At 56.4% G+C, this 55,433-nt stretch overlaps 3 protein-coding genes across 3 annotated transcripts; all 3 read left to right on the plus strand.

The window, feature by feature from the left end:
* The first annotated feature begins 6,567 nt into the window (after positions 1 to 6,567).
* On the plus strand, positions 6,568 to 14,064 carry ECHS1 (enoyl-CoA hydratase, short chain 1). Its single transcript, XM_065894120.1, has 8 exons — positions 6,568 to 6,674; positions 8,090 to 8,287; positions 8,762 to 8,889; positions 9,720 to 9,819; positions 11,045 to 11,149; positions 11,619 to 11,738; positions 12,870 to 12,937; positions 13,908 to 14,064. Exons 1-8 carry the CDS (start codon positions 6,578 to 6,580, stop codon positions 13,971 to 13,973), a joined length of 882 nt encoding a protein of 293 aa, XP_065750192.1. The 5' UTR covers positions 6,568 to 6,577; the 3' UTR covers positions 13,974 to 14,064.
* A 1,403-nt stretch (positions 14,065 to 15,467) lies between these two features.
* On the plus strand, positions 15,468 to 24,108 carry FUOM (fucose mutarotase). The gene is made up of 8 exons (XM_065894735.1): positions 15,468 to 15,576; positions 20,255 to 20,408; positions 20,590 to 20,750; positions 21,275 to 21,343; positions 22,736 to 22,806; positions 23,005 to 23,103; positions 23,685 to 23,758; positions 24,033 to 24,108. Exons 1-8 carry the CDS (start codon positions 15,468 to 15,470, stop codon positions 24,106 to 24,108), a joined length of 813 nt encoding a protein of 270 aa, XP_065750807.1.
* A 19,051-nt stretch (positions 24,109 to 43,159) lies between these two features.
* CALY (calcyon neuron specific vesicular protein) lies at positions 43,160 to 54,808 on the plus strand. Its single transcript, XM_065894396.1, has 5 exons — positions 43,160 to 43,203; positions 51,526 to 51,668; positions 52,579 to 52,695; positions 53,331 to 53,444; positions 54,443 to 54,808. Exons 2-5 carry the CDS (start codon positions 51,546 to 51,548, stop codon positions 54,773 to 54,775), a joined length of 687 nt encoding a protein of 228 aa, XP_065750468.1. The 5' UTR covers positions 43,160 to 43,203; positions 51,526 to 51,545; the 3' UTR covers positions 54,776 to 54,808.
* Positions 54,809 to 55,433: the final 625 nt, after the last annotated feature.

Here is a 55,433-nt window from a genome sequence, read left to right on the forward strand (position 1 = left end):
TGGACCCGAACCAGTCCCTGAAAACTCTCCCATTTTGTGCCCAGACTGCAGGCTGACCGGCTACTGATCCTGAGCAGTTTCGGTGGCTGGTCTTACAGGCCGCCAAGCAGGTCAAGGTGCCCGCGGCATGACTGCTAGCAATGGCCCGCTACCCGGGGGCCGGCAGCAGCGGAGGGTGGCTTGCGTGCTGCTTGCTGCATGTTTGCTGCATGTTTGCTGCTTGCTGGGCCCGTGGCCCTGGGCTCTTCACTCTCCACTCCCCACCCCTGCACCCCCCAACCCGCGGAGCACCCCCTGCCCTTCCCCCGTCTCTGAGTCCTGCCTCCCCAAGCTCCTACCCCACCGCGGCCCGCGAGAGATGGCTGGTGACCCCCCCCACACCCGGCCCCGCGCGCTTCACGCTGGTCGCGGTCCCTGCCCCCCCGCAGGGAAAGAGCCACGATGAAGCGCCCCGCTCGCAGCGGAAGAGGACGCCATGCGTGCCAGTCCCGGGTGGGGGCTCACCTCGTCCGGTCCCCGCAGGGCAGGAGAGGCACGAAGCCCGGCAGGGAGCCCGAGTCGCGCCTTCGGCAATGGCAGTGACCACTGGACCCAGAGGCGGCGCGGGGTCAGCAGCGCCAACTCCTAGCTAAAGCGCTAGGCCTGGGACCAGCCATAACGCTGAGCCAGACACTGGCCTTGTCACTCAGCCTGACATCCCGCGACTAATGAGGAAACGCCAGGCGACCTGGCAACTCTAATGAAACAGCCCATCTGCGTGCAGCCACCCTGACCCTGGTGTCCCTGTTTGCTGGGGGAAATTTTACCCCCCATTCTGCCACCTGAAGCAAAGTCCCCAGCTCAGTGTAGCTCCCTCCTGTGAGGTTCCCCCAAGGGTCAGCTAAGCTGAAACCCAGCGGGGTCACTGGGCTGCTGCCAACGTCCCAGTGGTCTGGTCTACCCTGGGGACGCTTCAGCCTGCAGACCTTGGGTCCCAGCTCCACAGACAAATACACCACTGGTCTCTGGGTCCCTCACAGGTATGCCCACAGTGAGGTCCCTGGTGTAACCCCTGAAATCAAGCTACTGGTGCAGGCTTGTGGGGCTGTGAGAAGCACATCTGTGTGCTCATCCTGCAGTGCAGGAGGCCTCCTTGCTGGGCCTGGGCCACTCCGGGCACACCGGGGCCTCTCTCTGGGCTGCCAGCGGGGCCCAATGGCTGCCGCCACATTCTCAGGTTGCAGCCCCGCTGTCCTCGTCCCATCAGCTGACTCTGTCACCTTTGAAACTACCCTGTGTCCTGTGTTTGGCTTTCCCATCCCTTCACAGTTGCCACTGGCCATGCAGCAAGGGCCCTAGTCAAGGGCAAGCAGGGGCTACTCTTCGTTGGGGTGGGCAGGTTTCTTATTGCGGTGGCTTATCTCGTTGAGGATCACCGGCCCTAGGCGCGTGGGCTTCAGCAGTTGTGGCACATGGGCTCAGTAGTTGTGGTGCACGGGCTTAGTTGCTCCACGGCATGTGGGATCTTCCCGGACCAGAGCTCGAATCGATGTCCCCTGCATTGGCAGGCGGATTCTTACCCACTGCACCACAGTATTGCCAGGAGGTGGGACGGCCTCAAAGATTTCCACTCCGCCCTCTCACCTCCTCCTTCCTCTCTGCCAGCCAACCTTTCCCTAGGAAAGGTCAGGATGATAAGGGATTACGTAGGCCTATTTAGAAAGTTCGAGATTCTGCTCTGACCATCCCTGAGTGGGAATGGCCAAAACGGGGTCTGGGGGCTTAAACTTAATTCTGGCTCAGCCCCCTGGAGCCTCTTGTTGATTGGCAGGACTCTACACCACGAAGGCAGGGACCACGTGGCTGAGTGCCCTCATGGTGGCCCTCGCAGGCCAAGGTGTACAAGTGCCCCAATCCCACTCACACCTGACCTCACCTGGATGGAAGGCCTGGGTGATCGGAGGAAAGGCCAAGTCACAGAAATGTGATGCACTGACTTTATGGCCAGGGATAGAGGGCAGTGCTCTGACCCCGGGGGAGGGAGCACCTTAGACCCCAGGAGTTGTGGGGGGCAGGGGGTCCAGTCATTCTACTTTTTGTCCCCTCAGTGTAGCACTACCACTTGAATCCAACAGCGGGGGCAGCCGGTGCTCTGACCTGCAGCTGGTCCGTCATCACCATCCCACATGCTCATGCGGCTGTGGGCAGGTGCTAGACTCTCCTGCTGGGTCTCAAGCCACCAGCAGCAGCTCCAACACATACACACCTCATTCCAATCAGACTGCTACAAAGTCTTGGGCTTCTCCTGATGCCCAAGGGCCACCTATGGCAATAGAAGCTGCAACTGCCTAGTGACATCACCTGTGGTACCCAGTGACATCACCTGTGGTTTAACCAAATCAGGCAGTTCATTTCTATAAACAGCTTTATTGATTAGAATTCACATGCCATACACTTCACCCATTTAAAGTGTACAATTCATTGATTTACAATATATTTTCAGAGTTGTGCAACCAACACATCAAGTTTAGAACATTTTCACCACCCCATAAAGAAACCCCCTACCCTTTGGCAGTACCCGCTACCCCCTTCTGCAGGCCCTGGCAACCACGAAGCTACTTTCTGCCTCTGTGGATTTGCCTATTCTGGACATTTCATATAAACAGAATCAAGCACTGTGTGATCTTTTGGGTCTGGCTTCTTCCAGCATCACGTTTTCAAGGTTCATACGTATTGTAGCACATATCAGTACACTTCACTGCTTTTTATTGCCAAATAATATTCCGTTGTATATTCTCATAAATTCTAATGTATCCACTGTATTGAGATATCACATTTTGTTTATCCATTCATGAGTTGGTGGGCATTTGGGTGTTTTCTCACTTCTTGGCTATTAAGAATAATGCTGCTATAAACAATCACGTACGAGTTCTTGTGTAGACACGTTTTCACTTCTCTTGGGCATATACCTAGGGGTGGAATTGCTGGGTCATATGGTTACTCTATGTTTAACTTTTTGAAGAACTGCCAGACTTTCCAAAGTGCATCATTTTACATTCCCACCAGCACTGTATGAGGGTTCCAATTTCTCCACGTCCTCTTTTTTGACTATAGCCATCCTAGTAGGTGTGAAGTGGTATCTCATGATACCACTGATTTGCATTTCCCTAGTGACTAACAATGTTGAGCATCTTTCTGTGTGCTTATCAGCCATTTGTACATCTTTATTGTAGAAATGTCTGTTCATCCTCTGCTCATTTTCTAATTTTTTTTTTTTTTTTTTTTTTTGCGGTACGGGGGCCTCTCACTGTTGTGGCCTCTCCCGTTGCGGAGCACAGACTCCAGACGCGCAGGCTCAGCAGCCATGGCTCATGGGCCCAGCCGCTCCGCGGCATGTGGGATCTTCCCGGACCGGGGCACGAACCCATGTCCGCTGCATCAGCAGGCGGACTCTGAACCACTGCGCCACCAGGGAAGCCCTAATTGTCTTTTTATTACTGAGTTTGTGAAAATTAATAAAAGGAAACCTCACTTAAAATGGAGTTGGGAGGCCAGCAGAGGGAGCTCCCAGGCAGGTACCCTTTTTTATTTTTATTTTTATTTTACTTTTGGCTGTGTTGGGTCTTCGCTGCTGTGTGTGGGTTTTCTCTAGTTGCGGCGAGCGGGGGCTACTCTTCGTTGCGGTGCACGGGCTTCTCATTGCAGTGGCTTCTCTTGTTGCGGAGCACAGGCTTCAGTAGTTATGGCTAATGGGCATAGTTGCTCCGCAGCATGTGGGATCTTCCCGGACCAGGGCTCGAATCCGTGTCCCCTGCATCGGCAGGCGGATTCTTAACCACCACGCCACCAGGGAAGCCCAGGCAGGTACCTCCTGACTGTCAGTTACAGACCTAAGGAGAAGGATCACCAACAGGAGATTCACTGCATCTCACAGGAAAGTGATGGCGCAGCTGCCAGACCAACAAGAAGCTGTCAGCACCCTGAGCTCTCCTTTTCCTCCAACTGACTTTTCTTCAAAACAACCCCTCCCAACTTCCTCCTTTTTCTCTATAAAATAGAGAAAACTGGTAAAATAACTGGCTGTTTTATTTTTTAGGTTAGCAAGTTGAAAGTATTCTTCATATATTCGAGACACAAGACCCTTATCAGATCTATGACTTACAAGATTTTTTCTCTCATTCTGTGGGGTGGCTTTTCACTTTCTTCATTGTATCCTCTGAAACACAAAAGTTTTTAATTTGAGTGAAGTCCAATTTATATATTTTTTTCTTTTGTCACTTGTGCTTTTGTCCCTAAATTACTTCATGAAGGATAGCAGCCACCTGACCTCAACACCAGCCCTGGGAGGTTAGGAAAAAACTTCCTTCACGTTCGAGCCATTTCCCTTTGGGTACCTGTCACAGTACTGCAGCCCAGACTAAGACAGAGGCTCCTTTGGTAAAGAGTTTTGGTAATGTTTCTCTTTGCATGAAAATGTGTTTACTCAGCCCTGAAATAAAGTTTTGCTGAGTATTCAATTCTGATTTGGATTTTATTATTTACCTGAAAATAGCCGTTTTGCTCTTCATTTGTAGATGACCTTTTTCTTTCTTTCTTTCTTTCTTTTTTGGCCTCCCCACGCAGCTTGTGGGATCTTAGTTCCCTGATCAAGGATGGAACCCGGACCCCAGAGTGAAAGCATCCTAACCACTGGACCGCCAGGGGATTCCCACGTACTTGATCTTTTTATCTCCACCCTTGAATTTGCAGAACTTGGGCACGAATACAAACAGAGGCCAATAATATGTGTCTAAACATTTGAAATTTATAAATCAAAGTAATTTAATGATTTCATTGTTAAAGTTTAATTACATCTTATTTTATACAAATAAAACTCTTCACAATCTAGTGTTCAATAGATACCAAGTTACCAATGTAAAGAGTGTTGTGCTGCACTCCTGTTATATCTAGACCTATAAATACATACATTTCAGAGTGATATGAATTGTTTAATGTTGCAAAATGTTCCTCAGCCACCTCGTGCAGCTGCTTTGAATAATACTGCACACACTTCATGAGCACCTGGACCTCGAAATGGGACAGGAAGAGAAATAAGAAGGTGGATGTTTGCCACAGTGCTTGGCAATGAAAAAATCAGTTACATGATGCCTCTAAAAGGAAGCATTTTGTTAATAATTTATCTTTTCCTTGTCTAAGCACTTACTTCTGCCTCTCAACTCCTTCCCACTCTGCTTAGCAGTATTATCTCTGATTTCTCCGTGCTATTGAAACCAAGTCCCCCCAAAACCGAGTTCCCTTACTGAGTTCAGGATTCGTCTCTCCACCCAAAACTTTATTCCCTTTCTTATTCCCTCTGACCTCAATCCTGTGCTAACTGAGCACGAATCAACCAGAGTCAGGTGACTAAGATGGCTGCTGTTGATAACATCCCTAATGTACTGAAATTGCCATTGTAGACATCATCGTTAATACACAGGTTGTTTCTCCGGGGCAAGATGAGCTCACAGACCCCCCAGCCATGGACCGCCTGGCCTGAGAATGTAAACCAGAGACAGCCTGACTCCTGAAACTAGATTCAGAAATGTCACAGAAATGTCATAAAACGATGATGAATCCCAGCCTCTTTCTTTGTTCCCCTTTTAAAAAAATCCCCTCAAAGATCAAGTTGGTCGGAGGCTTATCTGAGCTGGTCTGAGTGGATCTGAGGCTTGTCTCCCACTCCTTTGCTTGGTGTCCTATAAACACCCGCTGTCAGAGTCAGGCTTTCTGCGCTGGTTACAACTGCACGTTGCCCTGAGGGCTGACTTCAGGTCACAAGTGTATCCGCCCAGCTCTAGCGAGCTCCAGTCTACCCGTCCTCAGCACGTTTGGCTTAACATACCCCACAGCCACTGCCTCCAGCTGCGAATCCGGGACCCAGCTGTGGCTCGAGGCGCAGTCACCCGGGTGTGGGGACGACACGCTTGCCCCGCACCCAGACACACGCCGTTTCCCGGAAACGGCGGGAAGGGCCAAAGGCTAAGGGCACTGCCGGGGCCTGAAGAACAGAGGCGGCGCAGGCCGGCGGGCAGTTCCGCCAGGAGCCCGGCGGGTCAGCACTGCGGGCCTGCTCACTCGAGAGGCCTCCCGGCGGTCCCTCTCGACCACGAGGGCGTCCCGGCCGGCCCCGAGCGGTCACACCCCGAGCTCGGGCTGCGGCGCGCGGTCCACGCGTCTTTCCACCCCCACGACTCGGCCAGCCCGGAGGGTTTGCTCTCAAGTCTTCAGGGCTACTTCCTACGGCTTGGGATCCGCCAAAGGTGGCGCGGACCAGGGTACCCACCTGAACCTGAACCTCTAGCCCTCGTCCCCGCCCCGGCCCCTCCTCCTGGACACCGGTGCCCCTCCCCCCGCCCCCTGACCCCTGTCCCCGAACACTGACCTTCACTCCTAAACCTCAGGCCCGTCGTCCCGGCCACTTCCGCCGCCCGGCTTATCTCGCGAGACCTGCGGAGATCTCGCGATGCTGGCCCGTGGGCGGGGCGGGCCCTGACTGGCGCGGCCGGGGGGCGGCTTCGCGGGGCGGGCGGCCGGAGCGAGCTGTCGTCACGCAAGAGCCATGGCCGCCCTGCGCGCTCTGCGCGCCCTGCAGCCTAGCGTCCGCGCCCTGCTGTGCACTTGGCCCGGCTGCCCCGCGCCGCGCTCCTTCGTCTCGAGTGAGTGCTGGGCCGAGGGGGGCGGGCCCGCGGTGGGGATCCTCCGAGCCCTCATCCCAGGGCCGGACCCCTCCCAGCACCTGCTGCCTGAGCTCGCGGAGCCCTGGGGTCACTAGCGTCTCAACTCTGAGGACTCGGGACGGAGTGCCAAGACCTCTGGCCATTTCAGCGTTCGGTGTGAAAGTCCTCAGACTTTAAGAGAACGTGCGGTTAGCGCCTCTGCAATTGGAAAGGGTCGCACGTGCTGTCCTGCAGTGCCTCCTGCCCAGGCCTCCCCATGTCCACGGCTTCTCCCCGGGTGTGTCTTTCAGGTTCTGCCCCACCCCAGCCAGCCGGGCGCCCGTCCTCCTCTCTCCTGAGCGCACTCGCCACCCCCCCCCCCACCCCGCATTTAGCGGGAACTCTTGGCCATGTCGATGTCTCTGGGAAAGAATCTCTGCGGCCTCTGCCTTCACCTGTGTGTCCACTTGACCTAGCTACCAGGTCGTGTGGGTTTTACCTGAGTTCTCTTTTACCACCCGCTTCTACATCCTGGCCTGTACCCAGCCATCATTCCTGGTCTTGTATGTGACAGGCATGCTGCCTTTACACGTGTGATTTCAGTCACATCCCCACAAGCGCATGGGATAGGTACTGCGATCCCTGATTCCCCATTCAAGGAAGCCACCACCTTGGCTAACCTTCTTCTCCAGGTCATTGCTGGCCCCAGCTCTGAGCGGGCCGCCCCCGCCCAGGCCCTGACAGTTGTCCTTTGCCTGTGTGCCTCCCACCAGGCTGTCCACCCAGCAGGGCTGGAACTCTGTTCTGTTTGCAGCTTAACTGCCCTCACCTAGTTGGCATTTGTTTAAAGAAGGCGTTTCCTCATTCCTTGTTTCTACAGGATCCCAGGCTATCTCTAGTACGCATCCTGGGAAGCGCTGACCAAGGCATTCAGGAGAAGGAAGGCTGCTTTTCATTGCTGGGTTTTTTCGTTGTTTTTTTTTTTTTTTTTTTCAGTACGCGGGCCTCTCACTGTTGTGGCCTCTCCCGTTGCGGAGCAACAGGCTCCAGGCTCCAGACGCGCAGGCTCAAGCGGCCATGGCTCACGGGCCCAGCCGCTCCGTGGCATGTGGGATCCTCCCGGACCGGGGCACGAACCCGTGTCCCCTGCATCAGCAGGCGGACTCTCAACCACTGCACCACCAGGGAAGCCCATTGCTGGGTTTTTTTTTTAACTTAAGGAAGTGTTCCAATATCCGTGAAAGCAGAGAGCACTGTAAAAGCCACCCATGCAGCTACAAGCTGCATGATGCAGCCACCAGGGACTGAGCAGGCCCCTCAGGGGTCCTGTCAGGGTCACTCTGTCCACTGACGGGTGCATCCCCCCAGTTTGGTGCCTCCGTGAGTGGACAGCCCCTTTTCCCCTCTCGCCCCAGGCGCAGCCTCTGAATACATCATCACAGCCAAGAAGGGGAAGAACAGCAACGTGGGGTTGGTCCAGCTGAACCGCCCCAAGGCACTCAATGCGCTCTGCGATGGCCTGATCATGGAGCTCAACCAGGCGCTGCAGGCCTTCGAGGAGGACCCGGATGTGGGGGCCATCGTCCTCACAGGCGGGGAGAAGGCATTTGCAGGTGAGGCGGGCAGTGTGGTGGCAGGCTGCCCAGGTGTGCGGTCGCACCCATGGCATGAGGCAGGCAGCCTTACACCTCCGTGAATGCATCAGGAAGGTTCTGTGACTCGGGGGTTTACTTACGTAAAGTGGACCAAACCCCAGGCTGCTTGGAGGGGCCCGTCTGACATTTAACATTGAGTGTGCCCCGCCAGCAAAACCAGTCTGTTCAGGGGCAGTCACGTCTCGGGTGCGAGTGAATAGTGAGTGAGCCCTGCCTCTTCTGAGTCCCCCTCCACTCTGTTTCCTGTCCACATCCGTCTGCATCACCTCCATCAGCTTGTATCACAGCGTATTGCACTGTACCCCCCGCCCAGCTGTGTGTCCACGTGGCCATCCCCTGCAACCCTTGGTGCCTGCTGGCAGGGCACACTCAGTAGCTACCTGCTGGTGTGGGGTCTCTGCTCTGGTAACTGGGACCTCTTTTCCACCACAGCTGGAGCCGACATCAAGGAAATGCAGAATCTAACGTTCCAGGACTGCTACTCGAGCAAGTTCTTGAGCCACTGGGACCGACTCTCTCGGGTCAAGAAGCCGGTCATAGCTGCTGTCAATGGCTACGCCGTGAGTGCCCGCCCATGCCACCTCCTTGCACTCAGAACACCTGAAGGAATTGTACTTGTGTGTGTGCAGTAGAACTGATTTTTATTTGGGGGAGACCTGAGTCTCGTTCGTAGGCTCGCAGGCCTTTTCTGACTAGTGATGCTGAAGAGCCAAGAGCTGTAAAGGGAGGAGGTGTTTCAGCATCTGCTGTGTTAGTGGGGATTCAGCTGTTGGGCTTCAGATTCCTTTGTTAGTAAAGTCCCCCCAGTCCTGAGGCTCCCCGGGAGTGCTTTTCCCCCACGGCAAGGTTAAGGGCACACGTGTTGGCTCTCTGTGCAGTTTTGATGGCTTTCCAACCTGCACTGCCCTGTAAACTAACCTCTTTCACCACTGTTGAAAGCTTTGCCTCCCCTGTTTGGTCCATCGGGGTCTCCTATAGGCGCCTGGACAGCTCAGAGGCTCTGGGACTGGTTGTGGCCTGTAGAGAAGCCAGGAGGGCATTTGAACTCACGATTCCTTAGTAAAGCTCCCCTGGGGTCAGCGGGTCAGAGGGCAGAGGTTATAGCCATCGGTTCTCCCCTCCTGGCTGCCTTCGAGCCCCCCCGGCAGAGAGTGGAGTGGCCATGAGAGACACTGTAGGACCTGCAAAGCCGCAAGCATTTGCTGTCTGGCCCTTTACAGAATGTTTGCTGGCATCTACTGTATAGGTAATTTGTGGGAACAGTTAACTAACTTTGCATCTCTGTGTTAATCTTTGCTGTACCCTAGACTGTGTTTCACTTTAATAGAAAATTCAAATAAGCAGTGATTTTTGACCGGGTTCCTCCGTGGAACCTCGTGCTGTTTTGCAGCTTGGTGGTGGCTGTGAACTTGCTATGATGTGTGACATCATTTATGCTGGAGAGAAAGCTCAGTTTGGGCAGCCAGAGATCCTAATAGGAACCATCCCAGGTAAAGACTGATGGTAGCTTTGGTATCGGTTCTTCAAGTCATCGTCCACAGTCTGCCCGCGTCTTGGGGGCATTTGGGCTGTTCCAGTGTCCGACAAAAGCACGTGGGGCTGTCGTGTGAGCCTGGACGGTGGCTGCCTGTCTGCACACTAAGGTCACGTGGGCACAGCAGCGCTGAGAGTGGCTTGGGGGCCTCGGAGCTGTGCCGGCTCCGCTGGAGTTGCTGGGTCCCTTGTCCGACACGAATAGGAAGGGCTGGCCACATGGTGGATTCTAACCACGGAGAGTCTTGCTTATGAGCCACATCTGCGCTGGATCTTTATTGGTCAGCAGCTCAGAGAAGAGAACACGCTGACCACGGGCCAACACTGAGAGCTCACGTTTCAGTGGCCAGAGCGAGTCCCATAGCCTCACCCAGGTTCAGAGCAGGGAATCATATCCCCCGTGGGCAGGGCGACAGGAACAGTGGGCCAACAGTGACACCTCTGCCCCTCGGTCCACCTGACGAGGACTTTGGGCTGTGTCCCCACGGGGTCTCTGCCTTGGGTGTAGAGCCTGGAGCCCAGAGCCTTTCCCGAGCCAGCTGGGCTGGGCAGGGAGCAGCCGTGGGGTCAGGAGAGCGTGTCTGAGGTCAGCTGAGGGTGACCACCAGGGTCTTCCCATCCCATGCCTGAGGTCTCCACTGCATTGAGGCAGTGTCCGAGTCTGCTGGACTGTGGGTGCCCCCCTCAGGTGGCTCCTTGGCTCGGTCTGGCAGCCCTGGGGTTCACCACGGGCGGATGACCAGGCAGACCACTCTCTTTCCAGCTAGAGGCCGTGGAGTGAGCAGGAGGGGGTGGGGAGCGGGGCCGGGAAGGCGGGAACCCGGAAGAGAGGAGCGTCGTCCCACACCTGGAGCAGAGCAAGCCGTGCTCGAAGGCTGCCCCCCAGCTGCCCTCTGGGTTGGGTTGAGTCAGGGTCTGGGGCCCTGGGCCGCGAGCTCCTTGTGTCTGTCCGTAGTCTGACTTCTGCATGAGAGGTACTGGTGCAAGGGACCCAGGGTACCAGGCAGGGGGTCCCGAGTGTGGAAAGGAGCCTACCCCGGCTTCCCCACCTGCTGGACGCCTGGGTTCTGCCCACCCACCCCACCCAAGGGGCCCATCTTCAGCCCTGGGGCACTTGGGGACAGCACATCTGTGCATCCTGGCTGCAGAGCCATCGGTGCCCAGCAGCCCTCTGCCCTGCAGGTGCAGGGGGCACCCAGAGACTGACCCGTGCCGTCGGAAAGTCACTGGCCATGGAGATGGTCCTCACTGGTGACCGGATCTCGGCCCAGGATGCCAAGCAAGCAGGTACGGGCCACAGCCTCCCGTGGAGCTGCCCCCTCAGGAAGCTGAGTGGAGCGGGGAGGGCTGCATCCAGGGCCTCCCACCAGTGATCAGCACAGAGCTTTCCCGTGTCCTGGGAGCCCAGGAGACTCACTGCCTTTGTTTTTTCATTTGAAATACCACATGCTTAAAGGAGTGACTGAGGCATGCATGCAGGTTAAAGAGCAATAGTGAAACCGCCCCGCTTCCCAGAGCCAAGGTCAGCAACAGGGTCTCCGAGACCCTCCGCAGGCATGCCCTCTCCTGGACCCTCAGTGACCTGTGACTGTAAGAGCCCAGTGACCGCAGCAGCCAAGGGTGGCGGCCCTACCAGGGGACACCGTGGACCCTTTCCTGTGTCCCCGCTGCCTTGTCGGCACCCAGAGGCCTGTGCTGTGGCTTAGAGAACGAGAACCAGCTGCTGCCACGTGTTGTTTACCTTTATGTGTTTTAGGTCTTGTAAGCAAAATTTTTCCTGTTGAGACACTGGTGGAAGAAGCCATAAAGTGTGCAGAGAAAATTGCCAGCAACTCTAAGATTGTAACAGCGATGGCCAAAGAATCAGTGAACGCAGGTAGGGAGGAGAGCGGAGAAGGCCACACAGCAGCTGCGAGGCTTGACAATTTGGGGTCAGAATTATGCATCTTAACCGGTCCCGACAAAAATTGTTAGGATTCTTGGTATTTCGATTTTGGCTCTTCGTAGAGTTCTGGTTTCTAGTTGCTCGCTCACAAATTCTGTTGAAATGGCCTGAGCTCCCCTTGGAAGCAGGACCCAAGAACAGGGCCAGCCTGGGGGACAGGCGCCAGGGGGCTGGCGCTGGTGTGCAGGGGAAGCCCAGGAAGGGTCACCTGGGGAACCTGGGAGGAAGAGGCTCCTCTCGGCCAGCAGCTCCGCCCATCTGTCGGGGATGAGCTGGGGGCAGACAGCATGCTCCCGGCTGTCGCTGTGGACTGGGCGTCCTCTCTCTGCCGGCGGGACAGCTCTGACCGCCCCTCCTCAGAATCGCTAGAGTGTTAACATGACGGTTTGTTCTCAGCGTTGGAGTGAGGCTGTCCCTTTGCTCCGTGTCGCCTTTCAAGAGGACGGTGAGCTGGGACAGCCGTGTGTGCCCGCGGCGAGCCGCTCTGCCCCCCGTCTCTGCTCACCGGCCTCCCGGGCCCCCGGCCTCGGCCAAAGCGTTCACACAGGCACTAGCGTGTGGAGCGTGCAGCAGGGGAGGGGACGTGCCGCAAGGCCCAAGGCACCTGTCACCTTGGCTGGGCGCTGGCCGCAGGGACCCAGCTACAGGTGCCGCCAAGGAAACGCTTCCGTGAGCCTTGCACCTGCATCACCTCCACTGCAAAGATGGCCCGGGACTCACTCTGTTCTGCACAGAGTTCTGTTTTCTGGGTGTTGTCCTTAATTATTTGTCGTGGTTTTTGAGTTCAGTGTCATGGGCTTCCTCAGCCCTCTCGTGACTGGACAGAGTTTGCCGTCCCACCTTCCATCTAGGTCCCCATGCAGGACACTGGGAGGCCGGGAGCAGTATTCACTGGGCATCTCGGCTGGGGTGGTGCATTTGAGCAGCAAGGCTGTACTTTAAACGTCATCTGTGAAGTCAAAGTCCACATCAGTCCCCGAGGGTGTGTCCTGCCTCCACAAAAAAGTTCTGTGTTCCCACACCTGGCACCTCAGCTCCTAACTTCAGGGTTTTCTTTTTCAGCTTTTGAAATGACATTAACAGAGGGCATTAAGTTGGAGAAGAAACTCTTCTATTCAACTTTTGCTACCGTAAGTAAGCCTCATTCACGTGGAGAATCACACACGGTCCAGCCATAGAGGTTCCTGGCATTTCCTTATAGGTTTTATCACTAAATACCATTTCTCTTTGGTCAGAACCCTTAGCTTCCCCTGTAACCGGATCGCGTGTGCTCTGTCACTGAGCACTGATTTTTTTTCAAATAAGTACAGTGTGTGGAAGTTCAAAAGTACAGAAACTTACACACAGTTATTTCCTATTACAAAAGATTTTACAAATTGCACCCTTAAACAGCAACTCCTGTATTTAAAATGCAATCCATTTACTCATAATTTTCCTAGATTGTTCCAGTTACCTGGAATGGGGCTCGAGTGTATTACGCTATCATAATCTGAAGCCTTGGAGCATTATTTTCTAGGATATCTGCCAGTAACTCAAAGGAAATCATTCTCTTAATAGTCATTAAAACTGATCTTTTATTATCAGAAAGTCATATCTAGGTGTTTTATAAAAGATTAAAAATGGCTTTAGCTCTTGAGGAAGTGCAGGTGCGTGTGTGCACATGTGTGTGATTGCATGCGTGTGTGCATATGTGCACACAGAGGAAGGTATGCAGAGGTAGAGCTTGGATTCTCGTGTCCTGCTTCCTGACCCTCAGGACACCACCTGACCTAGAGCATGGCTAAATCCAGGTCATGATTTGGTGAATGACCCTAGTACATGCATCTGAGGTTCTCTGTAGATGGGAGTTTATTCCACTCATAGGTTAGTGGTTCCTGAATGACCATCACAAAGGCGGGGCGGGGGTGTTTAATGGAAAAATACCCATTCCCAAGCCACCCCTGGGAATTGGGATCATTCACAGTTTTTGAGGTGATCCCGCTGCAGGACCCGGTGAGTGGACGGCCAAGGGCAGGGAGCAGCCCTGACACAGGCAGAGCCTCGCGCCTGGACCCCACGCAGAGTGACCATCCACCTCTGCCTTTCCCCTTCTCTCACCAGGAAGACCGGAAAGAAGGGATGTCTGCGTTTGTGGAGAAGAGAAAGGCCAGCTTCAAAGACCAGTAGGAGCTGGCTGCCTGTGCCTCAGCGCCTCGAGTTAAAGAGGAGAAACACGGCCTGTCAGCTTCAGAAGCAAATACATCCTTCTCTGTCAAACGCAGTGTCAGGGACACACAGCTTCTCTCCAGCTGTGAGGGGCCCTGGGGGGCTGTGTGGGCTCTCGCCCCCCCGAGCAGCAGGGGGCCTTCACCCGGCTCTCGTGAGGACCCCCAGCTTGGTCGCGGTGTCGTTTGCAGCCGGTGGACGTGGCCGCTCAGAGGGATGGCCTCGCTGCTAAGCCTTTAAAGAGACGTGCTCTTGACTGAATGATAAACTTCAGGTCACGTTATGCCCTTCTTTTCGTTATCGCGAGATTTGAATGTTCTGTCACTTTAAAACTTGTTTGTCATTCTCAGTAACAACATTCAGACACGACGAGGCTCTTAAAGTAAGGCACCCACCTCCCACTCCGAGGGTAACCACTGTTCACACGTTCGTGCCTTTCAAGGTGTCTTTCTGTGCCCACATGCGTGAACACATGCTCCGGTGTGAAATTCCATTTTCTTTGAACAGAAATGGTTCTCCACGTACACGTTTCTGCAAGGTGCACTGCTCACCTTCTGCTTCTAGCACACAAATGCACCCTATCCTTCTGTTTGACTAGCATTTGTTTTCATTTTTCCCATTTTTAAATGTACATTTTCACAGCATTCAGTGTATTCACAGTGTTCTTCATCTCCAGACTGTTTCATCACCCCAGACAGAAACCTCACCCCTTCAACACTAACTCCCTACTCCAGCCCCCCGGCCCTGGGGACCTCTGTTCCACTTTCTTTCTGTCACTGGATTTAATATAATATTTCCAAGGTCCGTCAGGTTGTAGCACTAACAGTTTCATTTCGTTTCATGGCTGAATATTATTCCTACTAGCATTCCTCTTAGTGGCCCTGAAATATTTCATGATGTGTGTATGTTGTGATCTGCTTATTTACATGGTGTTGGATGTTTAGACCGTGTGCAGGTTCTTGTTTCAGAGCCGCCGTGGCGGCGGTGCAGCGAACATTCCCTGCACGAATCCTTGCATTTCAGCTCGAGTGCGTCTGGAAGGGAAGGGCGGCACTGTGGGGCTGGGCTGCTAGGGGCCGAGGCTCCCAGATTGGTGTGAGGACTGCTTGTGTCGGAATCCCTGGGGCGCTGATTTAAAATGCATGCTCCCAGACCTGGCGCAGGATTCGTGCCCTTTGCTCTGGGAGGATGTAGAGTTTACACACCAAGGTTCCTCTGGTGGCCTTATTCCCGGGAGGGCCAGCTGCGTCCCCCGGGGCACCGTGCAGTCAGGCACCTTGCAGGACCCTGGGTGAATGAGTGACCGAGGTACCGGGAAACACCTCTGCCCCGACCAGACGTCTGCTGTTTAATCCTCAAGTCACAGCCCAGCTCGGAACTCTAAACCCTCCATTTTACACCAGATTCTCGAGCAGGTGTCCAGCGGGGAGAGTCGTATGAGTCCTGGAGCACGGGATGAAGGCCCTTGTCCTCCTGCTGCCTGGGAGGGCTGCACGGGTGAAGACGGCAGTCACTGGCCTGGGTCAGGGCCCCCCAGCCTCAGAATGTCCTCAGACCCTCCAAGGTGAGGCCAGGAGAGCTGCACCTCTGGGAGCGAACGCCGGCACCTGGATCTTGGTGCGGTGCCCACTGCAACGCAGCTGCAGGTGAACAGACGGCCAGGTGAGGGGTGAGCTCTGCTGGCTTCGTTGTGCCCCCACCCCCACCCCATCCGTCTTGCTCTGCAGAGAGAGCCTCAGCTGTCAGCATGATGGGTGCTGCTCAGAACCCAGGGCAGAGCTCTGCCTAAGCAAGTGCTGCACGGTGAGACATGCGCCTACCTGTCCTGGGAATCGGGCCTCAGAGCCCTCCTCCGGGAGCCGCCACCCAGCGAAGACCTGAGCACCTGGTACAGGCGTTTCCTCCACCTTGTCCTGCTGCCAGTCATGGGCAGGTAGCCTGTTGACCAGCCTGCCCAGCGGAGGTTTCTGAATGTGGGATTGCAGTCATGGCCTTGGGCAGGGCTGGGCCCAGAGTGTGTACCCTCCCCCTACCCAGGACCCATGCTGAACATCCAAGAGAGACCCACCTGCATCTGAGGAAGAGCTGAGATGGCCAGTGGAGCTCTGGCCGCCCAGCACCTTCGATGACTCACCCTTGTGCTCTGGTCATATTTACGCAGCTGGGGGGTCCAAAAAGAATTGCTCTGCTGACCGTCTGCCTGGGGAGGTTAGCTCTGCAGTCTCCGCCCAGGCCCTGTCATTCTGCGGTGTGTGCCGTGGTCGGGAGTTTGAGAAGGGCGCAGTGGTTCTATTACGGCACAAGGCCCTCCCCAGACAGCAGACAGAGTTCTAATGGAGTCGCCCTTGAACGGTGGGCAAGAGAGTAGGTACGAGGGGACCACGAGATCAGGCTCTCCCCTGGGGTCAGGAAGGCCGGGCCCAGCTGGGCGGTCTTCATGGCAGTAGAGGTGCGAACCCCATTTATTAAAGCTGTGTAACCGGGGTTTGTGCTAGTGACGTACCATCTAGAATGAACAGGCAGAGGTATGTGCAGGAGGAAACCTTAGGGTTGAGAAAGTCCGTGCATTAGTTTAATCTTTCACACGCGTTGGGCGGTGACCTTCATAACCGATTCCGAACAACAGAGCTCCAAGTGCTGGGGGGCCAGTTGTGAGGGGCCCATCCAAGACTCGCAGGTGCCCTTGTCTCAGCAGCTCAGCCGGAAGCCGAGAAAGGGCTCAACGTGGAACCCGTACATGAGAGTATGTGTGTCTCAAAGGTCTGCACCCACAGGGTCGTTTGGGATCCAGCATGTGGCAGGGACGGGGCCCCAGCCCCAGGCCCAGGGAACAGGATCTTGTCTTCAGGCTGCGTGGTGGCCCCGGGCTTGGGGAGACTGGGGACCGTCCAGTGGTGTGACTGCGTGCTTTGCTGTGGGTGGCGGGGTTGAAGGCAAACCCCAGCGGGACTTCAAGGACCACAAGCCCCAGAGAGCCCTCCACTCCCTATTGAGTTAATTGACCTCCGGCGCCATATTGTTTGGGGGTTTGATTTGTTTCTGAAGCTGAGACCTTGCATTCTCATCTATCCGTATAAAATTGGCTTTTCCCTCTTATATTCCTACTAAAAAGATAAGCTTCAGGGAATGTTAACTTCAAGTCTCTCCACTCAGGTTTTGGAGTAGAAACTGCTCACCCTGGGTGGAATTGGCCGCAGTGGGCGGCCTGAGTGTGGGCCCTGCTGACCACCTCCCTGGGCAGCTTCCTTGACCAGTGAGGCTCCGCAGGGCTGGGCAGTGGACGTGGGTTGTCTGTTGACTTCAGGTTCTCTGCCATCTTTCACGTACAGAACTTCCGCAGGAGCTGCCAGGCCTCCGGGCGTGTCACCGCAGGGCTGAGGGTCCATTTGGGAATGAGGTGGAAGGGGGCGGGCTCTGAGGGGAGAGAGCCTGGCCTGTCCCGGCTCTGGGTTGGGCTGTTTCCTGCGGCACAGGCAGCAGTAAGTACTGAGGTGGCCGGCAGGCAAACCGGGCAACCCTGTAAGGAGGGCCAGAGCCTAGAGGGCTGAGAGCCAGCTGGCCTGAGCAAGAGCCCGTTTGCAGGCTGGGCAGTGAAGTTAGGTTTGGGGTTCTTAAGCGGGGGTATGATCCGGCCGGTGCAGGCACGGGCATCTGCACTGGGGTCTGCACTCAAGCCTGCATGTGTGGAGCGGGGTAGAGAGAGAGCAGACACAGGGTTGAAGGCCAAGGGCAGCGTCAGCAGGGCTTTTGGTGACATCTCAGCAGGGCACAGGAGCCACCTGCATTAGTCAGCTGCTGCCACATAATAAATTATCCCTCAACTCGGTGGCTTACAGGAACAACCATCAGTTCTCCTTTCTCAGTTTGTATGGGTCAGGAATCCAGACAGGCCACCATGGGTCAGCTTGTCTCTGCTCCACAAAGTCTGGGGCCTCAGCTGGAGCCCCGCCTGAGCAATCGCTCCCTGGCCTGGTGGTTGATGCAGTGTCACTGGGCTGAGCTGGGGCTATGGGCCGAATGCCCACAGGAGGGCTCACCACGTTCGTTCCCTCGGCTTCCTGCCAGTACCGTGTCTGCATTCCCAGTGGCAGAAGTTCACAAAAAACAGAAGTAAAACTAACAAATTACTTAGGTAGAGATTAGTAAAAGTGTATTGTGCACACACCAGAAAGACAGTTTGCAAACCAGGAGTACTCAAACCAAAACATGGGATGAGGCTCAGAGGATGTTGTTACAAAGCAGCATATGTAGTGTGAGGGCAGTGGTTCTTTATGATTGGTTACAAGATTCGAATTTTCTTAAATGAAAGAGAGTTGGCTAGTGGTTACCTCATGCCAGTTGGGGGAACTGTTTAAGTTTTGCTTATGATTTTCAGAGGCATAAACAAGAACTGTCCCAGGTCAAGTTGACCTTTCTTGTCCTGCAAAATAAGCTAAATTAAATTGTGCTTGTCTAACTGGTTTTGTCTCCTCGGGAGAAAATCGGTTGCATTTGATTATAACACCAGGGCAAGTGTTCTGAAGAGAGAATCAGGAGGAAGCCACACTGCCTTTTTTTTTTTTGGCTGTGTTGGGTCTTCGTTGCTATACGTGGGCTTTCTCTAGTTGCAGTGAGCGGGGGCTACTCTTCACTGCGGTGCCTGGGCTTCTCGTTGCAGCGGCTTCTCTTGTTGCGGAGCACGGGCTCTAGGCGTGCGGGCTTCAGTAGTTGTGGCGCACGGGCTTAGTTGCTCCACGGCATGTGGGATCTTCCTGGACAAGGGCTCAAACCCGTGTCCCCTGCATTGGCAGGCGGATTCTTAACCACTGTGCCACCAGGGAAGTCCCACCATACTGCCTTTTATGACCTGCCCCCAGAAGCCAGGCAGCAGCATGTGCAGCATTCTATTGGAGGCAGTTACACAAAGGTCCACCCGGTTCAAGGAAGGGGACAAACCCGCCTCAGGGGAGGCGCATCACTCACTGTGGCGTGTCAGATACAACATGGCGGCGGTGCTGCCATTTTGGGAAAACACAATCATACCTGTCGACTGAAATAAATGCACAACCTAAAAGTTGAGAATTATGCTTTATTCGGTGGACTTGCTGATGACTTAAGCCCAGGATACAGCCTCTCAGCTCTCAGGGACTGTTCCGAAGAGGTGAGGGAGTGTAAGCAGGGCAGGGGGTCCCCGGAGAAAGAGAACCAGGAATGGCTTTCTGAACAGACGAGAACCCGTTTTGGCCTGTGCCTTTTTGTGGTCTAAGCCTGGCCCTGGTGCTTGCCCTTGAACAGGTCTCAGTAATCAGTGATGTTAAACGAACAGAGGAACACAGGGACAGAGAAAAGGCAGTGATAAAGCAGAGTCCTAGGTCCTCCTCAAGGGATAAACATAATAATATACCTTGAGTTGTGCAGGAACTAAGGTCCCTACCCAGGTGGAGGGTGGAATGGTGATGCTGACCGTCCTGACTTAAATCAACAAAGACGTGACTCTGTCGACCTGACCTTTGCCCCAACTTTATGCTAAGTTTTCTGCTCAAGCCCCTTCCTGGATGCGCGCATGTGCCCTTAGCTTAAAACGTCCCGTTTTGCTGGGGGGGACCCTGCTTTGGGAAGGCCCCCGTGCTCTCCTTATTTGCTGTGATAAATTCTTCCTTCTCCCCACCTTTGCTGGCTTGGCTGTCTTTCCGCTCGACACCCACCAAGAGGTGAACCCAGTTTTCGGGTAACAGGAGGAGCCAGTATGTACAGGAGTTTTTGCAAACAAAACAAAACAAAAAACCAGGTAGTCCGAACAGCAAAATATTACTGCTAATTAAAGAAAACCAGACATCTCAAGTTAATGAATTTAGTGCTCTCCTGTGTGTGGGAAGATGCGAGATGTATGGGCTCCTTGAGATCATTCCTTTTAATATGCACCTCAGCTGGCCAGCTGAAGGTGACCTCTCCCCCCCAAAATTAAGACACCTAGTGTTGGGGGGTGTGGGGGCGGGGATGGGGAGGGTCCTGTGGAGTCCAGGTCGCTGGGGCCCCTACGGGGAGTCAGAGCGCTGCTGCCCTGGGCAGGGGTGCGGCACCCTAGACAGGTACCTGAGGGGTCTCAGCAGGCTGACGCCTGGAAGACAGCGCAGGGGTGCTCTCAGCACACCCGCTTGGCCCAGAGGTCGCACCCACCTGTCCTCAGGGTCCTTCCAGTGTGAACAGTGTTGGGTGAAGGAGTAAATCCTCCCTGTGCCGCCACCCAGCCCTCCCCACCCCAGGGCACGACGGACCCTGCGGGCTAGAGGGGGTGGGGGACGAGTCCCCAAGGCCTGGGGGCGGAACGGGGGCTGGAGAGGAGGCCTTCACGCACGGAGGGCGCTGGGGAGCTCCAACACAAACACACGTGGGTGCCCGGGTCCTGGACCTGGCCGGGTAAGCGAGACCTCGAAAGACGGCGCCTGCGGGGCTGGGCTGGGATCGACCCCGCCCCGAGGCGGCCCACGCAACCCCAAGTCCTCCGCACTCCGGGGGACCCTCCCTTCAGGCCACGCCTATCTCCCGCCGGGCCCCGCCCCTACATGCACCCGCCCCCTCTGGCCCCTCTCCCCTCCAGGATTCGCCCCACACGCGGCCCCGCCCTCCCCGGCCCCGTCCCTCGTGGCCGCCCCGCCCTCTCAGGCCCAGCCCTCAGGGTGGTGCTGAAGGGTGTCCCCGCGCTGCCGTCCCCCGAGCCGCTCTACGCCCTGGCGCGGATGGGGCACGGAGATGAGATCGGTGAGCGTGGCGGGCGCAGAGCTTCTGGGGGATCCACCCGCCGGGGACAGAAGTCGGGCGGGGCCTCTGGTCCTGGGTGGGGGCACTGCTCTGGCCGCCCTCGCGCCCTCAAGGAAACTGAGGCCTGCCTGGGTGGTCACGAGGACGATGGCCCTTGGTCCGAGAGGGGCTGTGTCCGGCAGATCCGGTTCCTCCCTCAGCCCGGGTGTGCGGGGTCCCGGGCGACCAAGCCCACTCCCCGCCTCAGGCCCTGTGTGCAGCTCCTACTCCAGCCCCTCCCCACACGGCCCCCAAGGGGCCACCACCGCCTCGCCTGGGCTGTCCGCTGACGTTTGCAGCGGTTTCTCTTTTCCTGAGGCCGTGGGCCTGGGCCGGGCTGCGTGGCCGGACGCTGGGCGGGAAGGGAGGGGCAGTGGGCGTGTCCTAACGCGTCTGACCGGCGACCCTGGGTCTGCGGCCAAGCCCGCGGGGGAGGGTGCGCTGCGCGGACCCACCGCGAGTGTCTAACCGTGCTGGTTGTTCAGTTCGTGAGGACGTGAACTTCCCGACCGCCTGCATCTGCAGGTGTGGCCCAGAGGAGATCCCTGCCGACGGTGAGCCCCACCTTCTGCAGGCTGGGGTGGGGAGGGTGGGCTGTCATCCGGCCTCTGGGCTAACCAGATGCTGCAGCTCTGCTCCTACCCCCACCAATTCCTCAATAACCCACCAGTGACCCAGGAAATCTCAGTGCCAGGACCCTCAAGATTCTCCCTGCAGCCCCCAGCCCCCAGAAGTGAGCCTGGGCCTCCTGCCCCATCTCACACACCACTTGGTGTCTTCCTACAAATGGGGAAACTAAGGCCTGGCACCGTCCTGGCTGGCTGAGCAGCGGTTCCTGGCCCAGGTCAGGTATTCAGCCTTTACTCTGCTCTAGAATCCCACCACTCGTGACCGGGCCCCAAACGTTCCAGGTGTCCGCACACTCCGTCTCTTAAAACCCTCTCATCCCCCCAGGGCCCAGTGGGAGGTGAGGCTGGGAGGGCCCTGGAGCCAGGTCCAGGAGGTAACAGTAAGAGAGGGGTTAGCAGTCCTGAGGGTAACGGGGGGCATGGGCTGGGCTTGGGCCGTGCCTGGATGCCTCCACCCCCAGCAATGCTGTGAGGCAGGAACACGACTCTCCCTGCAGAGTTCAGGCCACTAAAGGCACAGAGACGTGAACTGTGGGGTAAACACAGCCCCCTGGACAGGACGCTCCCGACCTGGTGGCCCCAGCTTCCCCCCCTGCTCAGGGAGCTGAGCCCGCTGTACCTCAGTTTACACCTTGGGCCAGGTAACCTGAGGTGCTCTCTTCCCTTTCCGCGGGGTGGCCACGGAAAGGCCCACATGGTGGAAGAGAAGGAAGGCATAAGTGAGTCACGGTGCGGCCCCCAGAGGTGACACACACACCCCGGCAAACGTGCGGTTAGCATTCAGCGTCCAATGTGCAGAAAAGTCTAACCTTGCTGAAACGAGGGAAAACGACAGAAGGAAACGCACTCCGACAGTAGCAGGGTTTCCTTTACGTAGTAAGATTACAGCTGGTTCTTTTTCTTCGTGGGCTTCTGTATTTCCTGGTTTTGTACAATGAGCGCGCATTAGCTTAACAATCAGAAACCAACTTTCGGGAGAGCAGGGGCCCTTGGAGCCAAGTGGGGCAGGTCTGGGGGCAGCCTGGGGCCAGAGGGGCCTTCTTCCAGACCCCACTGTCCTCGTCACAAGGAGGTCATCTTCAGGGCCTTCTGGGTTCAAGGAGGTGGCCCAGGTGCCCCTCCTGGTGGACGAGTGTTTGGGGGTCACCAACAACAACCCGTGTGGTAGAGTGAAAGGGGATGGGCAGGGCCAAGACAGTGACAGGTGCCGTGGCCGGGGTGGGGAGACACCAGTGTGACCTCAATAAGTGTCACCCCACGGGCAGCAGGTGGCCGGGCGGGAGACGGCGGCGTCTGAGGTCGGCACTCTGGCCTCAGGCCTGGGCATCCCTCAGCGCCTGGAGGCCGTGCTGCAGCTGCTACCACTGGACTGCTACGTGGAGAGCCCGGTAAGCCTGCTCTGGGCCTCAGTTTACCCTTTGCCAGAACTCAGGGGGGCCACTTGCCTTGGGTAGGGGGTAGGACCCGTGTCCCCAAAGACCCCTGAGCCTGATCAGAGGAGCCCTGAACTGTCACCCAACAAAGGGTCCTGGAGGCACCCAGGGCAGGAGCAGGGGGCCACAGAGCTGACCCCCCTCTGTCTCCAGGCTGTGGTCGTGGAGCTGGTGCCCAGTGACAGGGAGAGGGGCCTGCAGACCCCAGTGTGGACAAGCTACCAATCCATCCTCTCCAGGGCCGGCTGTGCGGTGAGCCTGAGATCCCCACCAGGAAAGGGGTCAGGGATCCTCTGTGCCTCCTTGGAGTCCCGAGAGAAGTGAAAGACAGGCCCCCCCGAACCCTGTACCATGGTTGTGCGAGCTTCTAACCGGGGGTATGGCCACCCCTTGCCCCTGCCTCCCCGCTCCCTTCCAGGACCCTGACCTATCTCTGCCCGGGGGTCCTCACCCATCCCAGCCTGTCCGTGCGGAGCCAGGGGAAAGCGGGGAACCCCATCTGTGGTCAGAGGCCTGGCCCAATGCTGCCTGTCAGCCCCCCACCCTTCAAGGGGCCGGGCCTGTCCTCCCGGGACCACCCACCAGCAGATCTTGGGCAGGACCTTCCTGAAGAGAGGACCTGGGGCTCCCGTCCTGGACAGCAGCCCCACCCCGACCCCCAGGGCAGCTCAGACGATTCAAGGGCCCCAGGCAGGCGGCCACCACAGCCCCCTGTGCACCTGTCCGCCCAACCCTCGCAGGTCAGGAGCCCAGCGTCCTGGGGACCCCAGCCTGGAGAATCTGCTGATGCCCCACTGGGCCTGGGGCCCTCAACCGCCCCCCTTGCCTTCCAGAGCCCCCTGGCCACGATAGAGACATTTGAGTTTTATGAGTGGACCAGAAAGGCTTTTGCTGTTGTGACAACTGGGTGAGCTCTGGCTGGACCTGCTGGGTCCACTGGGTCCTCCTGGGTCTGCCTGGGTCCGGCTGCATCTGGGCCGAGCCTGGGCCCCTACCGCTTCCCACTGCAGAGCCCTCCCCACCCTCTGCTCAGCCCCTGCCCCATCAGAGACTAGATGCCCCCCGGGGAATGGCAGAGCCGAGGGATTTGCTGAAAGTGCACAGGGTGGGTGGCAGAGCAGGGCTCTGGGCACCCCAGTCCTGTCCATCCCAGCTCGGCACTCAGCCTGCTCCTTATGCAGGGAGGCGGCCCTCTACGGAAACCTCATCCTCAAGAAGGGGTTGCCGGCCCCCGATGCCCTGTTCCAGGCCTGTTGAAGACCACCCGCCCAGAGAGGGATCTGGAACCCTGAACCCGACGCCGCCACCAGCAGGCATGCCCAGCGGCAGATGAACTGGCCTGGCCCTGCCCGGCAGCGCTCAAAGCTCACCCAGCCAGGGGCTCCAGGGGCCCAGCGGGTCCTGGGGGGGCCTCTGCTGACCAGGGCTGGCATTATCCCAGTTCAGGAAAATGATGGAAAAGTGCAGTTACTTGCCAACATACAGTCCAAAGGTTTAAACAGGAGCTCCATCTTCACTCACAAAGGCCTGTTTTGTGCTGAGTGCAACAGCGGCTGTGGGCTCCCCGGAGGGCAGACCCCACCCACTCTCGGTGAACCCTCAGGTGGGAAGTAAGGCCTCCCTCCTCCCGATAGGTTTGGGTCACCTGACTTGGCAAGTCCCTGGGTTTGGGATGAGAGTTCACACAGGTCGAGACCCTCGCGTGGGGAGATCGCACAGAGGGCCTGGGCAGGGGCCTGGGTGACACAGCACATGGCAAGGGGGCCTGGGGGTGGGTGCATCAGCTACCCAGGCAGCCCTGAGTGGGCTGCAGTCACTAAGGTGGCCCTTGAAGAGGGGGCCGGGGCTGCTCCTTCAGCCCCAGAGGCTGGTCTGGAGCCTCCGGGAGCTGACCACACCGTCAGCTGGGGTGGGGGGTGCTGGGCCCGGTGCCTGTGTTCCCTCGCTCTGGTGGTTGAGCGCCTACTGAATACGCATGAGCCTGAGTGGGTCTGGGGATGGCCGGGGCAGTGGGTAGAGGACAGGAGGACGCGAGGCACCCAGGCAAAGGGGGCCTGTGAGGTTGTGATGGCTTCCCGGCACGTTCTCAAACTGGGTCTCCCGGGGCGGGCGGGGTTCCCACTGGCCATTGCACAGGGTCCCTCCCTGAGGGCCTTCTCCCTGCTCCTCCAGACCTTCTCACAGCACATGGGCGTGGGAGCTGGGATGACCAGGGATCCCCAGGGCTCGGGGGAGGCTCCCATGGTTAGGACCAGGAGCTGGTGGGCCTGGAAGGCAGATAGGTCCACTGGGCGGAGGTCTGGGGCTCAGCCTGGGGAAGGGACCACGTTCTGGGCCCGCCGCTGCCGGGGCTGATCTCAGCCCCCTGACCCCACGGCCAGCCGCTTCCAGCCACACACGGGCCTCTCTTGAAACAGCTTTATTGAGGTTGAATTGACATGCAGTAATAAGCTGTTCACGTTTAAAGCATTCAGTTAAATTCGTTTGGGTGTTGGACCAGCACCTCCATCCCCCCCTTCTGCCCTGCCCCCACTGGTCCGCCCCCCTCCCTGCTGGTCAATGTGCACTTTGCAGAACTCCGTGTAAGTGGAAGGCCGTGCATGCCCTCTGCGTGCTCACGGTGGGGTGGGGTGTGTGTGTTTGCATGCGCTGTGCGCATCGATGATTCCACTTTGCTGCAGAGTGGGATTCTGCTGTGCACACGCTGCCGTGTTCCAGCCAGGCAGCTCTTGGGGGGCGCCGGGTTGCTTTCAGCTCTTGGCTATCGCAGATAAGCTTGCTGTGAACGTACCCGCACAAGTCTGCGTGGACACGAGCCTTCATTTCTTGAGCAAACACCTCTGGTCAAGTCTCGGCCGTAGGGCGTGTGTATGTGTGACTTTGTAAGAAACTCCCAAACCGTTTCCAAAGCAGCTGAGCTGGTTTACATCCCCAGCCCTGGGAATGTGCATTCCAGCCCCTGGCCCTCATCCTGGCTGCCCGTCTTTCCCGTGAGCCGCTCTAAGGGGACTGTAGCGGTGAGTTCTCTGACCGTTAATGGCATTGAACATCTCATGGGTGTGTGTGCCTTCTGTTTTCTTTGGTGATATGAGTGGTCAATCTCTTGCCCATTTTGGCACTAGGGCGTTTAATGATTCCGGTCACCAATTCCACTATGTGTCGGGGGGGGAAGGGCAGGGGGCTCCCCCCACCGCCAGGCAGCCCCTCAGCACCAGCCAGTGTCCTGCAGTCCGCTTGGTTCTGACACCCCCTGCCCGGGGACGCGTCAGATCCCGCAGGTTCAGGGCTCAGTCCCACAGGACTGCCCCCCACGATGCCCCCACTCCAGATGCCAGTCCCAAGTCCAGGGGGGCACCTGGGCTTCTGACCGACTGGCTGTAGATAGAGGGTTCCCTTGACCCCTCCTCAGTCTCAGTTTTCTAGAGCAGCTCACAGAACTCAGGGAAACATTCACTCCCTAGATCACTGCTTATCCTACAAGGATAGGACTCAGGACCAGCCAGGTGGACGAGGTACGGGGAGGGGCTTCTGTTCCCTCTCCAGCACCCCTCTCCCTGCACCTACACGTGCTCACCACCCCAAAGCTCTCCAGATGCATCCTTCTGGGTTTCTGTGGAGCCTTCACTACGCAGGCTGTTGGATTCAGTCACTGGCCACTGGCGATTGATCTGACCCCCAGCCCCCCGCCCCTCCCCGAGGTCTGGGTGTGGGGCTGGAGGTTCCAAACCTCTATTCCTGGTCACTTCCCTGCAACCGGCCCCATCCTTAGGGACCTTCCCAGAGTCACCTCAGTCACACAGCAAAGGACAACTTTATCACGCCCATCACTCAGGAAATTCCAAGGGTTTTAGGAGCTCAGTGCCAGCATCAGGGATGAAGACCACACACATTTCTGATTATAAGTCACAGTATGACAGTACTTTCCACTAGTCCAGGCTCTTGCTGGGGAGCCCCAGTGCCCACCAGAAGGGTCTTGGGTTCAGCCCAATGCTCAGACTCAGGGAAGAGCACAGACCACCCTTGCCAGCCATCCACTGAGGAAGAACGTTCCACAGGTGTGGTGGGTCACAGCTGCCCTGTGGCTCAGGTGTGTGGGGATGAGGGTCGTTGGGCACCGCCTGGCCAAGAGCCTGTGCCCCCAGATGCAGGTGCAGCGTCCAGGGTCCCCAGCAGGACCACTTCCCTGGCTTAGGGAAGCCAGGGCTGCGGCTCCCGGGAAGGACCTCAGGTGTCTTATTCCCTGCCTGGATGCCTCACCCAGCAGCGGTCACTCTGCAGAAGCAGTACTGCCTAGTGATGCCGGGGAGCAGAGGCAGGGGATCCACGCTCAGCACCCTCTGTAGAAGGGGTGAGCAGCGGCAGTGCGCCTGGGAGTTTGGGGGGCGAGGGTCACAGGGGGCTGAGCTGGCCTGTGGCCTCTGCCAGTGTCTCCTGCTCACCCCCAAGTCCCCTGCTCCTGTGGGTCTCCGGCTGTGCCCTCGGGGTAGGCAGTGCCCACTGGGGACCTGGCTCCAGCAGGGCTGGAGAGAGACTTGGCCACGAACACCACCCTGGGCTGCTCAGGGCCGTGGCCACCATCGACCTCAGGTCTGAGCAGGTCACCGCCGGGGCCTCAGTCTCCTTGTTGGTACTGGGGGCAAAAGAGCTTCTGTCTGTGGGGCCTCAAAGCCGGGAGGCATGTACGCCTCTGAGCAGCGCATCTTGGAGTGAGGCTGCCATTTGAGGCCTCCAGGAGCTTGGGACCCGTGGGGTGACATAGGAGCTGTAGGGCATGTGAGGTCCCCAGGACAGACCCACGGTCTCTGGAGCAGCCGGGAGCCTCGTTCTGTCTTAGCCCCCAGCAGGCTCAGTCTGGGCAGCGAGGAAGTTTCAGGTACCAAGTGCTTCCCGCTCGATGCCGGAGCGCGATTGCCACACAGAAACCCCGCCTGCACTTGCACACGCCCCAGCACATGTACAACTTGTGGAAAATTCCAGTGACCCTATACCTGCGTCTGCAACATCAGGCCTGCTGAGCCAGGCCGTGTCAGAGGACTGGTCACCTCAGAGAGCGCCGGCAACTGCCCAGAAAATGAGGACAGAAAGGCTGGGCCCAAGTCCACCCCCACTCACCTGTGCACCTGCCTGAGCACCTGTCCACTTGTCCCCCGTCCCCCTGAGCACCTGTCCACTTGTCCCCCGTCCCCCTGAGCACCTGTCCACTTGTCCCCCGTCCCCCTGGGCACCTGTCCACTTGTCCCCCGTCCCCCTGGGCACCTGTCCACTTGTCCCCCGTCCCCCTGAGCACCTGTCCACTTGTCCCCCCGTCCCCCTGAGCACCTGTCCACTTGTCCCCCCGTCCCCCTGAGCACCTGTCCACTTGTCCCCCGTCCCCCTGAGCACCTGTCCACTTGTCCCCCGTCCCCCTGAGCACCTGTCCACTTGTCCCCCGACCCCCTGAGCACCTGTCCACTTGTCCCCCGTCCCCCTGGGCAACTGTCCACTTGTCCCCCCGTCCCCCTGAGCACCTGTCCACTTGTCCCCCCGTCCCCCTGAGCACCTGTCCACTTGTCCCCCGTCCCCCTGAGCACCTGTCCACTTGTCCCCCGTCCCCCTGAGCACCTGTCCACTTGTCCCCCTGTCCACTTGCCCCCCTGTCCCTGAGCAGTCAGCGACTGGGCTCCCTGCTCCTGAGTCCTTTCCATTCTCCGGTCCTGTCCGCGGGGAGCCCAGAGTAGCTCCGTCCGCACCCCAGCACATGAGGCAGCCTGGGGGAAGCAGACGGCTCCCAGCGCATGGGCGCTGGGTGCAAGGAGCCAAGCGTCAGCCTGGGGCTGCCTGGGGCCAGCCTGTGGCCCCCCTTCTCCCAGACAGAGCAGGTGGGGCCCACAATCACTGTTCTTGAAGACATATGTGGCCACCGCCTCTTTGCAGGGTTTATTTTTGCAGCTGTGGGGGGGTCAAGGCTCCCAGGGGTCCTCCTTGGGGTGGTAGATGTGGTCTCGGTCCTCCTCTGGCCCTTGAAGCACCTGCTGAGGTGGCAGCACCCAAGCCCAGGGCCTTGCCTCCCCCTGGGCCTCCTCGGGCCAGTTGTGGTGCAGGCTGTCATGGTCAGGCTCAGGGCCCCACCTGGGGCTTGGGACACGGCCCAGGGTGTCCTCGGTCTCTGCCAGGGCCTCGGCACCTAGGGACAGACAGAGGGAAGTGTGGCCTCAGTTTCCCTCCCGAGGCTTCACTCATCCAAGTCGGCCCCTTGCGAGCCCCCTGTCATGAACTTGCGCCCCCCTCCCCAGGGGACAGCGCCTGCCCTGACCTTGCCGCTTCTCCCCGGTGGTGGCCAAGAGCTTTGGTGCCATGAAGAGCCACATGAGCTGGCTGTCCTTCTCCAGGGGCTCCACCGCTCGGGCGCCCCAGGCCCTGTAGCAAGAGCGTCTGGGTCAGGTCACCGTGTGCAGGGGGAGACCCTAGGACAGCACCCCTGCCCCACCCCCAACCCAGACCCTCGGGCCAGGCGTGCCCAGGACTTCAGGCCCGGGAAGGTCCCTGAAGGGGAGGCCTTGAGAAGGCTCCATGGGCTTGGCCGGGGCTCCCTCCTGTGCAGAGATCAGCAGAGCCCGGTCTACAGGTGGTGCTGCATCCTCCTGCCTGGCCGGCCGTCTCACGTGGGTAGGGGAAGGGGGCACGGCTGGCTCAGTCTGCTGCCTTGGCCACCCCGGGCGGGAGCCACCCTGGAGGCTACGGGGGAGCAGGGGAGCTGGGCGGGGCAGGAGAGGGGACTGGATCCTCCAGGCCCCGCGCTCTGCTCGGTTGCTCACGGATCTCAGGGGCTCCCGTGCCTCCCCTCCCCAAAGCTGCTGGACAGGATCCCCCCTCCGTGCATGAAGGCCCCCAGCTCAAAGCAGGCCCGAAGGGGGCACAGCAGGGGAAGGCACAAGAGGCTGCCGGGGGCACTCACTCCTCTGTGTCCTGCTCAGCCCCGGCTTTGCCTTTGGTCTGGACGAGGACCTGGGGGAGAGAGGTCGCAAGTGAGGCTCAGTGTGGTCCTCCAAGGGTCCTCCTCTGGGGACTGGCTGAAGGCCGTGTGGCTTTGGGGGAGACTTGGGGACAGCATGGGGTCTGTACTTGCACCACCTGTCCCCTGGTGGCCTGAGGAAGGGGAGCCGGTTCCCCTGCCCATACTTCCTTCCGGGGCCAGTGGGGCAGGGGAGCAAATGAAACGGGTGACCCAGCCCAGTGACCGGTGCCCGGCAGCTGTGGGACAGCTGTGCTGGTCCTCCTGTGTCTCCCTCTTCGCCTGGCACTCTCAGGGTGTAGGGCTGGTCAAGAACACGGCCCCAGCACAGTCCTGGCCCCTGGGCAGCCCTGCATGTGGAGGTGCCCTGGGCTTCACAGCACAGGTGAGCGTCATCAGGCCCCCTCCTCCACCTGGCTCACCTGGGGTGGTTGTGGCTTGTCCATCAGACGCCGCAGAGGGGCCGCTCCCCTCATCCTGAGGGTCCCCCCAGTGCCCACGGGCCCGCCCGGTGCACAGGACCTGCAGTCCCATGGGTGCCACGCCTCCCCTGCCCTAAGCCGGCTGGTGCCTTTCTCCACCCCCTGCTGATGGGGCTGAGGGCGGAAGCCACGGGGCGGCTGGGTGAGGACCCCGCACGTACCTGGGGGGTCCATGCTGAGCTCCCCTGTAGCAGAAACACAGCCCCCAGGCTGGTGATCAGGAGAAGCCTGGGGGACCAGGGAGGAGAGTGAGAGACAGGCAAGCCTCTGCCTCTGCCCCACAACCTCCAGACATGACGCCTGGCAGGGCCGGCGATGGTCCAGCCAGGGGGGCCAAGGGCCGGGTCCTGATCAGGTCCACAGGTGGTTTACTGTCCCCCACGTCACAGAGCAGGCCACGCAGGCACAGAGATGGGGCCTCCACAGGCCCACACCTGCTCCCGGGCCCTCGGACCCCACCCTGCAGGCCCGGGTTACTGCGTGGATCTGGTGGTCCCAGCGTTGCCTCTGGCTCCGCGGCCTGTGCCGGCCACACCGTCGGGGCCTGGTGCAGTGGGGCTGTAGCACTGATGGGGCACGGGCTTGGGGCTCAGCTGGCAGGTGCTCAAGCCCGCAACACCCCTGAGGCGGTGCCCGTGGCTCCTCAGAGGCAGGTGGCACTTCGCTCTATCCCAGAGCTGTGGGTGGACGCTGGGGCGTTACCTGGGCGGGAAGCCCAGGAGGGGCGGGGAAGATGGGGTGCTCCGCCGGGACACGTCTAGCCTGACCTCAAGGAGCTTGAGGACCGAGCCCAAGCAGGGGCTCTGAGGAGCAACGGCCGAAGGCAGGAAGTGTGGAGGGACGCACAGGACAGAAGGCGACTAAAGGACTCAGCAGCGAGGAGGCCTCACCCAAGACAGGCCGGGTCGGGAGAGCAGAGGACGGCTGGGGCTGACTGCGGCGGGGATGCGTGGCGTGGGGTTAGGGTACCCGCGCGTGCCTGTGTGTGTGCATTGCCGCGTGCGCGTGTGTGGTGTGCATGTGCCCCGTGTCTTTTGCATTATTAAAATGCAAGACAACAGGCCCCCAGTGGAGTTGCTGGGCTGAGAGCCTTCATCACCAAACTGAGGCCCCAGTACAGGGTGGGCGCTGCCCTGCCCTCCCCGCCCTCCCCTCCCTCCCCTCCCTCCCTGGGATGGAATACCCTGAGCCAGACAATCCGGAACCGCCAGGCGGCACTTGCGGCCCTGCCTTCCCCTGAAGGAAGGTGACCCGACCACAACCAGCGCCCTTCGCTTACAGGAACTTCCTTGTTCACCCCACCTCCCCACCTCCGGCCTGTAGAAGTCTTTCACTCTGCACAGCTCCTTGGAGCTCCTTTCTATCTGCTAGATTGGATGCCGCCCCGATTTGAATCGAGTTTTGCTTAAATAAACTCAGAATGTTTGACACACCTCAGTGCATCTATCTCTCGGCAGTGTCACTCCGTGGGCAGGAAGGTTTCTGCTCCGCAGCTGGGCCGGGCTGGGAGCACGTGGCTGGGGGGAGGGGCCAGGGGCGGCCCATCAAGGCTTCCTGCCTGATGCCTGATTCCAGCCCCACAAAGACCTTCGCTCCTCCGGGTGACTCAGCACTTTGGGGTGGAGGTTCCCTTGCACTCCCAGGGGGCAAAGGGCAGGGACCTGCCCTGGCCTGCAGGGCACTGGCCCAGTCTGGTCAGCTACCCTGCCTCTCCCTAGACAGAGGCTCTGGACACCAAGAGGTCCCCATGTCACTGATCAGCCTGCCCCTGGCCCACGCTGGGGCCCCTAGGAGAAACCCCCAGGACAGGAGGGCCGGGGAGAGCTCTGGCTTAGAGGGGGAGGGGCCCCCCACCCGGGGGAGGGGCCCCCCACCCCTGCCACAGGTGGAGGGGGCAGAGGGAGACCCCCTCAGGAGAAATGGCCTCTGACCTCAGGGTCCTGGAGGAGCCCCAGTGCTTCCCCGGGCCTCACACCCCAGCTCCCGGGGTGACGACCCCTTGGGCTCCAGCTGCCCTGCCCGCATCACCCCCCAGCCTCCAGCCCCGGCTCAGCGTCTTGACCCCCAGTTTCATTTCGTCAGTCACAGACCTGCCTTCTTTGGCCCTGGTGCCTCCCACCCGCTTCCAGGGGCTCCTGGGTGACTCTCCACAGGTTCAAGGGACCCCAAGGGACAGTGGTCTCTCTCAGGAGCCACAGGGGTGGCCTTTGGAGCTGGAGCCAGGGGCTACAATCATTCTGGAGGACTCAGGAGGAAGAGTTCTGTCCCCAAGCCCTTAACACCCGGGAGGAGCCGGCGCTCCTGGGAACTAGCCAGACACTGGTTTGCAGACGGAGCCCTGACCCCCTTCTGAAACCGGCCTGCGCTGGGGACCCAGGTGCCCCAGGGGCTGTTCCCTGAGTCCAGGGCTCCTGGACTCAAGTGACCACACAGCAAAGCTGTGGATGGGGTGTTTGGGTGAAGGGTTTACAGGTGCTGGGCATTACCTCCTCATGCTGGGGTCCCCTCCTCAGTGTAGACAGCGCTCTGGGGGACCTGCAGCTGCAGACCCAGCTAGCCAGCGGCCCAGGGATCCAGACGTCTGGTCCTCGTTCTCCCTGCCCTCTCTCCTCTCTCTCGAGCCTTTATGGCCCCTGTGTGGGCGTGTCTGGACAGAGGTCGGGGCTGGGATCCTGACTGGGCTGACGAGGTGACTGAGTCCACCTGTATGTCACACACATGACCCTCCCCAGCACTTGACTTCTGCCCGCTCCAGCCACCTGACGCAGCCCTACCTCCCCCCACCTCTCCACACGCAGGAACTCGCACAGCCTCCGCCCCACCCTGGCCCTGGGCTCTGTCACCCAGGGGCATGCTCCCCCAAGCGGGGCTGACTGCTTGGATGGAAGCCGGAGGGCGTCCCAGCCCACCCTGCCCGCTGGGCCCTCAGCCGCAGCTGCTGGACTCCTCAGAAATATCACTGGTTCCCCAAACTTTTTTTTTTTTGGCTGCACTGGGTCTTCGTTGCTGCGCGCGGGCTTTCTCTAGTTACGGCGAGCGGGGGCTACTCTTCGTTGCGGTGCGTGGGCTTCTCATTGTCGTGGCTTCTCTTGTTGCAGAGCATGGGCTCTAGGCACGCGGGCTTCAGTAGTTGTGACACGCGGGGTCAGTAGTTGTGGCTCGTGGGCTCTAGAACTCAGGCTTAGTAGCTGTGGCGCGTGGGCTTAGTTGCTCCGCGTCATGTGGGATCTTCCCGGGCAAGGGCTCGAACCCGTGTCCCTTGCATCGGCAGGCGGATTCTTAACCGCTGCGCCACCAGGGAAGCCCTCCGCAAACTTTTTAATGATCCAGTACCGAACCCAAGCAGCATCTGACTCTCGATTCAATATTTTCATACGATTAACATACACAATAGCTTTTACAGTAAAAACACCCCTCTACGCGTTACACCTCTGACTGCACGGCGGGTGTAGAAGCCCCGACGGTGGGATCTACGGTTCCTGCAGCTGCAGCACCCAAACTCCCAAACCCCTTAAAGCCACAGAGCAGAGCCAGTCCTTACGTCATCCTAATGAGGAATAATTAGAACAGCTCGACCCGCTCGCGCTGCTGCTCCGCGGGCCACTGGCAGCGCGTGTTCTTACCAGACACCTGGATGTCGCAGGGGCTTAGAACTGCTCATGGCCTCGCGTCATCTACACTATTTTGCTTGGCATATTCAAATCACGAACGTATTCACAGCCGTACCACAATTTTAGCCCGTGGCCTAAACATTTCTTCCACTAATGGCGATGACGACTCTTAACAAGGCTTACAAATGCAGCCCTGCCGCCAGCAAGCAGCTTAATGAGGGAGTTATTTGTAGTAGTGACACCAAGTCCCCCCAAAACCGAGTTCCCTTACTGAGTTCAGGATTCGTCTCTCCACCCAAAACTTTATTCCCTTTCTTGTTCCCTCTGACCTCAATCCTGTGCTAACTGAGCACGAATCAACCAGAGTCAGGTGACTAAGATGGCTGCTGTTGATAACATCGCTGATGTACTGAAATTGCCATTGTAGACATCATCGTTAATACACACTCAGGTTGTCTCTCCAGGGCAAGATGAGCTCACAGACCCCCCAGCCATGGACCGCCTGGCCTGAGAATGTAAACCAGAGACAGCCTGACTCCTGAAACTAGATTCAGAAATGTCACAGAAATGTCATAAAACGATGATGAATCCCAGCCTCTTTCTTTGTTCCCCTTTTTAAAAAATCCCCTCAAAGATCAAGTTGGTCGGAGGCTTATCTGAGCGGGTCTGAGTGGATCTGAGGCTTGTCCCTCATGCCCTTGTTTAAAGCCTGCAAATAAACCCTTTCTTCGCTGCAGACACCCGCTGTCAGGAGTTGCTTTCTGCTCCGAGGGGACAAGCGCCCTTGCTCGGGGGCAGTAACGTCATCTCAGGGTCCAACATCCCCATCCTCGTAACAGGGGTCGGTACATTCATCACTGCCTCAGCGCACATACTCCTCTCGAGTCAACTAGGCCTCATTGTACCAACTACCGACAGCGAAAACCCTGCCTAGCATGCCTCCACACCTTCACACGTGCGTTCTTCAAAGCCACGCTCTGTATATGCTCCAAAGCTATTATTCACAGCCTACGGCAGACACGTATAGGCCCAGTTAAATTACGTTTGCTCTCCTTCCTCGTTACACTGAAGTACAACCCTATTTAATGTCCACGAGTAATCTCCATCTTAACCAGAGCACCAATAAGCAGGGACCAACCCGTAACAGTCACCAGTCACGTACCGTAACCACACCACACAGCGTTCCTGTAGCTTCCTCAGAAAAAGTCGGAATCTCCTGTAGCGTAAATTATTCAGTTCCCACCCCATTCAACTTAAACACAATTCCTGCTCCTCAACTTTTTCAGCAAAAGGATCACTGCACGCCCCATTATCAACCCCCAAAGAAACAGCCCTAAGACAGTTTTGTTAGAAACACAAGGCTCGGGCTACTGCTCCGTAGGCACAGCTGTTGTATAACCACGAGCTAACAACAGTCCCACTAAAGAGACTGAGAAACCACTAAGCTCAAAGATGACCCGCCAAAACGTATTACAATGCCAGAACCAATTCAACCACTCACGATCAACCCAAGCCCACCATAAGTAAGGAAGCTTTTGAAGGAAAACCTTCAAAACTAACTACCAAAATGTACTTAAATCCAGTGTATGTCATGATTATTCTTATGTGGAGCATAACCATGGCCAATGCCATGAAAATCATCGTCTTTCAACTATATAAACACTAATGACCAGGGCTTCTCTGGTGGCACAGTGGGTAAGAATCTGCCTGCCAGTGCAGGGGACATGGGTTCAAGCCCTGCTCCAGGAAGATTCCACATGCCACGGAGCAACTAAGCCTGTGCACCACAACTACTGAACCTGCACTCTACAGCCAGTGAGCCATAACTACTGAGCCTGCGTGCTACAGCTACGGAAGCCCGTGTGCCTAGAGCCTGTGCTCCGCAGCAAGGGAAGCCACCGCAATGAGAAGCCTGCACACCGCAATGAAGAGTAGCCCCCGCTCACCGCAACTAAAGCCCACGCACAGCAACAAAGACCCAATGAAGCCAAAAATAAATAAATAAATAAATTTATTTAAAAAACCCCACTAATGACCAACACTAGAAAAACCTACCCATTAAGCAAAACTGTCAACGATTCATTTATTGATTTACCAGCTCCATCAAATCTCTCATCATGATGAAATTTGGTTCTCAGCTTGGTATTTGTTTAATTTTACGTATCTTAACAGGGTTATTCCCAGCAATACTTTATCATGTATCAATAACTGCTTTCTTGTCCATAACCCATATCTACCAAGATGGAGACTATGGATGAATTAGCCAATACTTAATGGAAATAGAGCCTCCATATTCTTTGCTTGCTTGTTTACCCACGTTGGGAGAGGTCTGTATGACGGATCTTACAGCTTCCGAGAGACATGAGCCATTGGAACCATCCAGCTGTTTAAAAGCCACAGCATTACAGGTTACGTCTTATCATGAGGCTAAATAGCTTTTTTTTCTTAAAATAAATTTGTTTATTTTTGGCTGTGTTGGGTCTTCGTTGCTGTCACGGGCTTTCTCTAGTTGTGGCAAGTTACATTACGTTACAAGTCTCCTTCCAGCAAGTCCTTCCATTGGCACTAACCCAGCCAAAGGCGGCTGAGGAGGATTAGTGGATAAAGCCACCCTTTCCCCTGCTCTTCACCTTCCACTTTATCCTCCCATTCACTGATTGCTGCAGCTTTAGTAGTTCTTCACCCATTACTCCTCATGAAACAGGCTCTAAGAGTCCAACAAGGATCTAATCCGATATGAACAAAATCCCGTTTCATCCACACTGCACAATTAAAGATATCTGGTATGCCTTGTTCCTATTTCTAATCTCACTAACACTGGTACTAGTCTCATCCGACCTTCTAGGGGACCCAGACCATTATACTCCTCCTAACCTCCTCAACACAGCCCCCCACATCAAGCCAGAATGATACTTCTTATTTGCAAACACAATTGTATGATCCATTCACAACAAACAGGGAGCACACTGTCCTTAATCTTCTCAATCCTAATTTTATCAATTGTCCCAATACTTCATACAACAAAACGACAATGTGTAACATTCCGACCCCTTAAGCAATGTTTATTCTGAGTACTTGTAGGGGACCTACTGACACTAATATGAAGCAGAGGACTACCCTTTGATCACCCATTTATTGTCACTGGACACATAGGATCTAGTCTGTATTTTTCTCTAATTCTGGTCCTTGTACCACTAACAAGTATCATTGAAAATAACGTCCTAAGAGGAAGGGTCTTTGATCTATTACCCTGGCAGAGAGATGAGTGCCACACACCACAAGGAAACAGTCTACAGATTTAGTCCAGGAAATTGCTAAACAGCTAACCACTACCCTCAGGGGAAAATATCATAATCCACAGTCGTTTCAAAATATAATCTAAGACATCTAGTTGTTTTGGTTAATAGACTTTTTAAAAAAATATTTATTTATCTATTTGGCTGTGTCGGGTCTTAGTTGCGGCACGTGGGATATTTGTTGCAGCACGTGGGATCTGCCGTTGTGGCGTGCGGGCTCTAGAGCGCCAGGACTTAGTTGCCCCACAGCATGTGGGATCTTAGTTCTCCAATCAGGGATCGAACCCATGTCACCTGCCTTGGAAGGCAGATTCTTAACCACTGGGCCACCAGGGAAGTCCCCTAATAAGACATTTCAGGGTTAGAGAAAAATTAAGCAGAAAATCAGCGTTCCCATAATACCCTCTCCCCATCCCCATTTCCCCTCCTAGTAGCTGACATTGGTTAGTATATTTGTTACAAATGATGAGCCAATTAAAACATGTATTTTCCAACCAAAAATTACAAGACAGGCAAAGAAACAGGAAAAGTGTGACCAATATTCAGGAGAAAAGCAGGTAATAGAAACTGTTCTTAGTGGACCAAGGCATTGGACTTAGAGAACAAAAAATGAATGGAAGCCATGTGTAGAGTTAAAGCAAAATATGATGAAAGTGGTTTAAATAAATAAATCTCAATAAGTGACATTTAAAAAAGAATCAAATGGGAATTCTGGAATTGAAAAACAATAACTAAAATAAAAAATTTACTAGAGGGCTTAATAAAAGACATATTTAAGTATATACCTTTAAGTTAGATCAACACTTAAAGACATAAATAGAAATTATCCAACCTGAAGGAAGAGAAAAAAAAGAACAATGAAAAGCATCCCAAGGACTTCCCTGGTGGCCCAGAGCCTGTGAGACAGCAACACACATGTGACGCACACAGGCACACACCATACACACACATACGTGGAGTCCCACAAGTAGAGGAAAGAGAGGGACAGAAGAAATATTTCAATAACTAATGGCAAAAACCATTCCAAATTCTATGAAAAGCATTTATCTACAGAACCCAATAAGCTCAATGAGCCCCAAATAGGATAAAAACAAAGATGTATCACAGCTAAACTTTATTTTTTTTAATTAATTAGTTTTATTTTTGGCTGCGTTGGGTCTTCGTTGCTGCGTGCCGACTTTCTCTAGTTACAGCCAGCGGGGGCTACTATTCGATGCTGTGCGCGAGCTTCTCATTGCGGTGGCTTCTCTTTGTTGCGGAGCACAGGCTCTAGGCACGCGGGCTTCAGTAGCTGTGGCACGCGGGCTCAGTAGTTGTGGCTCGAGGGCTCTAGAGCACGGGCTCAGTAGTTGTGGCACAAGGGCTTAGTTGCTCCGCGTCATGTGGGATCTTCCCAGGCCAGGGCTCGAAACCACGTCCCCTGCATTGGCAGGTGGGTTCTTAACCACTGTGCCACCAGGGAAGCCCCCAGTTAAACTTTAAAACCCAAAGACAAAGAGGAAATCTTGAAAGTAGCAAGAGAAAAACTACTCCTTCTGCGCAGAGAACCAGCAACACGATTAAAGCTGACTTCTTGTCAGAAACACCAGAGGCCTGCAGAAAACGCTTGAGAAGGAATAACAGCAAAAATAACCTTTCACAGTCTGTAGAGGAGGTGAGAGCACATCCTACCTCCAAAGGTAGACAAAGACATTACAGGGGAAAGAAAGCTGTATACACACCAACATTTCTCCTGAACATTGACACAAAAATCCTTAATAAAAAATACCAGCGAGGGCTTCCCTGGTGGCGCAGTGGTTGGGAGTCCGTCTGCCAATGCAGGGGACACAGGTTCGTGCCCCGGTCCGGGAAGATCCCACATGCCGCGGAGCAACTAAGCCCGTGTGCCACAACTACTGAGCCTGCGCTCTGGAGCCCGTGGGCCACAGTTACGGAGGCCCGCGTGCCTGGAGCCTGTGCTCCACAACAAGAGAAGCCACCGCAATGAGAAGCCCACGCACCTCAACGAAGAGTAGCCCCCGCTCGCTGCAACTAGAGAAAGCACGCACGCAGCAAGGAAGACCCAGCGCAGCCAAAAATAAATAAAATAAATAAATTGATTTTAAAAAATCATAATAAAAAGCTATTATGAGATTTTAAAAAATACCAGCGAAATCCAGCAACACATAAAAAAGAATTTATCCCAGGAATGCAATGTTAGTTTAATATTCAAAAAGTTAATTAATGTACTATACTATATAGATAACATGAAAGACAAAGAAATGATCATTTTAATAGACACAAAAAGAATCTGAAATTCTTTTTCAGGAAGCCAATACCCATTGATGATTTTTTAAAAATACTTTCAAAAAAGTAGTAGAAGGGAACTTTCTAAACCTGGTAAAAGGGCATGTACAGAAAAACTTACAGTGGTGATCATATTCAGTAGTGAAAGACCACCAACTCTCACCTTCAGATGGGAAGGAGACGTCACCGTCCACGCTCACCCTGATGTTCAACATTGTGCTGTAGAGTCCAGCCTGCACAACAAGGCAGGACAAAGAAAAGATCATGCTTGAACCGGAATGGAAAAATAGCCGTCTTTATTTACAGATGATATGATCCCATACTTAGAAAGAGTTTAGTAAGATCTCAGGATATAAGATCAATATACAAAAATCAATTGTTTTTATATACTAGAAATGAACATTTGAAATGAAGTTAGGGAGAATGTTTCATTCATAGTAGCACTGAAAGTAATAAAATACTTGGGAATAAATTTAACAAAAGAAGCACAAGACTTGAGCTGAGGAAAATCCAGATCTAAATAAATGGAGAGATATTCTTTCTTCATGGATTAGAAGACTCAAGTCTTCGTCAAGATGGTGATTCTCCCAGAATTAATCTATAGATTCGATGCAATTCCTATCAAATTTCTAGCAGAACTCTTTAGAAATAGACAAGTTGATCCTAAAGTTTATATGAAAATGGAAGGACTCAGAAGAGCCAAAACAATTTCTAAAAGAACAAAATTAGAACAGATACACTTCGCCACTTCAAAACGCTACAAAGCCCCAGTGGCAAAAGACATAGTGTAGGCATAAGGATTGAGACACACATCAGTGAAACAGAGTTAAGCATCCAGAAACGAACCCACATATGTATGGACAGCTGGTTGTTGACAAAGATGTCAAGACAACTTAACATGAAAAGATTAGTGATTTTAACAAAAGATGCTGAGACAACCGGATATCCATATGCAAAAAATAATAATAACTTAGACCTATAACTTAATCGTACACACAAGCTACCTCAAAATGCATCATATGTTAAATGTAAAAGTTAAAATTACAAAACCACTGGAAGAAAAAATGAGAAAATATTCATGGCCTTGGGTCAGTTCTTAACACAACACCAAAAGCACGACACATAAAAGAGAAAATTGATTCCTTGGACTTTATCAAAACTACAAGCTTTTGCACTTCAAAAGAGACTATCAAGAAAGTGAAAAGACAAGTCACAGACCGGGGGAGACTGCAAATCTTCTACCTGCTGAAGGGCTTGTATCCAGAATATATGAAGAGTTTTAACAACTCAGTAACAACAAGACGAACAACCCAATTGAAAAATGTTCAGAACATTTAAACAAACATTTCACCAAAGATATACAGGTGGCTAAGAAACCCACGAAGAGATGTATAGTTAATGATGGAATAAAATGTATGTTTTTAAGACAAGACAAGAAAATTTAAGCAGACCATACTCCCCGCCCTGGGCCCTCCTCAAGAGCAAGAATCTCTGCCTCACCAAAAAGATCATTTTTTTTTTCCTCCTTTTCCTTCTTTTCCTGGTTCTGTCACGGTCGTGGTGACCTGCACTCGATTCATGCGTGTAGAGCTGGAGTGTGTATGTTTGGTGAACTTTACATAAAATGTCAGGGTCATTTTGATGAACAATCCTTTGTCTTGAAAATGTATAGAGCTGTGCCTTCAACTTCCAGCAAGCTGAACAGTCCTCAGAGTTTTCTGAGTTATAATCCTCAGGTTGCCTTGAATAAAATTCTCTGTTTCTTCTCTGGATGGACTACTGAGTAATTTTTGTTGACGTTAGCATCATTAGTTATGGGGATGCAGATTCAAACCACGCTGAGATAGCACTCATCCTACTAGTGGGTCTGAGGTCAGCGTTATGAGCAGAATTGTTCCCTCCCAAAATTCATACGTAGAAGCCCTAACCCTCAGGACCCCAGCATGTGAGAGTATGTGGAAATATGGTCTTTAAAGAGATAATTAAGTTAAAATGAAGTCATATGGGTGGCCTTAATCCATTCTGACTAGTGTCCTTATAAGAAAAGGAGGTTAGGGACTTCCCTGGTGGTGCAGTGGTTAAGAATCCGCCTGCCAATGCAGGGGACTGGGTTTGAGCCCTGGTCCGGGAAGATCCCACATGCCGCGGAGCAGCTAACCCTGTGCTCCACAACTACTGAGCCTGCACTCTAGAGCCGGCGAGCCACAACTACTGAAGCCCACGTGCCTAGAGCCCATGCTCCGCAGCGAAGAGTAGCCCCCGCTCTCTGCAACTAGAGAAAGCCCGCACGCAGCAACAAAGACACAATGCAGCCAATAATTAATTATTTATTTATTTTTTAAAGGCTTAAAAAAAAAGGAAAAGGAGATTAGGACACCGATACACGCAGAGGAAAGGCCATCTGAAGACACATGGAGAAGCGGGCCTCTATAAGGCAAGGAGAGAGGCCCAGAGGAAACCAACCCTGCCGACACCTTGATGTCTGACTTCCAACCTCCAGAATCATAAGGAAATAATTCCCGCTGTTTAAGCCACCCGGTCTGTGGTACTTAGTTATGGCAGCCCTCGCGAGCGAATACAGACGGCTGCAGCAAAAAGGAGAGATGGTAACACGTGTCCGGGGCGGGGGTGAAGCCAAGCCCCTCTGCACCGCTGATGGGAATATGAAATGCGGCAGCCACTTTGGAAAAAAGTTAAAACATTTTCTTTAAAAACTACATGTAAACTACCATACGACCCAGCAATTCCACTCCTAAGTACCTGCCCAAGAGAAATGAAAGCCCTGTGTCCACACAAACACTAGTCCAAGAACGCTGGCGGCAACGCTGTCAACAGTAGACACACCCGGCACGAACAGTCCAGAGCCTGGCGACTGAATAGATAAGACGGGACACATCCGCAACATGGGGCACTAGTCAACAGCAAAAAGGCATGACACAGCCGCGCCATCGCTCCTCGGCCAGCTGTGAGCCCAGGTGTGGAGCCCCGACCCTGCTGGGCTGAGCCCCGGGGTCCTGAGACCACAGCCCCCGCTCACCTGCTCACTCGGACAACGCGCCTGCGCGTCGGCTGCTCTATGCCTGGCGCTGTGCAGGCTCTGGGCCACAGCGTCTACCAGGAGCCACAGGCTTGCCCTCCGAAAGCGGACAGTCGGGGCTTTGGACGCCGAGCCGTGAGGAGGAAGCCCTCTGGGCGGGTGGGGGCCCAACCCAGCTGTGCCTGAACCAAGCGGACCAAAGGGGGCAAGACTGCGCGCCCGACAAGGTGGTGCCTGGGAGCCTGGACATCCCCAGGGGAGGATGCTGGCCAGGGTGTCTGTCCCTCCCCGCCCCGCCTGCAGTGCGGTGGTGTGAGTGTGTGAGGTGTATGTATATGTGTGTGCAGCGTGTGAATGGTGTGTGTGTGAGATGTGTGCTGTGGGTGGATGCGGTGTGCGTGTCTAAGCCAGTGACAGGTTGGGGGGGCGGCGCAGCTCCTACGGGCACGCGTGGGAGGCGGGGCGGCGGCGGCAGACGCAGTGCTCGCCTCCTCCAGCCTGCATCTCCCTGGCAACAACGGCAGCCTCGGTCTGGGGCTCGGCCCCTCCCCCCGCCGCGCCCCAGCTGAGAAGCGTCTGGAACCGCATCCTTCCTCCGCATCCTTGTCCTGCGGCCGCGTCCTGCTGCAGCTGCCCGTTGGAGCCGCCTGTGAGCCATTTGCACATTTGTCCTTGTGGAGCGGAGCTGCGGGGCGGGTGGGGGGCCGAGTGTGCGCACGAGTGTGCGCGTGCGTTGCGCGGATGTGCATGGTGGGTGTGCGGGGGTCGCAGGTATACTGGTGTGTGTGCACGGATGTGCGAGGGGCGTGTGCAGGGGTGAGAGAGTGGCGGGGGGGCGGAACTGCGGCTGACCCGTTGGCAGCCGGCCGGGCAGGGGTCGGCCCGAGCGCAGGAGGTTGTCCTCAGGCCCCCCCGAGGATCCGGGGCCTCCGCGGGAAGAGTCCCTGCCTGGATGTTCCAGAAGGGCCGTGGGTGTCCAGCCTTGCACAGACCCGACGTGCCGCCCAGATTCCCGTCCGCGGTAGAGCGGGGCAGCTCGGGTGGGGGTAGGACTGCTGGATATCAGCTCCCCCCGTCCCATGGAGACTGCAGCCCCCTCCCCGCGAGCCAGCTCCACCTCTGCAGGTCTGAGAGAGCCAGTGGGAGATGGGCGTCCCGAGGTGGAGAAGGGATGCCAGTTCCAGGACTGGTTCAGCTCTACCTGAGGGGGTGGGGGAGGCAGAAGGGGCTTCCGACGGACCAGATCACGAAGCGCTGCCGGCAACGGCACGGTGGTGGCGGAGGTGAGGGAGGCTGCGTGGCAGGCGGGACGTGGCCAAGAAGCGGAGAGAGGGCATTCGTCCAGAACCGCCTGCCGCGGGCTCTCGGTGCGGAGCCACAGGTGGCTGGTACTTGGGACGCTGAAGCCGGGGGCAGACCTGCACCTCCCCCCACCTGCCCGGCTCGCCTGGGCCTCTCAGGGCTGGGCTGGCGCCTGCAGTCCACCTGCCCTTGAACCGGCAGTCAAACCCACCATCGGCCTGCAGGACAACGGGTGGGAGCGCACCTGGGTGGGCGTTGCGGCTGGGCCTGGAAAGGGCGGCGCGGGGGCGGGGGCCTTGCGGGGTTCTGCAAAGCGCGCAGGCCCCCCGCGCTCCGTTGTCACACGCACGCCCAATGCACACAGGACGCTCGTGCCCGCCCGCACATGCAGGCGCCGGTGCATACCTCCGAGTGACGCAGCATCCCAGGGTGGCGTATGTGTGAAAGCGAGTCTGTGACGTGGCCTGCAGCCAAGCTTGCTGAGGGTCCGTGCCCTCCCGTCCAGCCACCCATCGCAGCCTCAGCACAACCTCACTGCTCAACCTGTGCCCCCTCCCCAAGCCTCGGAGAGGAGACGTACACCGCCCCACATCCCAGCCCAGCAGCCTACGGCGAGCGGGGAGCAGCTGATCCGCTGTCGAAGGCACAATCACAGCGCAGCGTGGAGGGAGGGGGCCGGTGGGAGGAGTAGGGAAGACCCCTCCCATTCCACGGAGCTAAGTGTCTGTCGTGTGAATGAGCCCAGCCAGCCTGCCCAGAGGGTCTGCATGACTCGGGCAGGGAAAGGAATTTTGCTGGGTGGGGGGGGGCTTCCCAGATGCAGCCCAGCCCCTACCCCAGCATTCTGCCTGGAACAAGGCGCCTAGAGCCAGACGGAGAGGGTCAGTTGGGCCCCCAAGTCTTCTTTTCTTCAAGAAGACGTGTCATTGCCTGCCTGTCTCTGTTGCCATGGAAACCCAAGATGATGTAATGTGGACGTCATGCAGAGGCAGAGGAGTTGGAGCTTACGTTTGGCTTAAAGGGAACCCAGAGGCGGAGCTCGTATGGATAGGGGCCTCCTGCGGGAGAGGAGGGGGAGACCTCGGCCTTCCGCCTTCCAGGGGGCGTGGCCACCAAGCTGAGATTGAGAGGTTTGCGGGGGTGGGGGCTGTGCCCCCTCTGCCTCTCCCGGCTCCTGTCTGTAAACCGCAGGTTGGGTTTGAGAGTCGCGGGGCGTCTGCTGCGTGAAGGCCCCCAGCCCCCTCCCCCTGGAGGGCACCCTCCCCAGCCCCTCGCCAAGCTCCCCTAAAGGCCGGGGCGCTTGCTGTCCCCACCTCGCACAGCCCTCCCTTGCAGTGCCCGGTCGTTCCCCCCGCCCTCCTCCGCGGCCCCCTTTCGGCGGTTTTCATCTCTATTTCCTTCTTCGCACGGATCGCCCGACCTTCTTTTATTTATATGTTGTCCGTCTCTGCCTCGTGGAGCGTGGACGTCATATAAGCGCGGTACGAGCGAAGAAGGACAGATGTCCCGCCCGCCTGGGGCAGGTGCCCAGGTGCCCGGACGTCATCCACAGGCCGAGGCCCGGCCAGGCCTCGACCCACCTCAGGAAGAGCACACCGCCCCAGCCTGGGGTGGGTGGGGAGTGGGGACGCTTTGCCGGTCTGTACGACCCGGGCAAGGCGCGCACATCCGGGGAAGGGCGCCGGCTCAAGACGCTAAGAGAAGCCTCCTCCGCGGGCGCCTGGGGAGTGAGTCCACGATGGGGCGGCCCCTCTCCCAGCCTGGGCCGGGGGCTTCCTGCCCTCCCCACAGTGGCCGCCCCGAGCCTCCCTGCCCAGCGCCTCCCACACGTCCTGCAGGTCTGTCTGACTCTGCCGCTGGCAGGGGCTCCCCCTCTGCGTTCCCACCTGGCCTGCCCGCACCGGCACCCACAGCAGGGCCTGGCTGCCGGGGTTTGAGTGAGGGCCTGGCAGGCACTTGCGGTGGTGGAGCTGATGCCCAGAAGGGTCGCTCAGGACAGAAGTTTGGGGGTTGCAGGGTGGGTGCAGGCAGTGGCGAGGGAGGGGCCACATTCGGAGGCCAGGGCGGAAAGCTCAGCCCGAGGTCCTCCTTAGGAAGGGGACAGCCAGGGCACAGTTGTCAAAAGGCTGTTCAGTCCTGGGAGAGGGCGTGGCCTGGCTGTGCCTCTGCTACCTGCCCGCTGTCGTTTGGTTTTGTTTGTTTTTAACCTTTTTTGTTGTGAAATATAACGAACTCAGAAGAGGACACGAAGCAAACATGCAGCCTAATGATTCGTCATAAGTGAACCCCAGGCGTCCAGCATCCGAGTGAAGACCGGAAACGCCCGCCCCGCCCCGAAGCCGCTCCCCTCCCCCAAGGGCACCACGCGGGACTCTGCAGACGCAGGAGCATTGGCCGCACCTCCGAGCTCCTGAGTGCGGGATGGGGTCCTAAACAAGGCTGTTGTGTTTCTCTATTCTCGACCCTTCGTCTGTGCCTGGCTTCTTCTGGCCGACGCTGGTTTTGTGATTGAGGGCTGTTCTTGCAGGCAGCTTGGTCCCTTCCCTCCCCTGCTCTGGCGACCTCGCAGATTGAGGGCTGTTCTTGCAGGTAGCGTGGTCCCTTCCCTCCCCTGCTCTGGCGACCTCGCAGATTGAGGGCTGTTCTTGCAGTAGCGTGGTCCCTTCCCTCCCCTGCTCTGGCGACCTCGCAGATTGAGGGCTGTTCTTGCAGGTAGCGTGGTCCCTTCCCTCCCCTGCTCTGGCGACCTCGCTGATTGAGGGCTGTTCTTGCAGGTAGCGTGGTCCCTTCCCTCCCCTGCTCTGGCGACCTCGCTGATTGAGGGCTGTTCTTGCAGTAGCGTGGTCGCTTCCCTCCCCTGCTCTGGCGACCTCGCTGATTGAGGGCTGTTCTTGCAGGTAGCGTGGTCCCTTCCCTCCCCTGCTCTGGCGACCTCGCTGATTGAGGGCTGTTCTTGCAGGTAGCGTGGTCCCTTCCCTCCCCTGCTCTGGCGACCTCGCTGATTGAGGGCTGTTCTTGCAGTAGCGTGGTCGCTTCCCTCCCCTGCTCTGGCGACCTCGCAGATTGAGGGCTGTTCTTGCAGGTAGCTTGGTCCCTTCCCTCCCCTGCTCTGGCGACCTCGCTGATTGAGGGCTGTTCTTGCAGTAGCGTGGTCCCTTCCCTCCCCTGCTCTGGCGACCTCGCAGATTGAGGGCTGTTCTTGCAGGTAGCGTGGTCCCTTCCCTCCCCTGCTCTGGCGACCTCGCTGATTGAGGGCTGTTCTTGCAGGTAGTGTGGTCCCTTCCCTCCCCTGCTCTGGCGACCTCGCTGATTGAGGGCTGTTCTTGCAGGTAGTGTGGTCCCTTCCCTCCCCTGCTCTGGCGACCTCGCTGATTGAGGGCTGTTCTTGCAGTAGCGTGGTCCCTTCCCTCCCCTGCTCTGGCGACCTCGTAGAAGCGCCTCTATTCGTGTGCTTGTTCCACTGAGGAGATGCCCCGTGGTGCGTGCGTCTGTGGGCAGTGCTGCTGTGCACGTGGGTGCGCACCTGCCTTCCTGCGGGGTGTCTGCCCAGGAGTGAGTGAGGCCGTCACAGGTTCAACACCCTAGATAAAGCGGCCCCACCCCACCCTGTGGTGGCCTCTGTTCCTGCTCTCCCTGTCCCGGTGTTCGGCTTCCCCCCGCCCCGCTCCCCCACCACTACCCCTGCAATTTGTCTCTTCAAGGATAATGGAGTGAGCACCATTTCAGTATTCATGGCTATTTGAAATCCTCTTCTGTCCATTTTTCTCTTGGGTGATCTGTCTGTCTTTCTTGACCAACTTGAGACGCTCTGTTTATATGGTAGATGCCTGACCCATATTGGCTTCCACCATAACTGGGTGGCTCCAAACAACAGACGTTCATTCTTTCACAGCTCTGGAGGCAAGAAGTGGGACATCAAGATGTTGCAAGGGCCGAGCTCCCTCTGAGGCTCCAGGGGAGGCTCCTTCCTTCCTCTTCCAGCTTCGGTGGCCCCAGGAGTCCCTTGGCTTGTGGCCACCTCCCTCTAGTATCCACCTCCATCTTCAACATGGCTTCCTTCCTGTGTGTGTCTGTGTCCAAACTTCTCCCTTCTTATAAGGACACCAGTCATTGGATCAGGGTCCACCCTAATCCAGTATGAGCTCATCTTAACTTGATTAGATCTGCAGAGACCCTAGTTCCAAATAAGATCCCGTTCACAGGTGCCCAGGTTAGGGCTTGGGCTCGTCTTGTTGTTGAACCCACAACAAGTCCTTTCTCATTTGCAGGTTGCAAATATTTTCTCCCAGTCTTGGTTTCTGTTTCCATTCTTTGAAGGCTATGTTTTGATGGGCAGAAGCTCTTAATTTTTTAAATTGAACTGTAGTTAATTTACAGTGTCGTGTTAGTTTCAGGTGTACAGCAAAGTGATTCAGTTATACATATATAGCTATTCCTTTTTGGATTCTTTTCCATTATAGGTTATTACAAGATATTGATTATAGTTCCCTGTGGTATACAGTAGGTTCTTGTTGTTTACCTATTTTATATATACTAGTGTGTATATGTTAATCCCAAACTCCTAATTTATCTCCCCCTACCCCTGCTATCCCCTTTGGTAACCATACGTTTGTTATAAGAAGCTGTTAATTTTAATGTAGTTCTTTTATCAATATTTTCTTTTGTGGTTAGCGCTTATTTGTGATACTGAAAAACTCTTTCCCTCCCTGAGACCAGGAAAATATTCTCCTGTATTATCTCCACGACGCTTTTCCATCTTGGCTTATCCACCGGGAGTAGATTTTTGTGTGGGGTGTGAGGTGGGGATTGGGTCCACTGTTTGCCATGTGGACGTTGGGTGGCCATCCCCAAGCTTTGCAGTGACATCTCCGTGGTCCGTGTGTATAGGGTGTGTCACATGGGTCTTTGTACACCACGCAGTGATACCACACGGCTATGTGACAAGCTAGACGCCTGGCAGACAAGTGCCCCCCTCGGTCTTTTCCAAGATGTTATGAGTATCCTTGTCCCTCTGCCTTCCATATAAAATTACAAATCTTATCAAATTCAAACAAAAAGGACTTCCCTGGTAGCGCAGTGGTTGGGAATCCACCTGCCAATTCAGGGGACACGGGTTCGAGCCCTGGTCCGGGAAGATCACACATGCCACGGAGCAACTAAGCCCATGTGCCACAACTACTGAGCCCATGTGCCACAACTACTGAAGCCCACGTGCCTAGAGCCTGTACTCCACAACAAGAGAAGCCACCGCAACGGGAAGCCCATGCACTGCAATGAGAGTAGCCTCCGCTCGCTGCAACTAGAGAAAGCCCGCACGCAGCAACGAAGACCCAACACAGCCAAAAATAAATTAAATAAGTTTATTTTAAAAATACATAACTATTGGGCTTCCCTGGTGGCGCAGTGGTTGAGAGTCCGCCTGCCGATGCAGGGGACGTGGGTTCGTGCCCCGGTCCGGGAAGATCCCACATGCCGCGGAGCGGCTGAGCCCGTGAGCCATGACCGCTGAGCCTGCGCGTCCGGAGCCTGTGCTCCACAACAGTGAGAGGCCACAGCAGTGAGAGGCCAGCGTACAGCAGAAAATAAATTAATAATAATAATGTCTTTTTTTAAAAAAATTTATTTAGGCTGCACAGGGTCTTAGTTGTGGCATGCAGGCTTCTTAGTTGTGGCATGCAGGCTTCTTAGTTGCGGCAGGCATGCAGGATCTAGTTCCCTAACCAGGGATTGAACCGGGGCCCCCTGCATGGGGAGCGTGGAGTCTTACCCACGGGGCCACCTGGGAAGTCCCAGTCAATAGTGTCTTGACAGGGGTTTCTTCTGGTTTTCCACAGGGAGGTCCTTCTAATCTCTTGTTAGACCTGCTCCTGAGCATTCGATATCTCTGATACTGTTTAAGTGGAATCTTTCAACAAATTATGTTTTAATTTTTTGTCACTGATACATAGAAACAGAACTGATTTCTGAATACCTTAAACCCATCAACTCTGCTGAACTCACTTTCCAATCCGTATAATTTATATGCAGATTCCTATGGATTTTCTACACACAAAAGATGCTTTCTCTGTGAATAATGAGAGTCTTACCTAATCTCATCCAGGCTTTGTACCTCTTATTTCTTTTTCCTGCCATATGGCTTGGCTAGGACCTCTATAAATCACCATCATTTATAGAACTGATAATAAAGGGCCTTGCATCTCCCTCTCAATTTTTTTCTTTTTTTTGGCTGTGCCGCGCAGCTTGTGGGATCTTAGTTCCCAGACCAGGGACTGAACTGGGCCCTCCACAGTGAAAGCATGAAGTCCTAACCACTGGACCACCAGGGAATTCCAATAGATTTTTTAAAATAGTAAACAAATGTTGAACCTTACCAGATACTTTTTCAGCTACTATTGAAATTGATCAGATCATTTTTCTTCTTTATTCTGTTCATATGGTGAAAATAATGATTGCTTTCAGATGTGAAATTTCCAGAATACACCCAGCCTTTTAATATCTTGCTGGATTCCACATGCTTGCATTTTATCTGGGGCCTTGGCACTGGTGTTGGTGGGTAGCATGGCCTGCGAGGTCTTCTGTCTCGTTGTCCTTGCCGAGTTCTGAGATAGAGGTCGTGCTGGGTTCACAAGCTGGGGTGTGCTCCCGTGTTCTTTCCTCTGGATGAGTTTTGTATGAAATTTGCATGATTTCCTCCTTAAATGATCGGTAGAATCCAGGGGTGATGCTGCCTGGGCCTGGAGTTCTTTGTTGGAAGATTTTAACAACAGATTTAATTTCTTAGTGGACATGGGACCATTTCTTTCTCCTTTTGATTGACTGAGTATATTTTGTGTTTCTGTTTTTTCAGTTTCAAGTCATTTGCTGTGTTCCTTTTCTCTCATCAGTCAGCCTAGAAGTGAAACCATCTTGACCTCCCCCAGGAAGCTTTGTGCTCCTCCAAGCCATGCAGGTCCCTCCCACCTCCTGCCTGCCCCCCACTCCTGTTCTTGTCAGGGCGTTCCGGCTCCCCAGATGGTCCAGTCCACGTACACCATTACTGCCACGCTCTGTGCAGTTAGCTCTTGGATTCAGTCACCAGCATCCTCTTTCTGTAGCTCTTTGTTACTTCCTGCATCTCCAGTAGGGTTGCAGATAAAACATAGGACACCCAGTTAAATTTGAATTTCAGATAGACTTTAACACTTTTAACAACACTTTTTAGTATAAATATGCCCCTGTACTGCACGTTACATGGATACATCATAAAGAGCAAAAGCACCCGTTGCTTACCTGAAATTCAGATTAACCTGGCGTACCGTACTTTTATTTGCTAAGTCTGGCCACCCTACTCTCCAGGCTTCTATCTGGGATTGTTTTCTGTTGGTTGCTGCCCTTAGAATATCTCCTGGAGCAGGTGGGCCAGTGGAAGACTCCGCCAGGCAGTCACCAGTCAGAGGCACTCTCGCCTGCACGGCTGTGGGGGCCAAAGGGAGTCCAGGGGGCAGGAAGGGACTAGAATCCTGCGGCTGGACTCACCCGGGTTGTCCTGGGAGGTTGGCCTGGCCACCCGCGGCCCAACCCACCTCTGGCGTGAGGAGCATAAAGGCCAGCCTGGGGCCCTCTCACTCCAGACCCAGCTGGTGTGGGCATCTGTTATGTGGCCAGTGACCCTGTGTCTGCCTCTGGACAGGACGAGGACTGCCATCCACCATGGTGAAGCTGAACTGCAGCTTCTCGGGGAAGACAGGCTCCGGGGACGGGGCTACCATGGACAGCATCCCTCTGATCAGTCCCCTGGATGTCAGCCAGCTACAGCCTGCGTTCTCCGACCAGGTGAGGGGCCTGGGCCAGCGTGGAGGCCTGTGTCATCCTGCCCTGGAAACACACGGGCGTTAGCAAGGTGGCTTTAGGTGTGGCCTCCTCTAAGGGGCAGCTGAGCAAGTGGAGGAAGGGCCAGGCTGAGCCTGCTGTGTGCCCCGATCGGCTCCCCCCGCCACCCAGAACTGCCCTTTCCTCATCTGCAAACCAGGGTAAACTGGCCACGGGTGGTGGTGAGGATTCACATGCTCTCACAGACAGTGCCCAGCTTGCCTGCGGTCCAGCAGGGGCTCAACAGCAAAAACTGCCCCCTTCCTCTGCTGGGCGGCCCGAGATGAGGTCCTTGGGCAAGGGGTGGGCGGAGGGGGAGCTCTCAGAAGGAACCTGTAAGAAGCAGGGTTCAGCTCAGGCACAGCCCTGCCTGACCCCACCGGAGCTCTGGAGAGTGAGTGGCACGCAGAGTTGTCCCAGCCTGAGGCCCCTGTCAGCCAGCCGTTGACGAGGGCAGGGGGCACTTCCCAGCATTGCTCCCATGAGTCGAGGGCAGTTCTCCAGCGATCTGTGTGGGCTTCGACCATGCCTGCTACCGTTCTGGACCTGGTTCCCAAAGGGAAGGCTCAGTGGTGGGCTTCCTGGAGGAGGGGACCAAGCTGTGGTGCCATCGAAGAGGAAGCTTCTGGCAGGTACAGCTAGCGTCCTCAGAGCCGAAGGCAGCCAGCAGACATAGGGGCTCTTTCCATCATCTGGCCAGGCCCTGGGCTGCCGCGGCCCTGGCCGACTTCCAGTGTCCCCTTCCCTTGGTGTCAGCTTGTAGCCACTAGAGCCCTGCCACTAGCACCCACACCACTGCGGGCAGCTGCCCCCTGCCCCCTTTCCCTCCCAGCCCCCCTAGTTCAGGGTCCTCCTGCATCATTTCTTCCCACAGGTTGTCATTAAGACACAGACGGAATACCAGCTGTCCTCCGGGGACCAGCCGACAAAGTTCTCCGACCTGGAGGCCCAGAAGCTGGGCGGCGGCCACCCAGAGGATGCACGTGGCAGGGTAACCCAACCCTCCCCGCCAATTCCATGGGGTGTCAGGGCAGGGGAGGTGGAGAGGCAGCTGCAAGCTGTGGGAACCCAGGCTCTGGGCTGGGTGGGCTGGGGGCCCTTGGTCAGGGCCCTGCTCTCAGTAGAGCTGGACAGGGAATCACCCCATCAGAGGTATGGGTCGGGCCTGGGCAGCAGCAGGCTCTGCCAGCCTCCCCGCTGCTGCTGTAACGTGGGGTGCGGGCAGCCGCCGCCCTCAGAGGAGCCCCTGGCAGGAGACGCAGTGCCTGCTTGCGCCCTGCACCCTTTCCCACTTGGGTCGTTTGTCTCTGCCTCGGTGACTCGCGGATTTCCCGTATACGATGGAGACTCACTTTTCCTGCTGTGTCTCTGGCAAATGTGTTTTCCCTTCCTTTTCTAGCTCTTCAGCTTACTAATGGTGGCTTTTTTATAACTTTTAGGGTACCATTTCTAAAGCCTTTCATTTCTCAGTAGTAACTCTGCCCGTTTCCCCTTTCCCCATCCTTTCTGAGAGGCCGGTGAGCCCTGGGCTGTGTGCGCGATGGGCGCCGGCCCTGAGGTTCGCGGCCCGGGCCCTGCACAGCCTCACCACCCCACCTCTCCTCTCCGCACCTGCCCACCCCCCAGATGCCCACAGGGCGGATGATCGCCTTCACCATGGCGCTCATGGGCTGCCTGCTGATCATGTATAAGGCCATCTGGTATGACCAGTTCAGCTGCCCCGACGGCTTCCTGCTTCGGGTAAGGCCGGTGGACTGGGCACCGGGGCTGGGAAGGGCAGTCGCGCCCTGCAGGCAGAGTGCCAGGGAGGGTCCCAGGGGGGTGTCCTGTGGAAGGACGGGGTGCCTCCCCTCCTCTCCCCCAAGCTACCACCAGGAGGGTTGGTCTGGGGTGTTCCCAGCTCTATGGGAACGTGACCTGCACAGGCCCTCAAGCCCTGTCACCTTCCAGGTATATTCAAGTCCTATCTTTAGAAAAATTAAAAGAAAAGGTGTTTTAGCGAGAGGTTTTCTCTTCCTGTAATTTAAAAAGTAAAGCATAAGGAAGGAGGTCCAGGTGGAGGGAAGCCTCCCTCACTTGTATGCGGTGTGTTTCTATGTCACAGGGTGTTGACGTTTTCTGCATGCTTGGAAAGTGTTCCCCCATCCTTGTTTCTTTTCTCTCAGCTTTGCTTATGGTGACTTTTACCATTTTCAGTGTATTTTTTCAAGACTCTAAGTTTTCAGTAGATAAATCGTCCCCCTTTCCCCGTGATTTCCGAGAGGGGAGCGCTCCCCCCACAGAGGCCACGAGCCCTCACTGTACTTCCAGGGGTGCACCGGGCTGCTAACGGCCCTCACTCACTGGGATTCCCTCGGGGGCCCGCGGGGTGGGGGCGGGCCGCGGGGCACTCGCCGAGCCCCCTACCCTTCACTCAGGAGGAGGCCATGGCCACCGGCCACCGGTGCGTTCGGAGAAGGGCTGGCTCTCTGCGGAGCCTCCAGGTCTGAATTGGAGGCCTACCCCTGATGGCTTGAAATTACGGCAGAAATCAGTGTATTTAGGGGCACTGTCTACAGTATGACCGAACTGCTCAAAAGCAGAGGTGACCGCCCGCCCGCGGGTGGCCCACGGACGCGGCTCCCGCATCGCGGCTGATGCCACTGAGAAAAAATGCACCCCGTTTTGCACACCCGAGCCCAGGGGCGCGGCCGCCACACCTCCCCCCACCCCCGCCCCTGACCGGCCCCCTTCCGCAGCACAAGATCTGCACCCCGCTGACCCTGGAGATGTACTACACCGAGCTGGACCCTGAGCACCACCGCAGCCTGCTGGCGGCCATCGGGGCCTACCCAGTGGGCCGCAAGCACGGCACGGAGACCCCGTGGTTGTCCGCGAGCTACCACGCCTTCAAGGAGGCGCCCAAGGCGCACAAGGCGCCCGCCCGCGCGGCCATGGCGGCTGTCACCGAGCCCTCGAGGAAACCCTCGGGGAAGCCCTCGGGGAAGCCCTCCGGGGAGGCCTCGGCGCCAGGAGAGAAGGAGGCGGGGCAGAAGGAGGAGGGGAGCGCGCCGCCCCCAGCCCCCCAGTGATGGCCTCTGGCCTCCGGGTCGCAGCCCGTCTGGGTAGGTGGGACCCTCCTCCCTATCCGCCCCACCACCCCTGGGAGGGGCAGGGCGCCGGCCCGGTCGGCCGGAGGCTCACTCAGGGGTGCTGTCCGCCCTGGCGACCCCTGTGACCGCGTGAGGGTCTCGGGCAGGGAGCAGGCACGAGGGCGTGGTCAGGGCAGGATGGGGGATGGGGGGCGTGGGCAAGGCGCGGGGGTCGGGGACCGGAGTGTGGGCGGGGCGGGGTCAGTGGGGGGCGGGGTCAGGTGAACTGGAGGCGGGAGGGCGGAGTTCAGCCTCATTTCTTCGCACGCAGGTGGGCGGTGTGGTCGTGCACCCGCCCCAACTTGCCCGGCCTCACCCCTCCTGCCCTCTGTCTTCGCAGCGTCCCACGCCGGCACCTGTGACCTCCCTCGCCCGACGCTCGCCGCTCTGTGGTTGCTGTGGTCGCCGTGGTCGTGCCCCTGCTCCCAGGCCCCCTCGCTGACGCCCCCCGCCCCGTGAGCCTCTAGCTCTGTCGCTTTTCTCTGAGTAAAGATTCACCTCCACCTGGATCTCGTGCTTCTCCTGAGCATCCTCGGCTCTCCGGCCTTTTTCCTGACCCCCCAACCCCATTCGGGCGAGGGCCCGAATTCTGTCCCCC

Source organism: Phocoena phocoena, chromosome 16 (genome assembly GCF_963924675.1).
Source record: "Phocoena phocoena chromosome 16, mPhoPho1.1, whole genome shotgun sequence".
Classification (NCBI taxonomy): domain Eukaryota; kingdom Metazoa; phylum Chordata; class Mammalia; order Artiodactyla; family Phocoenidae; genus Phocoena; species Phocoena phocoena.

Excerpts from the sequence above, each read along its gene's own strand:
- CALY (XM_065894396.1), top strand. The coding sequence starts at position 51,546 with ATGGTGAAGCTGAACTGCAGCTTCTCGGGGAAGACAGGCTCCGGGGAC. Across the intron at positions 51,669-52,578 it reads AGCCTGCGTTCTCCGACCAG|GTTGTCATTAAGACACAGAC; the intron begins GTGAGGGGCCTG and ends TTCTTCCCACAG. Across the intron at positions 53,445-54,442 it reads CCGACGGCTTCCTGCTTCGG|CACAAGATCTGCACCCCGCT; the intron begins GTAAGGCCGGTG and ends CCCCTTCCGCAG.
- ECHS1 (XM_065894120.1), top strand. The coding sequence starts at position 6,578 with ATGGCCGCCCTGCGCGCTCTGCGCGCCCTGCAGCCTAGCGTCCGCGCC. Across the intron at positions 11,150-11,618 it reads CCAGGATGCCAAGCAAGCAG|GTCTTGTAAGCAAAATTTTT; the intron begins GTACGGGCCACA and ends TATGTGTTTTAG. Across the intron at positions 12,938-13,907 it reads TCTATTCAACTTTTGCTACC|GAAGACCGGAAAGAAGGGAT; the intron begins GTAAGTAAGCCT and ends TTCTCTCACCAG.
- FUOM (XM_065894735.1), top strand. The coding sequence starts at position 15,468 with ATGAAGGCCCTTGTCCTCCTGCTGCCTGGGAGGGCTGCACGGGTGAAG. Across the intron at positions 21,344-22,735 it reads AGAGGAGATCCCTGCCGACG|GCCTGGGCATCCCTCAGCGC; the intron begins GTGAGCCCCACC and ends CTCTGGCCTCAG. Across the intron at positions 23,759-24,032 it reads TTTGCTGTTGTGACAACTGG|GGAGGCGGCCCTCTACGGAA; the intron begins GTGAGCTCTGGC and ends CTCCTTATGCAG.